At 40.4% G+C, this 72,089-nt stretch overlaps 1 protein-coding gene across 2 annotated transcripts; it reads right to left on the reverse strand.

The window, feature by feature from the left end:
- Window positions 1-11,464: 11,464 nt before the first annotated feature.
- Window positions 11,465-59,548, reverse strand: LOC124113387. Of its 2 annotated transcripts, none has more exons than XM_046473692.2 (13): window positions 59,104-59,548; window positions 38,384-38,545; window positions 35,581-37,718; window positions 34,502-34,672; window positions 33,599-33,748; window positions 30,621-30,701; window positions 28,096-28,177; window positions 26,080-26,156; window positions 25,458-25,595; window positions 24,776-24,910; window positions 21,578-21,723; window positions 20,862-21,021; window positions 11,465-14,277 (listed from the first exon to the last, which is right to left on the reverse strand). In XM_046473692.2, the coding sequence occupies exons 2-13, from the start codon at window positions 38,421-38,423 to the stop codon at window positions 14,194-14,196; spliced, it is 3,402 nt and encodes a 1,133-aa protein (XP_046329648.2). In that variant the 5' UTR covers window positions 38,424-38,545; window positions 59,104-59,548; the 3' UTR covers window positions 11,465-14,193. The 2 variants fall into 2 exon arrangements, with proteins under 2 accessions (XP_046329648.2, XP_046329649.2); XM_046473693.2 differs by lacking the exon at window positions 59,104-59,548 and adding an exon at window positions 49,138-49,283.
- Between the last annotated feature and the right edge of the window lie 12,541 nt (window positions 59,549-72,089).

Consider the following 72,089-nt stretch of genomic DNA (forward strand, 5'->3'; position numbering starts at 1 on the left):
GTTTAATGCCACACTCAGCAATATTCCAGCTTTATGACGGCCGTCTGTAAATAATCGAGTCTGGACCAGACAATCCAGTGATTGACATCAAAAGCATCGATCTTCAGCAACCCATGCTTGCCGTAAAAGTCGACTAAGCTTGTCGTAAGAGGCAACTAACGAGATCGGGTGGTCAGGCTCGCTGACTTGGTTGATGCATGTCATCGATCCGAATGGCGTGGATCGATGCTCATGATGTCAATCACCGGATTGTCTGGTCCAGACTCGATAATTTACAGACCGCCGTCATATAGCTGGAATATTGCTTGCACTTATTTATGATTGATATGGTACTAGCATTGATATATCATGAAGCACAATCTCTCGATTTGAATGCATCTATATATAGAGAGAGATTATCAATTATTAATGAATAGATGCATTCAAATCGAGCGATGGTACTTTATGATAAATCAATGCTCGAACATACTAAAAGTGGCTACAGCATAATTTATGTTTTCTTCACATGAAAGCTTTCATAAGTTCTGTAATACTACACAGGCGCTTATATATACTGATGGAAATTAATAAGGGAACATTTAGTTTTAGAGACAGTAAATTGATATGCCATCATGGGCTCCCAGCCTTGTCTACCAAATACACATTGGAAACAATGCACACAAACACATCTCAACATTTGATTCTGACGTGTTGAATTTGTATGCACACTATTTCAAATGTACTGACAGTAACGCCTATTTCCCTATATATTTCAGTGTTCCCTTATTTCTTTCCATCAGTATATTTATTGCTATGGTGATTACCATTTGTTCAAATTGGTGACCTTCAACTTTCATAACAATTAAGCAACTTAAGACCTTGTCTTATCGGGAATTCCTAGTTACGTCCATATCTTATCGTAACATCTCATGTTATTGGAGCTGATAAGAAGTTTCTTCACCTCAAATAGTCAACCTACCATATGTCAGAACATTCGCCTCCACCAAAGACCATGTAACAGATCCACATATATAGGGATGACTAGCTTGTTTTGTATGTCAAGTCGAGCACACTGTGGACAAAATCGGATATGACAATGACAGCATTTAATAAAACAAATGCAACATTTAAACCTTATTTCATTGTAAAGAAGGATCCTATGAATGGACTTCCTGTGAACATAATTTAAATGTGTAATGATTTCTGAGGAAGAGAGGTTACCGGAAGGCTGTTATTGTCACTAAAATCAGTTTTAAACAGTTTACTTTGAAGTTCACCAAGGACATGTAGAACGTCATGTGAAAATGGTAGCCATGTCAATTGTTCAGTAGATTTGAAGAACAATAGCTTCCACGTTTCAGTGATAAACACGGACGGATGTACGGAGATGGCACATACAAATGATCAAATACAGTAAACTGTTTATAACGAACATGCTTATAACGAACTGATCGATATAACGAACTGAAAGTTAGTCCCGACCATGTGTTGTATATATGTTGTATATACAGTAAACTACGGTTATAACGAACACGCTTATAACGAACTGACGGATATAACCACGGACCTATATACGTCCGTGATATAACGAACTAACTTTTTAGTCCCGACTATTTGCTGTAGTTATGCTGTATATATGCTTATAACGAATTACGGTTATAACGAACTAAAATTAGTAGTCCCTTTGAGTTCGTTATAGCCGTAGTTTACTGTATGCTTATAACGAACTACGGTTATTACGAACTAAAATTAGGTGGTCCCTTTGAGTTCGTTATAACTGTAGTTTATTGTAATCGAATTAATATTTACCGGATTTGTAAGCAGGGTATGTGTTAACAAGCAGTAGCAATAAAATAACCAGCATGGCTAACATGCAGCACAATTGTTTCAGGATTACCGTAGGTGTAACAAATGGGTGTATGTGCACACATGTGCATTTTGAACTGCATGGACGTCAAGCGGATGTGATTTACATCTCCATTAGTAGAGGCGTGTACAGCAACAAACTAACTTGTTAGACGGTATATGTAGATGTATGTTTCATTGAAAATACTATTGCGCCCATAAATATATCCAGTTTTAAATAAACTGGCAGTAGGGCAGGTTATGCAAGGGACATAACTCGCTCCTCGATTACTGGTTGTGCTGCCATTCCATTTTTTAGCAAGTTTTGGTTTGTTTGTTGTTTAACGCCGCACTCAGCAATATTCCAGCTATATGACGGCGGTCTGTAAATAATCGAGTCTGGACCAGACAATCCAGTGATTAATATCATGAGCATCCATCCACGCAATTGGGATCGATGACATGCATCAACCAAGACAGCGAGCCTGACCACCCGATCCCGTTAGTCGCCTTTTACGACAAGCATAGTCACCTTTTACGGCAAGCATGGGTTGCTGAAGACCTATTCTACCCCGGAAACTTCACGGTTCTCCAGCAATAGTATTTCTGAATGATCGTGGACCAGAGCCTATCTAATGTATGAGTCACATTAAGCCACGGGTTACATGCAACAATATGTACAAGAAACAATCCTGAAAAACAGTGATCTTGTAAGAGATAAAAATGTGCAAACTATGACAGGAATCTGTTGATATGAACTTACATCAAGCACAGCCAGCAAAGTTGTATCAAGGGAGGCTACCCCATAATTCCTTCCCAGCCTTACCCCCCAGGTGATGAAAGCAGTCCACCAGACCTTGATGATGTTCAAGATTGAAGGTAACTCAGTGCAACAGAATTTAGTTGCTGTAAACAAATAAACATTTTTATTGACAGAATTGTACAATTATACTATTTCCTTTGTGTACAGGTACTACTTCCTGTGCTAAGGGTTGTAACGTTGTTGCTGTGTTCTACACACACTGGTCTAAGCTGGCCGGTAACACGAAGGGGTGTATATAATTTTGTACATAAAATGACCAGGTACACAAGTAATCTTTTACATGAAACAATCTTAAAAAGGATAAAAAAGAGTTATTTTGTACACAATAAAAAATAATGCCCAAGTAAGTAACTTAAAGGACGACACAATGGAAAATATGACTTTTCTTTACTATATTTCACAGATTCACGAATTATATCTGAGACCTTCAAACATTCGTTTCAGTTACCTCCCTTTGAAATAAACAAATAATGGTTATTGAAATATGTGTTCTTAAAATGCTTATCAATATTCAAATAATTGGTTATCAAATAATTAACAGTTGTTTTTCATGTATTTCTCAGTAATTTTTGTTTCACTCAACAGTTCATCACTCAATGTTGTGTAGAGACTTGGGAGGAACGCTCAACTTGGAGACACTTTGTAACAACCAATATGATGCCACACCCATGTCTTAAAATCTTTAAAAAAAAAATTTAAAAATTAATTCCAGATGATCAAAGTATATATTTCGATTAAAAATTGGCTTACGGTATATGAAAATGTGTACAAAAGTATTTTCATGTTCAAGATTACATTCAAAACTGTGTACAAGATTGCAGAAATTTCTGTGTAGTCGTTTTGTGTACGAGATTACCGCAACCCACACAAAGCATGGTCTGGACCCTTTCAACAAAATGATTTGAGCACCACAATTGTTTCAACATTTATTCTGCACTAACAGGTGCCATATAGCACGTGTATGACATGTCAAAAACTAAGTTCGTTTGTTCCAACTCAAAATGCTACAAGTATAAAGGTAAACATTTGGTATCTTTGCTGGCAAAATAACTTCCCTCTAACCCTCTCCAATCTTTTGTTATGATCACCATTATATGGACCCAATATATATTTAAAGTCAATAATAATTTCCACTAAACATTTCCCAGTGTACTGACTGATACAATACTAGTTTAGGGCCCCAGGAAAGCATGAAGAGCCGTGTACCATGCATTGTAAATGTCAGCTCGCACCACAGCTTGGTGCACATGCATTGTAAATGTCAGCTCGCACCACAGCTTGGTGCACATGCATCAGTGGCAGAGAACGTATACCACATGCATCATGCAATGGTCACTCACACAGTATAAATACAGTCAACAAAGAGTTCTGGTTTATTTTTCAAATATTTTCCACAAGAGAATGCTTCGTCAAAGTGTAAAAGTAGGGATGTGTTTCAAGTAAGGTAATGTCCTCGTAACACTGACTTTCTTAGAAATAAGGGGCGTCGGACATTCCCCTCGACATAACATATCTGTTACTTATCTTGCATCCCCTTTAATAATTTGAAGGTCAAAAGTACTATGCAGAAAATCCCTGTCCTATTTATGGTAATTTGCTTTAGTACATATAATCTATAGGCCAATAGCTTTAAAATACAGTATTTGTTTTTGACATTCAGAAATCTGCATTTTTCTGCTGCAGTGACAAACAGGTGAATGTATCTGCTATGTAATATGGAGACAGGATATTTATGTGTAATTTCTTGAAAGTGTTTCCTACAAAGTGATTTTTTGTTATTTATTGAACAAACCGTTTAAGATATTTTCTTTCATAAATGGCTTTCTATTGTAGACAGGTCCAGTCACTGTAATTACTATATGGTGCTTATGTCTCATACACAGAAACTTCTCTTTTTGATGTCAATCTTAGAGACAATGTCAAGTCAGGTAAGTGTTATCGATGTATATAAACTTGACACCCAACAATCCTTAATCCACCGCTGTAAGCCGTTTCCCTAAAATCACTTAATTCAAGCTGTTTAATTAGGTAAGTAGCTAGTGTGTCTAGGCAGCCCCTAATTGCCTTGGGCTAGTCATCTTGCAAGTGGTATCTCTTGCCGTGTCACATCTGTCCTGTCATGGGAAGATTAATTACAATTTATTACACCTACATGTCAAAGTTTCAAATATCGTAAACCTAATAAATACAATCACCCCTATTATCATGCTTACTCCAGGCAATATAATTGGTCCACTCTCAATAACACTTGGGTGCCAATAGCATCACATTTGTTCAGAATTCTATTTGATTGATTCTACTATCAGGAATTAAATGGGGACTCTTTGATGTATGAAGCACTTTGTGATATATGAAGCACTAAGTGATATATGAAGCACTATGTGATATATGAAGTATTGAGTGATATATGAAGCACTATGTGATACTTGAATTATTATGTGATATATGAAGGACTGTGTGTGCTTTGTTAAGCACTGCAATAGGTGAAGCACTATGTAAGGTATAGGAAAGGCTCTTTGACACATGAAGCACTGTGTGATACATGGAGGACTATTTAAATAATGAAGCACTCTGTATGATATGTAAAGCACTGTGTGTGATATGATGGAATCTTTAATATATAAAGCACTGTGGGATATATGAAGCACTGTACAATATTTGAAGGACTGTGATATATGAAACACTGTGGTGCATGTACAGTAAGCACTGTGTGTGATATATGAAGCACTGTGTGTGATATATGAAACACTGTGTGTGATATATGAAGCACTGTTTGATGTATGAAGCACTGTGACATATAGCACTGTGTGTGATGTATGAATGAGTGAGTATAGTTTTACACTGCTTTTAGTAATATTCCATCAATATCACGGTGGGGACACCAGAAATGGGCTTCACACATTGTACCAATGTCTGGAATCAAACCCAGGTCTTTCGGCGTGATGAGCAAAAACTTTAACCACTAGAGTTTATGAAGGTCACTTTGATATATGAAGCACTCCGGGATAAATAAAGCACTGTGTGTGATAAAAATGAAACACTGTGTGATATATGAAGGACTTTGTGATATATGAAGCACTGTGTGATATATGAAGCACTTTGTGTGATATATGAAGCACTCTGTGTGATATATGAAACACTGTGTGATATATGAAGCACTTTGTGTGATATATGAAGCACTTTGTGTGATATATGAAGCACTTTGGGTGATATATGAAGCACTTTGTGTGATATATGAAACACTGTGTGATATATGAAGCAGTCTGTGAGATGGCTTTAGGATCCTGGTACACTGAAACTCTTTAATCTGGAAATCCCACCTTCTGGCTGACTACGACAGGGTTGCTGTCGCATTATGCCAAGTGACATTCCTTCATATGCATGACTTGTACATTTGGACAAGATCTGTCCTGGGTTTCTCTGTACATGGCTGTGATAATCAAGGAAAACTCGGGCTATACAACTGTGGGAAAACTCACATATGGGTGAAAATCACATGTTACCCTGGAGTGAGTGAGTGAGTGAGTATGGTTTTAAGCCGCTTTTAGCAATATTCCAGCAATATCAAGGCGGGGGACACCAGAATTGGGCTTCACATATTGTACCCATGTCGGGAATCGAACCCGGGTCTTTGGCGTGACGAGCGAACGCTTTAACCACTAGGCTACCCGACCGCCCCTGTTACCCTGGAATACACACACATGTTATTTTGGGTTTTCTGTTTCCATATGGCCACAATAAGTCAAGCCAAGTCAAGGGTACTGCTAGATTATAACTAAAAGCAGCATTAAACTTCACTCACTCACTTGCCTTGGGACCCGTGAAGATCCGGGGTGAAATAGGTCTTGAGCATCCCATTCTTGCCGTAAAAGGCGACTATGCTTGTCGTAAGGCAACTCGCGGGATCGGGTGGTCAGGTTCGCTGACTTGGTTCATGCATGTTTACAGACCACCGTCATATAGCTGGAATATTGCTGAGTGCGGTGTTAAACAACAAACAAACAAACACTCGCCTTGAACTGTGTAGTTAACAAGTAACAAGGGCTACTCACAACGTGTCAAGGAAACTGAGAATGAAGGCTCTATGATTAATAATAAAGAATTTGAATTATCACAACATGAGGATTCCAGATTAGAATAGGTCCCCAGCAACCTATGCTTGATAGATGAGGTGACTGCGTGGATCGTGTGGTCAGGCTCAGTACCTTGGTTGATTGGGTGTGAGACTGTCATCGTACCCTGATGGTGAGGAACATTGCGCTGGGTGTCTGCTGCAGAATAAGTGACTTACAGACCGCCATCAAATAGCAGGAATATTGCTGATTGCATAGCGACCTATGCTTGATAGACGAGGTGACTGCGTGGATCGGGTGGTCAGGCTCAGTGACTTGGTTGATTGGGTGTGAGACTGTCATCGTACCCTGATGGCGTGGGACATTGCGCTGGGTGTCTGCTGCAGAATAAGTGACTTACAGACCGCCATCAAATAGCTGGAATATTGCTAAATGTAGGGTTAAACAACAAACAAATCATTAAGATGTCAAAATTAGTCCAACAAAAACTCCAGACCACAACACAAGACATAACTTGATGTTATTATGTTTTAATTTCAGTGATCAATATACAAACTTCATTTGAATCCTTTTCATCAAAATATACAAATAAAACATGTATTTACATGCAACAAATACACAGATAACAAACTACAAAATGACAAGACATTCATATCACTATTAGAGAATTATGTATCATTTCATGTGATAATTCCTGAACTTAAATCACAACATGGGTTTCAACTGAAACAGTACAGTATTGTTAAAATGCCCTATTCATCCATCATAAGACACTTTATTAAAGAAACATTACAAACAACAAGTTAATCTCTTTGAGAAGTGGATTTTCTTTCTGGATAAAAGATTTGTATCATATTTTTTCCATATAAAACCGAAAAAGGTTAAAATATTGCTTGCTTCTGATGATCTATTTAGAGGGGAGAACTTGATGGTTTGTATTTTTCATGGCAATGGTTTGTTCATGCAGACATTGATTTAAGTGCAATTTCATGAATTCATCAGATTAAATATTCAAAGCAGTCCTCAGTATTTCAACATTGTATCACCATTAACATAACCACGTGGTTATAATGTGTTATAACTGTCATAATTACCATAGTAACACAGTCCAGCTGATATAATAACACTGAATATAAAATGTACATTTAAATGTGTATAACTCACAAAGTTCATTGCCATTGTTAATTCCAGTCATACTTTGAAATGTGTTCCAACGAAGTTTATACCAGTTTTCCAGGAATATGTCAAACTGAATTAGTTGTCATTGGCCTGGAAAAGCATTGGTTCAACATAATGGTGAAGGCTATGGTGGTTTGTGTAGCATATCTTTAGTAATCTAAGTCAGGGATTGATTTCGCTATATCCAAGCTGCACCAGTGCAGGTAAAACAATTGCAAGTGCAGGTAACTTTTATTGCCAGGTTGCACCCAGTGCAGGTAACATTTCTAACCACAAGTGCACGGCAGCAGTTATATTTGATTAAAGTAGAAAACTGAATTCATTTAGAACTGGCTGCAAATCTTTTCAAATCCAGGAAACAAAAGTTCCTGAAAATAGTGAAATACACAGGTCTGCATGCAGTGAACTTGCAGAACTAATTCTTCACTAGAACAGTCACTCATGAGGTTACAATCACATCAAACAGACACTTTGAAACTTCTTTTTAAGGTTGTTTACTCGATATCATGATGTGATTTACCCAAAATAAAATACTGAAGCATATTCAAAATAACTGAAAATACAGTGTTTCTATTTATGATAAACCAGTGCTGCCAATATTATGGTGGTGCAGCCTGATAAATTACTTGTTGCACCTGGTGCTGGTGGTAAAACAGAATGAAATTGTACCCTGTAAGTAACTGTACCATATTTCAGTGTATTATGCTCTCCGCTCATCAAAACAAAACAAGAAACAATTTGTGAAGATGATGCATACCGGTACATGTTTCCTTCCTGACATTTGTATTTATTATTTTTTTATTGTAAGCTTATTCCTATTTGAGGGACAAGCCTGTGCTAATATTGCAAACGTGAGAAGAAGAAAAATGTTAGAAATCAGTGTTTGATTAAAAATATACTTTATACAAACAACATTATTTAGTCTTAAATTGGTGCGGCCTATTGAAGCATCATGAAGCGGAACCTAGTTGTAAGAAGAGGGGAGAAGTAGAATAGGTCGTCTCTAACAGTGTCACTGGTAATACATGGAGTTCTCCAACAAGGAATCACAGAATTAGCTCTTGGTCCAAATGGTTGTGAGACAGGATTGTTAAAGCAAAATGTTAATAACTTGCTATACTGTCAAGGGCCAGAGTTGTTGCCCCCGGCAAATCTGCCGCATAAAAGAAAGTAAATGCTTGAAATTTGGATATGACCAAACATTTACAAGAGTTATCAAACATTGCAAGGCTGAAAACAGTCGTTAAAACACTGAAAAAATTAGGTCTGGAGAGTATTGAGCAGGTGTCTATGTACAGGATTTGGCACATATTGGAAAAGGATTGCTTGACAGGATATATACAGCAATATAAAGGCTATATACAAACTATATGATACACAACTTCAAACATCCACAATTAAATAGATCCTTGAAAGATATCATATGGCAGTTTTCATATCATACCCCATATCAAACCAAGATATCCACGGGCTGATAAATTGGTGTTTTGGGTTGAAATAGGGTATGATATGACAACTGCTACATAATAACCTTTTTAAAATAAACAACTAGCAGAACATCAAGTTGTAAAATGTATCTATTTGCAAGTGAAAGCAATACAGTTTCACCTCGTTTGGAAGACATTGTCACGGGAAAGCTAGCCGAGCAGACGACACACCAAGGGACATAACTCCAATTTCTTACCACCCAGGCTGATATCAATTGCCTATTCAAAATTCATTGACAAGCCATATCAGCCTGGCAAGGGATGTAATATGGGTCTGGTTAGTACACCCCCTGAAACCATCCTTATATCATTGATAGGCATAGGATATATGTAGTTACCATTCATCAATTGCTTGTTCAGTGGATATATAAAGGAATATGTCATCTTGAATGCCATCACAGTGATAGTGTTATAGAAGGTCATACAGGTATATCCTTACGGGTAAAGCTGAAAACACAAGACTTGTATCAACAGTAAAACATAATGAACGTGTATCAACAATGAAATCTCTGCCATGTAGAATTTGGAACACACACAATGACAGAGACAATAAATGTCACTATTTGTTTTGATTTTAAATATAGTGATCAAGCAAGAACCTCATTCTGGAAATGAACCACAAAAGACTTAAAGGGAAATATCATGGAAAATTGCTGTCAATAACATGTCTGGTGAAAGAGGTGTATTCCCCCTTCCCTACTGTAATTCCATTATTGGTTTATATCATCCCTGACTAGCCCTCATGTTTTGCTAGCATAATGAGTCCCCTTGCCTACCAGCAACTATAATAGCAAACATATATTCTATCTTTACAATATAAACAGTTAATGCAGGCATATTTCCCTTGATAATTATATTTACAGAGGATTTATGGAGAATTAAATCAAGACTTTTCTTCTACCTTAGATACCTCAGCAGAAAAGATAAGGTATTTTGCAATACAATCTGCAGTAAAGCTAACACTTTGCCTGGTGGGGTGACATACGGTTAGTATCACATAGCACTGGATATAACCACACTATGAAAACAGCTTGTGGCTTGCTTGTTCAAGATGGATTTCCTGATGTGGTGTAAAATGTAAATGTTCTAATGCCCAAACTGAAGTTGTTGATTTGTCACATGATCTTAATGTTTGAATGAATGACAGATGAAGTTAAAAGATCTACAAACTTATGGATATTCGGGTGTACAGAGTAGAAAGATGGCAAATATTTATCACATAAATGTTTGTAAGCTTGACATACTAGGAGAAAGTGAAACTCATCTTCAATTGAATTTGTGTTACACAATGTGCATATTCTGTCTCTTCTATCAGTGTGATTATATCTACCAGTCTCTATATACAGGTTGTGAGAGGAACATCTAAATCGCTATGTCACATAGAAACAGAATTGTTAGTTAACAACCACGTCACCTACATGTAAATACGCATTGTACTATAGGCCTGTGGCCTTTTAAGTACTGAATAAACTGATTGACTGATGAATTACAGATGACACCTTAGTTAATAGTGCAACACATTGGCCATTGAACACTATTCTATTTAGGGATATCTGGAGATGTATCAAGTCATGGAAATATCAAGCCAAATTGACATTTTCAACATGGCTGACAATAGCAGCCATGTTTAAAATTGAATTAAAATTGTGTATACACAACATTTCAGCTTCATAAAGCAAGAAGTTTTAGAGGAGCTCTCTTGTATGTGCAACTACTTATATGTCTGACAGTGTTTATCAGTTTGACACAGGATGCACACATCCGCTCTCTGACGGTCCTGAAGCCACATTAACTACTCTTGATTTAATTTATGTTGGAGTGCCCTGTTCTCTTATCACCTTTTGTATGAGCACATTGTCTACTCACTTATTCAATGGGCACATTGCCTACCCACTTATTCAATGGGCACATTGTCTGCTCACTTATTCAATTGGAACATTGTCTTCTCACTTATTCAATGAATCCATTGTCTACTCACTTATTCAATGGGCACATTGTCTACTCACTTATTCAATGGGCACATTGTCTACTCACTTATTCAATGGGCACATTGTCTTCTCACTTATTCAATGGATACATTGTCTACTCACTTATTCAATGGATACATTGTCTAATCACTTATTCAATGGATACATTGTCTACTCACTTATTCAATGGGCACATTGTCTACTCACTTATTCAATGGGCACATTGTCTATTTACTTATTCAATTGGCACATTGTCTTCTCACTTATTCAATGGATACATTGTCTACTCACTTATTCAATGGGCACATTGTCTACTCACTTATTCAATGGGCACATTGTCTACTCATTTATTCAATGGGCACATTGTCTTCTCACTTATTCAATGGATACATTGTCTACTCACTTATTCAATAGGCACATTGTCTACTCACTTATTCAATGGGCATATTGTCTACTCACTTATTTCAATGGGCATATTGTCTACTCACTTATTCAATGGGCACATTGTCTACTCACTTATTCAATGGGCATATTGTCTACTCACTTATTCAATGGGCACGTTACGTTCACACCTTTTTCACTGGCACATTAGGTTGAAGGATTGCATAGGATAAACTATTGTGATAAATAGTCTTGAGCATTCTGTATGGTCATAATTTCTGGGACATGGGAAAAAAAAATATTTGTCAAACCCATTGTGTCCATTGTGATGATTATGATCAGTCATAGCTTTCGTCCATGGGAGGCGTGCCAATTAACAGGCAATTTGTCAGAGGGGTATCTAAGTACTATTAGACTAGATCTAGATTACCAGTTGTCAGACTTTCATTTTTGTGGAAGCTTTGGTGGCTGAGTGGGTTAGATTGCTGACTTTGTGTGCTGGCGATTTGGTGTCTCACTCTGGCAGGGACTCAACCTAAAAAAGTACGAGAATCTGTACTTTAATAAGAAAGTGTTATCCCAAATATATGATCAGTCCTGTATGACTTTGTCACGTCACTGGACAGGTCTGGCTTTGTCACGTCACACTGTACAGATCTGGCTTTGTCACGTCACACTGGACAGGTCTGGCCTTGTCACGTCACACTGGACAGGTCTGGCCTTGTCACGTCACACTGGACAGGTCTGGCCTTGTCACGTCACACTGGACAGGTCTGGCTTTGTCACGTCACACTGTACAGATCTGGCTTTGTCACGTCACACTGTACAGATCTGGCTTTGTCACGTCACACTGGACAGGTCTGGCTTTGTCACGTCACACTGGACAGGTCTGGCTTTGTCACGTCACACTGGACAGGTCTGGCCTTGTCACGTCACACTGGACAGGTCTGGCTTTGTCACGTCACACCGGACAGGTCTGGCCTTGTCACGTCACACTGGACAGGTCTGGCCTTGTCACGTCACACTGGACAGGTCCAGCTACACAGTCAAATCCCTGAGCATAGCATGTCCAGTCACATCGGGCACATGATTCTCTTCTGCCCTTTGTCAGGTCTGGGGCATACAGGAGAGATTGTATTGGGCACTAGGGCTGGGACAGGTAACTCAGGCACTCGGATGGGTGGGTACTGAGAAGGACCCGGGTACCCACAGGAACGTGATACATTGTTAATGACAAAAATTACCGGGAATTCTATGGTTATAGTACAAGTCACTAATGATCGCATTTCCTTCTGAATATGTGCCCATACTTTCTGACCTTATACGAGCACAGTCCTAGATAACATCTCTCTAGGAACACCATTCAGAATCCAAATGAATGACGTTTCACTGGGGGCACATTCACACTCTTTTAGAGGCACATTCAAATCCATGAATGATGTTTCCCAGGCATATGTTCACAGCCCTAAATGATGATTCCCTTGGTGCACATTCACAGTGCCAGTTAACATATCCCCCTGGCCATACATGCACAGTTGTAAATGAATATCAGCCGAATATCCATATCCAACATTCACATATCTAATGATGTTTCCTTTGGCACTCAATCACAGTCCTCATCAAGTTTCCATTGGCATACATTAAGAGTTCTAATGCAGTTTCCCTGGGCACACATTCACAGTTCTAATGACGTTTCCCTGAGCACACATACACAGTCCTAAAGATGTTTCCCTGGGCACATATTCGTAGTCCTGATGATGTTTCCCTGGGCACATATTAACAGTCCTGATGATGTTTCCCTGGGCACACATTGACAGTCCTAATGATGTTTCCCTGGGCACACATTAACAGTCCTGATGATGTTTCCCTGGGCACATATTAACAGTCCTAATGACATTTCCCTGGGCACATATTCGTAGTCCTGATGACATTTCCCTGGGCACAAATTCACAGTCCTAATGATGTTTCCCTGTGCACACATTCACAGTCCTGATGACATTTCCCTGGGCACATATTTGTAGTCCTGATGACATTTCCCTGGGCACACATTAACAGTCCTGATGACATTTTCCTGGGCACACATTAACAGTCCTGATGACATTTCGCTGTGCACACATTAACAGTCCTAATGATGTTTCCCTGGGCACACATTAACAGTCCTGATGACATTTTCCTGGGCACACATTAACAGTCCTGAAGACATTTCGCTGTGCACACATTAACAGTCCTAATAAAGTTTCGCTGTGCACACATTAACAGTCCTGATGACATTTCCCTGGGCACACATTAACAGTCCTAATGATGTTTCCCTGGGCACACATTAACAGTCCTGATGACATTTCCCTGGGCACACATTAACAGTCCTGATGACATTTCCCTGGGCACACATTAACAGTCCTGATGACATTTCCCTGGGCACATATTCACAGTCCTAAAGACACTTGTGTAGGTTCACAATCTTAGGGCACACTGTGTAAGGTCATTGATGATGAGGCTGTAGAAATGGCAGGGCTGCTCAGCACTGAAGCGTACTCATTCAGAGCCTGAAACAGAACAAATGTATACTGCATTGGTGAAGATTCTTTGAATAAAGTTGTTTTTATGTCAGCAGTGTTGCAGCTGTGTTACATTTCCAAATTTGTCACCTCAGTGTCCAAAATAATATCTGAAGCAATTCCCAAATTTGACTTGTACCATTTGTTCACATTTTTTCAGATGAACAATTAACTTGCCTTTGCATGTTGGTGATGGGTGCCACCATTGGGGACAGGATACTCTCACCTTTTCATGAACATCATCTATTTGCCAGTGATTTATAGACATGTGACATAGTCAGAATCATGCAATGGACTGTGCTTTTAGAAGAGATTTCTTATGATTATGGAAATTCTTTTTGTTGAATGTTTGCAATAGCCCAAGACCATACTATACTTTTGATATAGTTTGTATCCTTGTGCAGTTGTATTTATTATTTTTTTATTTAATAAGTGAGTTAGGGCAAATGATATGACCTTGCACATGCACAGCTACACTGTGCTACAAGAGCTACATAGGTGACCGTCTCTGTGGTCTAGTGGATGGAGCTTCTGCCCAGAGAGCGGAATGTCAGATGTTCGATCCTCGGATGCTTCATTCCAAAAGATATTAAAAGATGTACCTCTTATTACCCTGCCTGGTGCTTGGCATTAAGGGGCTAAAACAAGGACTGGCCGGCTCAGAGTAAGTATACTGTGTCTGAGTGGGGTATTCATGTTAAACTGCATTTGGTCAAACTGGGTATGTGGACTAACTGGGTATCCTGATTGTCAAGGTATTACTGTACTTATTTCCACACAGCTTTAGTAAATTCATGTTGTAAACATTAATACACAGCTTGAGAGAATCTACTGTCCAATCTCCTAAAGAGGGACTTCATGTACAGAGGCACAAACATCAAGTGGTCCAGATTTGTACTTCTCCAGCTCTGGCGGTACACAAACAACACGTCACACAGCACTTGCTACACTGCCATGTTATGAAACAACAACACGTCACACGTCACACGGCACTTGCTGCACTGCCATGTTGTGAAACAACAACACGTGACACGGCACTTGCTACACTGCCACGTTGTGAAACAACAACACGGCACTTGCTACACTGCCATGTTGTGAAACAGCAACACGTCACACGGCACTTGCTACACTGCCACGTTGTGAAACAACAACACGGCACTTGCTACACTGCCATGTTGTGAAACAACAACACGTCACACGGCACTTGCTACACTGCCATGTTGTGAAACAGCAACACGTCACACGGCACTTGCTACACTGCCATGTTGTGAAACAACAACACGTCACACGGCACTTGCTACACTGCCATGTTGTGAAACAACAACACGTCACACGGCACTTGCTACACTGCCATGTTGTGAAACAACAACACGTCACACGGCACTTGCTACACTGCCATGTTGTGAAACAACAACACGTGACACGGCACTTGCTACACTGCCATGTTGTGAAACAACAACACGTCACACGGCACTTGCTACACTGCCATGTTGTGAAACAACAACACGGCACTTGCTACACTGCCATGTTGTGAAACAACAACACGTCACACGGCACCTGCTACACTGCCATGTTGTGAAACAACAACACGTGACACGGCACTTGCTACACTGCCATGTTGTGAAACAACAACACGTCACACGGCACTTGCTACACTGCCATGTTGTGAAACAACAACACGGCACTTGCTACACTGCCATGTTGTGAAACAGCAACACGTCACACGGCACTTGCTACACTGCCATGTTGTGAAACAACAACACGTGACACGGCACTTGCTGCACTGCCATGTTGTGAAACAACAACACGTGACACGGCACTTGCTACACTGCCATGTTGTGAAACAACAACACGTCACACGGCACTTGCTACACTGCCATGTTGTGAAACAGCAACACGGCACTTGCTACACTGCCATGTTGTGAAACAGCAACACGTCACACGGCACTTGCTACACTGCCATGTTGTGAAACAACAACACTTAAACTTGTTCATGAACATCCCATTCATCATGCTCAGCACTTTATTCATGAATAATTTCATACTTTGAAGTTTACACTGTTTCTTTCATGCTGATTGGCTGATTGGGTAGTCACGTGATCTGATATTTGGAGTTCACACAACTGTGAACTATTGCCGGGACTACTTTCCGGGGCTTCCCCGAATTCTCGATCTGTGTTTATGATCAACTCGTTTTTCTATTTTCTTTTTAATCCCTGCATTTATCAGCAATATAATTAATTAAGTATTTTTGCCTGGTCTTGTAACATTTCATCTGACTTATAAATAAATAAGTGCTTTGGTTCGCAAGCTCGGAGCTTCACACAGTTTAACCAGCGCTTTTAAATCGTTCACACTTCAATGAACCCATCCAAACTGAAGTTCAATTCTTAAATAAACCTATACTGTATTTTGAGCATTGATCAGCTGTGAGCGGCCAGCCACTAAGTGATTTTTTGTACAAGTACCACACAATTCCTGTCTATTCCAATGAACAATTTTTCAATGTATCTAGTCATCTGGAACTGATTGTCAGCCGACTGTAATTTTCAGGAGTTGAAAACAGGAAAGTGTGCATAGGTAATGAAACGAAACTAATTGTGCAGTAAAGATTTAACCATTCATATAATGATTATGTCTGTTGTGAAAAACTATCCAACAAAACGTTTAGTATTTTTACTTCTAGCAGACATTGTTATGAGAGCTAACAGTAGAATAATTATTTTGAACATCTGGTTGGTTTACAGATCTACACATACCACACAATTATTTCAAGGTACACTCCTTCGTAAGGTAAAATCAACAGGATGTTCATTGGAGTGGAAAGACTGCTCCCATCACTATTACTGAGCCCACTTGCAATATGACAGGTGTTTGTATGCTTATGCATATGTATTATTGTTAACAATATACAGGGCACACAGATATTACTGCAAAACATATTGACTGGAAACTTATTTAAATATACCAAAAGTACTACGCACTTGAGAACAATACGTTTATTATGCATGGAGGATAATATTGTTGGGTTGATGAGAATGTGATGGAAATTAGAATTTGCCACCACAGAAAGAACAACATTACAATTCTGACAATTACAGGCTGTTGTTTTATTGATATTCAAAACATTGAGAGGTGTTGTCTTTTACCACTGAAATATGTCCTTGTACTATCCTGTATGCTATCTTGATTATCTCTGTTTTTGTAACAAGTACATGTACCATCTTTTAGCATCTTTTGGCATGACACAAACGGAAATCGAACTGCCAACTCTCTGCTCTCCAGGCAGAAACCCTATCCACTACACTAGTAACCTTACAAGGAGAGCATGCGGTGGCGAGGTGAAATGGGGTTTAACGTTGCATCCAAGATTATTGCACTTACATAGTGACGTGCATGCATGTGTGTGGCTGCTTGTACTTGCCCGAACTGATGGCGATTTATAGTGCTAGCCCACTGAGATACCATAACATGAATACCCCACTCAGACACTGTATACTGACTCTGAGCCGACCAGTCCTTGTTTTAGCCCCTACCCTAACAACAAGTACCAGCTTTTAACGTCTTTTGGTATGGCACGGGGATCGAACCCTGGACCTTCCGCTCTCCGGGCGGACGCTTTACCATTAGACCACAGAGGCGGTCAGAAGTTAGATCAATTCACACAGATTAGTTTGTGCTTAAAATGAACTCCTGGATGCCTGACTTTCTTAATTTATTTTCACAGTTTTTTAGATACGTTTTTTCCTTCAAATAAAAGAAATGTAATACAAATTAACACTGAATAGTTTAAATAGAGATATATGATATGAGATAATTTTCAATATGATTGTATTGAAAGCACCAATTAATTCTAGGCAACAAATAATAAATTGATTGAAATAATTCTGAAATTGAACCCAATTAAAGTAAATAAGTGATATTTGGAATTATATAATTCAAATTAAAAACAACACATAAAGTGGGATAGATATGGTAAGACCATGTGGAAACTACCCTCTAACTTTCTGCTGTGCAGATGCCTGCCTATTGCTCCAGGGTATTAATGAGTATACTGCCCTTGAGTTACACACACTGTCGGCAAGTGTAGTATGTCACTCTCCTGTCAGATATAGCTTATAACACCACAAAGTCTTACATCATAGGTAGAAATAAATCTTTGTTATGACACAAGTTGGAATTGTGATGTGACAAAGACATTGTTAACAATGAAATTACAGGTAAAATAAGGTGAATCCAGATGGAATGAAAAAACATATTGGTGTTTTCTGAAGTAGCAAAAAAGTAATGTACTTTTGTGATCATTGTGTACATTGTATCTTGTTTAGGGGTGGGACGGGTAACACGGGTACCCGGGTCGGGTGGGTACTGAGTAGGACCCGGGTACCCACATGACTACCCGGACCCGTGGTTAGTCACGTGATATATTGTTTAATGACCAAAATAATCTAGAACTCTATGGTTACACTACAAGTAACTAATGTTCGCATTTCTTTCTGACTATGCACCCATTCTTTCTGATTATTCATATGGTTGAATAAAGATATAACTTAATTCAACTTCAGTGTATGAATGACCAGATTGTTTAATACATGTATTTTAACACGTTTTGCTAGGGCCATGCTAAAAATGTTCCCATTGGCACATTTTGAGACATCTCCTGAGACCTACAGTGGGTGCCCGGGTAGGGTCGGGTAATAGTTGGGCGGGTACCCGGGTAGTAAATTTGGACTCGTCCCAGCCCTTATCTTGTTCAATCTCATTAAAATCATATCTTAGTTCTCGCTACCGCTAAACAAAGATCTGAGGACATCCCATTACGGGTCACGTCAGACTGACCTTTCGCGAACTTTGACTGACCAATGGAATGACTGAGAAGAAGTCGACATTAGCCAATCAGAAGGCAGCTTTCTCGTGCTTTATGGCACTAATTTCAAATTGGCGACTACGCTTCGAAACATATTTTGACAAATACTCGATTAAAAAGTTGAAACCTGAACAAAAGAACATTCTGGAATGGCTAACAGATGGTCTAGATTGTATGGATTCAGTTGTTTAGCTCGTAACTATCGTCCGGAATACCCCGTGTTGAGGTTTTCGACGTCGCATGAAATGAAATCACATTCCGACTGACACTTTCATGATCTAGTAAGCGACACTCTGATTGGTCGGATGAAATGTCGTTCTGACGTGACCCCTAATGGGATGTCCTAAGATCTTTGTTTTGCGGTAGCGAGAACTAAGATCTGATTTTAATGAGATTGCATTTTGTTTAAAGTTTTGACATGACTCGGTGTATTATTGATACAGTATTACCTCTGATGCTATCAGCATTGTCCTTGACCTTTAAAAGTTCAAGTGTGTTTAGGGTTCTTACTATTGTCCTTCCCACAGGTTATCCCCATGTATCGAGATAGAGATTAGCAGCCGAATGTGTTTTCATATCATAAATATAATATATTTGGATTAAAAATTGTTTTATGCCAGTCTTCGGCACACAAGGGTAATAATAAACTGCTGGGCAAAAGAAATATACACCCATGTTTGCTGGTGGCTAAAAAGAAACAAACAAGAAATGGTTATTCGATTGTGATGTATTTGATACGGGTATCATAGTTGTGTTTCGGACCTCAAGTTTGCAGTTTTTCACGTCACACATTGAAAGACCTCTGTCGAAACATTTAGGGAATGTTATGAAGTGGTAATAGGTTTTTGCAAGTAGGTCTCACATTGACATAGAGCTGAGTAAAAGTAGTTCCTGGCAGGTGACCTCATTTGCATATTTATTGGATTGTGATACCAAGTGCATGGGATTGGTTTAGTACACAGCAAGCAAGTGATGAACTGATGATGTTTGCTATACAGGAATCTTTAGCTGCACTGTGGCACTATTTTTTTCAGTTGTGTTGTCAAGGCAACACGATGAGCTAAACTTCAAATGACAGTAGCGTTCATTTACAAATTCTGGAGCATACCACATAAATTGTTTGATGTTTATTCTTTGTGAAAAATTGTATGCACGTCAGACAAGTGCTGAACTATTGCATTTTGCGTTTTAGGATATATTTGATTGTATTTGTTGTCAGAACAGAAATATCAGATAAATCAAACTGACATGTTTCAATTTATTAGTTTCAATTATTCCAACATCAATATTGGATTGTTTGATAGGCATTACTTAGAAGTTGACGGATGACAATTTAGACCCAATTTTACGGATAACAACGTCTTTAATACTGTAAAAAGCGACGTTTCGGTATAGATCCTTATACCGTTGTCAAGCAAGACTGAATGGGGGACTTAGTACAGAATATATAAAGTAGGTGGAGGAATAACAGCAGAGGATTAACAGTAACAACAATTGCATATGTGAGTGTGATAACATAGGTAAGGTTTGACAACAAGGGGATAATCAATATTGGACTTGCAGTGGATATAAATTGTGTCCAGTGTTATTCTTTATACGTGTAGGATGCAGTACTTTGCGTGCAGAAAAGCCCTGGTGTCATCATGTTTCAGTGATTGCTCACCTATTCAGGGAGAACATGTTCCTCTGTGTTGCTGCTACTTACATTATATATCAACGTATACTGCTCCTTCGTCTGCACTGATCCAGCACGCTCCTTCCGTAGCCGGAACACGGTGTGGAGGATATCAACAATACGCCTGTTCTCGTATTGACGCATGCAGAGGTCCGTCCCGATGAATGTTCCTGTTCTTCCTGTTCCTGGGCTGATGGAGAACAACAGACATGCTCTAACTATGATTCGCAACATTTGGAACTTGATCCTACAGCACCCAGAAAACAATCATGGTGGGCCCACCTGCTTTCTTCCTTCACTGTTTACAATGGTGTGTGAAGAGGCAGTAAAATCTCCCTATAGCAAGGGCGCACTTCTGCAGCTGATTTGTTTGCAGACTTTACATCTGACGCTGCATGAATTGACCCAGGGGGTATCAGACTTAGAGTGGGGGGTGGGGGTGGGGTGGGGTGGGGGGGGGTTTAAATGTGTGCCAGTTAAGAAAACCATTACAAACTCTTGAACTAAGCAGTTGTTTTCAGATTCAAGGGATAAGACTGTTAAACTTTGGTCCTGGATTTAACAGAGAAAGAAAGTTTTTTTTCAAAAGAAGGGGTATAATAAGAACTGTGTTTTTCCCTTGGCCTTCATAATTGAAAAAATGTGTAAACGTTTTAGAAACATAATTAAAGTTTATGTTGTAAATGTGCAAATATTGTCCTAGTGTTTCATGTGTTGACGACTGTATGATGGGTTGCCATGGTTACCTGCAGTGCACTATAAGCGGCGCCCCACTGTCCTCATAGAAGACCCTGGTGTCCAGGATGAACTTGACCAGGGATATAGGCTCCGGGCCGCCATGTTGCGGCCAGGCAGTGTACCAGCAGTGCTTCACTTCTCGTACCAGATTGTTCTGTCAACACATTTAAAAAATCATCTACCTACGTCTTAATTCTAATTAATGTGATATATACATTAGAGTGTGCATATATGTGGGGGGGGTTTTGTTCGCAAAACTAGGGTACAAAATTCTGAATTCTTAGTTTATTTTTACAAGAATGATGATGACCCATTTAAGTAAACTACCTATCTTACATTGTCATCTCCTGTCAAAAAGTGCAGATGCTTCAAAAATGAAAAATGAATTGTCCTGTATTCAGACAGGACCCAGATGTTCCTTCCTGGCTGTTTATCTTTATGTCTTATTGAAGTATTCAGACGTTAAACCATGTCTTCGGATCCCAATTGCGTGGATCGATGCTCATGATGTTGATCACTGGATTGTCTGATCAAGACACAATTATTTTCAGACTGCCATCTTAAAGCTGGAATATTGCTGAGTTGAACAACTATCAAAGAAAATACAGACTTCTTAAACTGAAGTAATGTGTAGTCTTTCATAATGACCAATCCTTGAAACGTTACACACACACCAGGCTCTTGAAATGTTGACCACAGTATCAGGGCTGCTAATGTGTAACAGTGTCAGTAGTGTCAGTATTTCTTATCAGCAATTTGAGTGTCATTTTGATATTCTCTTCTCTTCTTGACCCCTCAGATCCAGATTGTAATGTGTGTGCTTGGGCTGTGACGGGTAACTCGGGTACCCGGGTCGGGTGGATACTCAGTAGGACCTGGGTCCCCACAGGACTACCCGGACCCGTGGTTAGTCACGTGATACATTGTTTAATGCCAAAAACTATCTAGAACTCTATGGTTACACTACAAGTCACAAATGTTCGCATTTCTTTCTGACTATGCACCTATTCCTTCTGACTTTTCAAATCTTTGACTAAAAATATAACTTGAGTCAACTTCAGTGAATGCATGACCAGATTGTTTAATACATGTATGTTAATACGTTTTGCCAGTGCTATGGTAAAAAAATGCCCAATCGGACATTTTGTACCTATCTCTTGTAAGGGTGAAACGATACACCGATATTCCGATGCATCGCGATACTTGACCCACGATACGATATACGATAAACGTGGGCCCATTTATCGAAACGCTGCGATACGGAACGCAAATCTCAAGTACAGCGTTTCCTCGCTATTGTGCCTTTCAATAAACTGCTAACTTGGTTATAGCGTGTGGTAACGCATGGCTCCCCAAAACGTACTTACATTTTTAATAAGCTCAGGTTTTACACCAACAGATGTTTTTCCCCATCTCATTAAACATTATCAGCTGATCCCCGCAAGCACATAACAATGGAAATACCTGTCAGCAAATCTGAACTGAAGTACGCAATTCAATACCATTATTATACTATCTTGTTATTAAAACGTGTTCATTATATATCTGGACTTATGTTTGTAATATATTTTATTAATTTTACTCAAAATTTTATTTAATATTGTTTTCATTAAGTTAGGTGAAATCGTGTGTGAAGAGATACAGCAACCACGGTCAGATTACCGCTTTTGGCGCATTGAAACGAACTTTAGTTGCTAGAGAATGGATACATATATTATAAATGCCCTACTTTGACTCGTCAAAAGTCATATTTGTGGCAATTTGGCTAATATATGTCAACATAACGTTTTCGCAATCGAAATACATGTAGCACGGGAAGTCCCTGGGGTGACTGGTCAAATTGTTCCATAAGTAAAAATATCCTGCAACAGCAATCACCAGTACCAAAATGCTACACTTGTGGTTCTTATAATTTTATATATATATATAGTAAGAGCTGCAACTAAGGTAACAGGATATTGGAATATAGTATTCCTGATAAAACAAAAAATTCAGATATAATTTCTTCGACCATTGCATCAAAGTTCTTTGACGTTGTATCACTGGTGGAGCACATTAATTATTTTCTGGTGTTTGAACTTTGTATTGTTTTTAAGGAAAGTTAGAGAAAGTTCCACTTTGAAGCTGAACAACTTCAGTAGTCTTGTTATTATAAAATAATTTCGACTGTTCCAAAATCATGAAAGGTTCAATCTTGACATGCTTTAAGTCTTGTTTTTTTATCATTGCGTATCGAGATACGTATCGTATCGTGACCAGAATATCGAGATGCGTATCGTATCGTGACCTTCCTGTATCGTTGCAGCCCTAATCTCTTGAGACCTACAGTGGGTACCTGGGAAGGGTAATTGTGTGGTGTAAATTCGGATAGTAAATTCGGACTCGTCCCAGCCCTAGTGTGTGCTGCTGAGTGTTGAATCGCTAACTGACTTCAAACACACAGCTCAGATACATCTAATTATTGCTAAAGACCATCATACTAGGGCAGGGACAGGTAACGCTGGTATTCGGGTCGGCTGGGTCCTGAGTAGGACCCGGCTACCCACAGGACAACTGGACCCGTGGTTAGTCAAAATGGGTGCAGCAGGGTGGCCACTGTACCAGCAGGCAATAACATGCAATATACATGGTATGTGTTAGAGGTGAAAAGATACAACGGTGCACCGATGCATCATGAGTTTTCATGAGACGATGCAATACACGATACACTTTTTTCTGTATCGATACAAGACGATACACTTGCTAAAATACATTACTTCTTGTTTAATGACTCCCCAGTGTTTTTGTCGGTCAAAAATCACAAAATGTGTTGTAATTAAGTTCACTTATAAAAAGAGCTGCAATGAACGTGTGTCTGCAGCCTGCTCTGAAATAATTATAGTCAAGATGGACGTTTCCACACAATTGATGTAAATATGCATATCGCAATATCTATTGTATCGTGACCTTTGTATCGTGATACGTATCTTATCGTCGCCTTGCTGTATAGTTTCACCCCTAGTGTGTATGATGATTATGCTTGTTATGAGTGGGTTTCCTTAGCGGAATCAACCTTAGCGACTGAGTGGAGAAAATCAGACATGGATGTCTGAGCATTGATTGTTTCTCACCAGACATGCAGTGAATAGTATTTGCATCGTTTCCTAAACTTCCTTCAGTAAAACCCTATGTTGTGATGAAGGAATGTTATCCCTGCCTGTTCTCACCTCAATATCCTTGAGTTCCAATATGGAGATGATGTATTCCTGGTGTACATCTTTCTTCTTCAGGAGAATCATGAAGTCCCCGTACCTCTGTAGCGAGTCTCCCAGACAGTCCGGCAGGTAGTGGGCACACTTGGGCTGCAACAATGACACTCAATAAGCAAACCCCTTTACCATCAACCCATTAAGATCCGGGGTAGCATAGGTCTTCAGCAACCCATGCTTGCCGTAAAAGGCGACTATGCTTGTTGTAAAAGGCGACAAACGGGATCGGGTGGTCAGGCTCGCTGACTTGGTTGATGCATGTCATTGTATCCCAATTGCGTGGATCAATGCTTATGTTGTCAATCACAAGATTGTCTTGTCCAGACTCAATTATTTACAGACCGCCGTCATATAGCTGGAATATTGCTGAGTGTGGCGTTAAACAACAAACAAGAAAATACAAAAAACAAAAATCCTCTTCTTTGAGCATGCTTGTTGTGAGAAAACATGTTGTACAGTATCAATAAATGTACGGATGCTCTGAGGATTCAAATCATTTGGAAACATAAACAAAATCTGGACACAATGGACTAAATTTGAGATTACCCATCTCATTGATGAGGATATTTATTATAAAGCCACTGTTCCATTCACACAGAGGGTACTCTGTGGCTGCAGTTCTGTAGAGCAAACAACTCACATGACCGTTTTCCTCCATTGCAGTCAGCATGATGATGACGCGCGACTGTTGTTCCCAGACCATGCGCCAGAAGTCGGCCACCGTCGAGTCCAGTGGTGCCTGTGTTGCAACATACGCTCGCTTGTCATCATTGTAACCCTAGTTGGAAGAAAACCGTGAAAGTTGATGTCAATGTCGTAAGTAAGTCATGATAACTTCTAAAATATTGGCATTGATTTAACTAGTTCCTGAATATATGTCTCAACTGAATGGCTTTGACTTATAATTATTTAACAATATTTGCTTTTGAAATTGCATTTTGAAAATGTTGAGTTGTAGTTAAAACAAGTACATTAAAACATAAGGAAGGTTGTTGACAAGTATGGATTGGGATGTGAATTATATTACATTATAATATTATAAATATTCATGTGTAAAGAATTAAGAATACAACCAACAAGTTCTTTTATCAGATTTACAATAGACAGTTATATCTCGGCTGAGAATTGGAGTTGGTGACCAAGTGGTCGATAATGTGAGCACCAACAACTGCATTGGTCATGTTGCATTATTGTGTCTACTATATCCCTGTTTAAAGATTCTATTTTAGTCGCTCCTGATGTCAGCAAAATGTCATATTTACCGTTACAAAATTGGCATTGATATAATCTGAAGCAGCTTGGCTGCGTCTTCTCTTCAGCTTCACCCTGGTTTCAGGAACTGAAACAAACATGTATGACATTGAAAGTATTGTTTGGATTTGATTACAGAAGTATTATTTTCATGATTGTTTTGAAATATGAATTATGTAAATTAATAAATGTTTTGGGGTAACTCCAGGAGGTATTTCAACATATGACATGTTCTTTAAGATTACCAGGTACGCCAGATAGTATTATTCCTCTTTATCGTGTGTTGTGGGTGAAAAACAGCACTAAGATGATCGTAACTCCCATACTTTAACATAGTCTTACGAAAGTCTTAGCGCTAGGATCGCTTTGTGCAAGTGGGCTTCTGTGTTTATTCATGCTGGGGAATTCCCAGGGGTTTCCTCAGGAATGTGTAAATAGTCCGTCAGTGTTTACATCATTTCAAGAATACAGAAGAACGTAAACTTATGAACTTCAATTTCATTGTCATGTGACAATCTCTGTCTAGTGACCTGTATCATGTGTCTAGTCTAGTGACCTGTACCATGTGTCTAGTGACCTGTAACATGTGTCAAGTGACCTGTATCATGTCTAGTGACCTGGTGTCTAGTGACCTGTACCATGTGTCTAGTGACCTGTATCATTTGTCTAGTGACCTGTATCATGTGGATAGTGACCTGTATCATGTGTCTAGTGACCTGGTGTCTAGTGACCTGTATCACGTGTCTAGTGACCTGGTGTCTAGTGACCTGTATCACATGTCTAGTGACCTGGTGTCTAGTGACCTGTATCATGTGTCTAGTGACCTGGTGTCTAGTGACCTGTATCATGTGTCTAGTGACCAGTATCATGTGTCTAGTGACCTGTTTCATGTGTCTAGCGACCTGGTGTCTAGTGACCTGTATCATGTGTCTAGTGACCAGTATCATGTGTCTAGTGACCTGTATCATGTGTCTAGTGACCTGGTGTCTAGTTACCAGTATCATGTGTCTAGTGACCTGTATCATGTGTCTAGCGACCTGGTGTCTAGTGACCTGTATCACGTGTCTAGTGACCTGGTGTCTAGTGACCTGTATCACATGTCTAGTGACCTGGTGTCTAGTGACCTGTATCATGTGTCTAGTGACCTGGTGTCTAGTGACCTGTATCATGTGTCTAGTGACCTGGTGTCTAGTGACCTGTATCATGTGTCTAGTGACCTGGTGTCTAGTGACCTGTATCATGTGTCTAGTGACCTGGTGTCTAGTGACCTGTATCACATGTCTAGTGACCTGGTGTCTAGTGACCTGTATCATGTGTCTAGTGACCTGGTGTCTAGTGACCTGTACCATGTGTCTAGTGACCAGTATCATGTGTCTAGTGACCTGTATCATGTGTCTAGCGACCTGGTGTCTAGTGACCTGTATCATGTGTCTAGTGACCAGTATCATGTGTCTAGTGACCTGTATCATGTGTCTAGCGACCTGGTGTCTAGTGACCTGGTGTCTAGTGACCTGTATCATGTGTCTTGTGACCAGTATCATGTGTCTAGTGACCTGTATCATGTGTCTAGCGACCTGGTGTCTAGTGACCTGTATCATGTGTCTAGTGACCTGTATCATGTGTCTAGTGACCTGTATCATGTGTCTAGCGACCTGGTGTTTAGTGACCTGTATCATGTGTCTAGTCTAGTGACCTGTATTATGTGTCTAGTGACCTGTATCATGTGTCTAGTGACCTGTATCATGTGTCTAGCGACCTGTAACATGTGCTTGGAACAGTCTCCCACACAGTGTCTTGTTGCAACGGAGCTGTGCATCTGCAACTATGGCCGGTGTTTGCAACGGAGCTGTGCATCTGCAACTATGGCCGGGGTTGCAACTGAGCTGTGCATCTGCAACTATGGCCGGGGTTGCAACGGAGCTGTGCATCTGCAACTATGGCCGGGGTTGCAACGGAGCTGTGCATCTGCAACTATGGCCGGGGTCAGCAAACGTGTTCTCAACTACCCTGAATAACCAACCACTTACTTGGAATGACATTAGCATATCTATTTTTATCCTCCGCACCCACAGGAACTGTAGATAGCCGTGGGGTCAGGTTGGGGACAAACTGCAGACAAACACAGACAATATGTACGTTGTTGTTTTACATCTCGGACACCTCTGGGAATTATGGTAGAAGCAGCTTTAAGTTAGGTGACAGCAGCCATCATTGAAAGTGATAGAGTGAGTGAGTTTGGTTTACGCCACTTTTAGCAATATTCCAGGAATATCATGGCGGGGGACACCAGACATTGGCTTCACACATTGTACCCATGTGGTGAATCGAACCTGGGTCTTCGGTGTGCAAGCGAACGCTTTAACCACATGGCTACCCGACATTTTTAAAAGAAAAGTCAAGGAGGAGATGTAGGTTAGGATATAATATAGTAACAAAATGATAATGTGTATTTTTTGATGGTTCAAAACCACACCCTAAAGCATTCTGTAAGCGCTACACTATATTACACTGGCCAATGGGTCTGTTACTTTACAGCGTGCACTGTAATTGTATTCTCCCTGGGAATTATACAAGCCAAGCTGCCTTTGATGAGCAGCATGGTATTTTGAACAAAGTCACTTTCCTGCTGTTCAGTGTCGTGCAGGATTGAAGCCCAAGAAACTCTCCAGAGTCAAGTTCCTAAAAACATCACCTATCCACCTAATCTCCAGGGCAACATTGCTTAGCTTTGCTGATTTGTGACCTGTATGCTATGCATGGGTCCGTGTCCCCCACTCCCTATGCTTGACCTATGCTTGACCTATGCTTGACCTATGCTTGACATATGTAAGCTGTTATATCTTAAATTTATTCAAGTCCAATTTAATATAGAAAAAACTAATTCCAAATTAGGACATTTACTGCTGTATGCTGTGACAACGAGGTGCTGTATTCAGCAGCGCTATGCTGGCAGTGTGTCTGATGTAACTGATCACCGGTCCAATATGTAAGTAATACCGGTTCCTGACTGGAATATTTACTTCTTGGTGTTGTGATAACTGGGTGAATCAGTTGTGTGCTCCACCATACTCAGCAAGTAGTTGTGAAACTCACAATGCTTCACGAAGCATAGTCCCTGTCAGATCCAGAAGGGGTGAAAGCCCCGCTTTGAGTCACCTGACATGTCTACCTGTGTCTAGATACCGAGGAGGTGCTGGGGGTACAAACCCTCGTTTCAGTTACCTGACATGTCTACCTGTGTCTAGATCCCGAGGAGGTGCTGGGGGTACGAACCCTCCTTTCAGTCACCTGACATGTCTACCTGTGTCTAGATACCGAGGAGGTGCTGGGGGTACGAACCCTCCTTTCAGTCACCTGACATGTCTACCTGTGTCTAGATACCGAGGAGGTGCTGGGGGTGCAAACCCTCCTTTCAGTTACCTGACATGTCTACCTGTGTCTAGATACCGAGGAGGTGCTGGGGGTACAAACCCTCCTTTCAGTCACCTGATGTGTCTACCTGTGTCTAGATACCGAGGAGGTGCTGGGGGTACAAACCCTCCTTTCAGTCACCTGACATGTCTACCTGTGTCTAGATACCGAGGAGGTGCTGGGGGTACAAACCCTCCTTTCAGTCACCTGACGTGTCTACCTGTGTCTAGATACCGAGGAGGTGCTGGGGGTACAAACCCTCCTTTGAGTCACCTGTCATGTCTACCTATGTCTAGATCTCGAGGAGGTGCTGGGGGTACAAACCCTCCTTTCAGTCACCTGACGTGTCTACCTGTGTCTAGATACCGAGGAGGTGCTGGGGGTACGAACCCTCCTTACAGTCACCTGACGTGTCTACCTGTGTCTAGATACCGAGGAGATGCTGGGGGTACAAACCCTCCTTTCAGTCACCTGACATGTCTACCTGTGTCTAGATACCGAGGAGGTGCTGGGAGTACAAACCCTCCTTTCAGTTACCTGACATGTCTACCTGTGTCTAGATACCAAAGAGGTGCTGGGGGTACGAACCCTCCTTTCAGTCACCTGACATGTCTACCTGTGTCTAGATACCGAGGAGGTGCTGGGGGTACGAACCCTCCTTTCAGTCACCTGACATGTCTACCTGTATCTAGATCTCGAGGAGGTGCTGGGGGTACAAACCCTCCTTTCAGTCACCTGACGTGTCTACCTGTGTCTAGATACCGAGGAGGTGCTGGGGGTACGAACCCTCCTTTCAGTCACCTGATGTGTCTACCTGTGTCTAGATACCGAGGAGGTGCTGGGGGTACGAACCCTCCTTTCAGTCACCTGATGTGTCTACCTGTGTCTAGATACCGAGGAGGTGCTGGGGGTACGAACACTCCTTTCAGTCACCTGATGTGTCTACCTGTGTCTAGATACCGAGGAGGTGCTTGGGATACAGACCCTCCTATCTTTCACTGTGGGTTAACAATCAGTTTGGCCACCAGTAGTTAAGCATGAGGGTACCTGACCATCACAGACCACAGGCACATTCAGTATAGGACACCTTTTTTTATCTTGGGAGTTAATAAGATATGTGAATCTTCAATATCTCAAGTACCTGGAATTCCTCTTGCAGCACTTCAGGCTCCAGACATCTGTTTGCAAGGCCAGCAAAGTTCACAGGGAATGAAGGCTCTGCCTGAAACATGGAAAATATTGACATCGATACATCTACTGAAACATAGAAAATATTGACATCGATACATCTACTGAAACATGGAAAATATTGACATCGATACATCTACTGAAACATGGAAAATATTGACATCAATACATCTACTGAAACAGAAGATATTAATATCAATACATCTACTGAAACAGAAAGTATTGACGTCAAAACATAACTACAACAGAAAATATTGATATCAATACATCTACTGAAACACGATACTGATATCAATACATCTACTGAAACAGAAAATATTGATATCAATACATCTACTGAAACAGAAAGTATTGACGTCAAAACATCAACTACAACAGAAAATATTGATATCAATACATCTACTGAAACAAGATATTAAGATATTGATATCAATACATCTACTGAAACAGAAAATATTGATATCAATACATCTACTGAAACAGAAAGTATTGACGTCAAAACATCAACTACAACAGAAATTATTGATATCAATACATCTACTGAAACACGATACTGATATCAATACATCTACTGAAACAGAAAATATTGATATCAATACATCTACTGAAACAGAAGGTATTGACGTCAAAACATCAACTACAACAGAAAATATTGATATCAATACATCTACTGAAACAAGATATTGATATCAATACATCTACTGAAACAGAAAATATTGATATCAATACATCTACTGAAACAGAAAGTATTGACGTCAAAACATCAACTACAACAGAAAATATTGATATCAATACATCTACTGAAACACGATACTGATATCAATACATCTACTGAAACAGAAAATATTGATATCAATACATCTACTGAAACAGAAAGTATTGACGTCAAAACATCAACTACAACAGAAAATATTGATATCAATACATCTACTGAAACAAGATATTGATATCAATACATCTACTGAAACAGAAGGTATTGACGTCAAAACATCAACTACAACAGAAAATATTGATATCAATACATCTACTGAAACACGATACTGATATCAATACATCTACTGAAACAGAAAATATTGATATCAATACATTTACTGAAACAGAAAGTATTGACGTCAAAACATCAACTACAACAGAAAATATTGATATCAATACATCTACTGAAACAAGATATTGATATCAATACATCTACTGAAACAGAAAATATTGATATCAATACATCTACTGAAACAGAAGGTATTGACGTCAAAACATCAACTACAACAGAAATTATTGATATCAATACATCTACTGAAACAAGATACTGATATCAATACATCTACTGAAACATAAAATATTGATATCAATATGTCTACTGAAACATAAAAATATTGATATCAATGCATCTACTGAAACAGAAATTCAGTTAAGAAAAGAATAAGCTTTCTATGTATAACTTGTACCTATCTGACAGAATCTTCATATGTGCTGGCAAAATATGCACCCTTTATCACCTACCATCTCTGAGAAGATGAGATATTTTTAGTTATAGTGTCATAATAGGTTAGCAGAATTTTTTTTTGGGCCAGGACACCATAACAAATTAATTATGCCGAAAAGTTTACACTATCTGGTATCCATATCACACATGTCATGTCAAAACAAAAACTTGACACATAACAACCGTTGACGTTAAGGGTCAAAGGGAGACTACTCTTCAAACCTTAGAGGCCAAACCTTGTTGATAATTATAACTACTGTATTCGACGTAATAAGCGCCCAGGGCGCTCTCAAAATTAGAAATAGGGGGCTCTTATTAGAATATTAATTTGGTGAAAAAACAGAGTTAAAAGATAAATTTCGTGGTTTATGCTGACAGTCTGAACTGTTTATATACGACAGATATATTTTTCGAGAAGTTAATTGCCCATAATTAAGGGTGCATATAACACACGAGTGCGTTTTATACACGAATAAATAAGTCTTGTATACATTGATCAATCGGAAGGGATGCCAATTGGGATTGTTCACTTGCCATATATTAGCAAATATCGCCGTGGGCGCTTATTAGAGCGGGGCACTTATTACGTCGAATACGGTATATATATACTCTTATAAAGTCATGAATGTAATCTTAAAAAACCCATTAATGTTCTTGCACATCAAAATTAATGATATTAAAACACTAAACAGTGTCGAATAACAAATTTCTTTACCATTATTTATATGTGAAATATGTGAGGTGGGTATTGGAAAATCCAAAATGGCTATTACTGATGGTATACGGTCTCATATTAGGTCATTACAACCATCTTGGACTTTTACTGATGGTATACAGGCTCATATAGGGTTAGTAATTCTGCTCTCTGACTGGTCAATCTCACTTTGAGGCATAATAAGAAGGTTTACGCTGCTTTTAGCAGTATCACTGCAGAGGACACCAGAAAAGGGCTTCACACACTGTACTCATGTATACTGACTCACAGCTGACCAGTCCTTGATGCCAAGCAACAGGCAGGGTAACAATAAGTTCCCTCTTTTAACATCTTTTGGTATGTTGGGCTGGCGATCGAACCTTTCGCTCTATCCACTAAACCATAAGGTGGTGGTGGAATGGGGTTAAACGTCGCGTCCAAGATTATTGCACTCATATAGCGACGTGCATGTACGTGTGTGTGTTTGTGTGGCTGCTTGTACTAGTCCGGACTGATGCCGATTTATAGTGATAGCCCACTGAGATACCATGCCACAGTTTAACATGATACCCCACTCAGACACAGTATACTGACTCCGAGCCGACCAGTCCTTGTTTTAGCCCCTTAATGCCGAGCGCCAGACAGGGTAACAACAAGTACCATCTTTTAACGTCTTTTGGTATGATGCGGCCGGGGATCTCCGGGCGGAAGCTCTACCTCTAGACCACGGAGGCGGTCTAAACCATAAGGGTGGCTTTACCATCTCTGAAGGGTCCAAGCCGGGGTTGAACAGGCCACTGTTGGGGCGAGACTTGGTGACAGAGGCCAGTGCTATGGAGTCCATGCTGGTGAAGGAGGGATGGCGGGAGTCCGGCAGGTACACCCGCTTGTTGCGATTACGCACCACAATCTGGGGAAGGGATGTGAGGCTGTAGAGTACTATATAAGAAACATCTCAAAAAGAGAAACAAGAAAACATTCATTTGAAAATGATTTAAGAACCTTCTTCACAAAAAGCGTTATATAGGACCTTAGAGGGCTCCATAGTAAACACTGCTGTCTGAATAGACATGGTATGACCTATCAGCAGTGACCCCCCTGTAGTGTATTACTGAACCTCAGGTGGCCTCCTTGTTGCCTACCTGTAGTACATCTTGAACCTGAGGTGGCCTCCTAGTTGCCTACCTGTAGTACATCAGTAAACCTAAGGTGGCCTCCTAGTTGCCTACCTGTAGTACATCAGTGAACCTAAGGTGGCCTCCTAGTTGCCTACCTTTAGTACATCTTGAACCTAAGTTGGCCTCCTAGTTGCCTACCTGTAGTACATCAGTGAACCTAAGGTGGCCTCCTAGTTGCCTACCTGTAGTACATCAGTGAACCTAAGGTGGCCTCCTAGTTGCCTACCTGTAGTACATCTTGAACCTAAGGTGGCCTCCTAGTTGCCTACCTGTAGTACATCTTGAACCTAAGGTGGCCTCCTAGTTGCCTACCTGTAGTACATCAGTGAACCTAAGGTGGCCTCCTAGTTGCCTACCTGTAGTACATCTTGAACCTAAGGTGGCCTCCTAGTTGCCTACCTGTAGTACATCTTGAACCTAAGGTGGCCTCCTAGTTGCCTACCTGTAGTACATCTTGAACCTAAGGTGGCCTCCTAGTTGCCTACCTGAAGTATGATGAGTGCCACACAGCAAGCTCCCCCCACAGAGGCAATAACTATGGCAATAGTAATCCCAGGCTCCATGACAAACAGACTCTCTCTCCCCTTCTCTTCTGGCATGTGGGTGACGTGGCCTCCTTCACTGGGTTGGTCAGTATTCAGCTTCACCTCCACCAGCTGCAGACAAACACCACTGAAGTTAGGGGGATCAGTGGGATCACCAACCACAGAGTAAATTTGGTACCCTACTGTCTAATTGTTGTTTCTTCTGATAGGACATATGAAACTTACATATTGCTACTGCTCTGAATTCCTAAAAATAATGCATGGTAACTGCTTTATTTCATGAGCTGTTTTATTGTTGATATATTCCGGTAGAGAAGCAAGCCGCAGAGAGACTTTTGAAATGCGTGACTCTGCTACTTTATCATGGCAGGATGCACCAAGATTAATTGTTGATTGTTTGTTGTTTAACGCCACACTCAGCAATATTCTAGCTATATGACGTCAGTCTGTAAATAATCAATGTCTGGACCAGACAATCCAGTGATTGACATCATGAGCATCGATCCACGCAATTGGGATACGATGATATGCATCAACCAAGTCAGCGACCACCTGATCCCGTTTGTTGCTTCTTACGACAAGCATAGTCGTCTTTTACGGCAAGCATGGGTTGCAGAAGACCTATTTTACCCCGGATCTTCATGGGTCGGATGCTCCAAGAACAGATGGCACATGTATGCGCAGAATCCAATCCGTTTGTTTTACTTGATGAATGAACTCTTCTACCTATCAACCCCTCTTGTAATGATGATTTTAACTATGAAACACCTACAGCCTGATATGCCTGAATATTTTGTGAGTGAGTGAGTGAGTGAGTATGCTTTTACGTCGCTTTTAGCAATATTCCAGCAATATCACAGCAGGGGACACCCAGAAATGGGCTTCACACATTGTACCCATGTCGGGAATGGAACCCGGGTCTTCGGCATGACGAGCGAACGCTTAAACCACTAGGCTACCCGACCACCCCGAAATATTTTGTGAATAGTGGGAGTGCTGAGATATGAATGAAGACTGACCTTGTCCTTGAAGAATGACTCCACCTTGGTACTGAAGCCTTGGATGACAACTCTGGCACAGGCTATGGTGAGGCGTCGGTCGTAGTTTCCAGTTATGTCCACCAGGTAGAAACTGATGATGATGTCATCAGGCATCTCGGCTGCCATTAGGTCCAAACATTCATAATGTTCAATATTCATTAACGTTATTTGTTCAGTTGTCACATCCTGATCAGCCTTCTCAAGGAAGATATCCTTCAGATCTGCTCGGAACACCCTCTCCTTGGGGCAGAAGTCCTGCCAAGACATCTTCAGCGTCACCAGAGCAAACACTGGGGGTTGGGTAGATGGAGAAACACTGTGGTAAGAGGTGGAATTGATGTTTACAGTCGTTAAAAGTCTTGAAGAGGATGATGAAGACGCTGATGTACTGTTGACGCTTGATGTTGGACTGGGCAGTGTGGTCCTACTTGCATGGGGTCCCTGCGTCTTCTTCCTACTGAATCTACTTGAGCCATCAGCAGTGGTAGACTCTGGCATCTCCGTGCTGTTGTTGCTGGTTGTTGTGTTGGTGTCAGAGTCGCCACGGTGGGGCTTGTCTTTGTGCTTGGTCGTGGAGGATATTCTGATAGTAGTAACTGGTACAGTTGTCGAACTGGTGGTGTGGGGAGCTGCCGAAGATGACCAAGACGTGGTCCCTCTGGATGTTGACCCGCTCCTCAACAAACTGACTAGCAGTGTTGTAGGAGGGGAAGACGTGCTCAGCTTTGTTGTGGGCCTCTTGGAAGATGTGCTCTGGGAAACTCTGGCCACAGTTGTTGTGGATTGTGTCTCTATGTTGTGTACGTTTGTTGCTGTGGTTGCAGCTGGGGTAGCAGCGGTGGTTGTAACAACAGATAAGGTTGAGTTCTTCTGTATCACAATCTCATGAGATACAGAAGGTAGGGTGATCACAACAGGCTCAGCAGGTGTCCCAGGAGTAGATGATGTAGAAGTAGATGTGGTTGTTTCCTCTGTTGAGTTGGTCAGCATGGAGGAAGTGGTCAGAGAACCGGAACTAGACTCTCCACTACTGATGCTAGATGATGGGGATATGTCCTGTATGGATAACGTCTGTTCATCAATAACTGATCTGACTCCATCTGTGTATGGATATGTGGCTGTGTCTGGTGGTTTATTTTGTTTGATGTCTTTTGTGCCTGTTTCGTCTGAGACTGATGTTGAGGATATCAGAGAAACATCGTGGGATGGATGAACACCTGCAGTGACAGGAGTTAGAGTAATGTTTGAAGACATGGTTTCTAGTACGGTGATATCTGGTATGACCCTGGAACCAACTATAACATGCTCACTTGAGGGCAGAGTTGGTCCATGTGAAGGTGCTGGACTGATGGTTTCTGTTTCATCAATTATAGGCCTTGAGGTCAGCTTTAGATTGGAATCTGGTTGAGGAATGAGAATGTCAGGCAGATTGGCCCCTATAGTGGAACTCTGATCAACTGTCACTCTTGTAGGTACAAGATGTGAAGATAAATAAGCAGAGGACACATACTCTGACTGCGAGGAATGCAGAATATTGTTTGTTGTCTCAGGGAATGTTGGTCTGGGTGAGACTTCCTCACTGTTGTTAGATCTCCCCATTGTTGTGTTGTTCACATCTGCAGATGTCCCGTCAGTATTGTTCCCCAACTCTGACATGTTCCTGGTTGGGGTGGGTGCCAGGAGGCTTGTCGGAGTGGTAGGTTTCAGTGGTCGGATACTGAGAGTCTGGTGGTCGATCTGTGGCATGTCGGTCACATGCACAAACTGAGGAGCCCCATGGATGCCAGTGTCTGTCTCCTCCACATTGCTGATGCCAGCGACAGGCTGGTCAAGGATGTGCTCGTTGTGTTCCTGGTCCCCGCCCACCTGAGGGTTGGGGTTATTAAGGATGTGCTCGTTGTGTTCCTGGTCCCCGCCCACCTGAGGGTTGGGGTTGTTCAGGATGTGCTCCTCCGATTCATGGCCCCCTGCTGATTGGGGATTGGGGTTGTTCTCCTCCGACAGTGACTCTGGCATCACCTCCCCTCCTGTCTCTGTTCCAAGGGGAGTTTCCACCAGTCCCAGGGGCATCTGTAGAGTGGCATGGCTGGCAGGGAAGGTCGTCAGTGCCACCAGTGCTGAAACAAAAGGTATTTCACAGCTAATGTAGGAGAAAAACCAGAAGTAATGCAGGTCTTAGATCTTTACATCTTTGTTGAAACCCTCATGCATGTACAAGCCTAGAATCAGTGCAGTTCTGAAATTTGAACCAGTGATCACTTTACCCAGTCACTCCTGTGTAGCAATATCTACACTGTAGAAATCGCTGTAATGAAATTGCATCACAATGCTTTGCAGACGTCATTGGTTACCATGACATCACAATCAAATGGCATCACAAGTTGCTCTGCTACTGAAGCTGTTGACAGTACTTTTTACACTTAAGACACTGCTTATTATTGTCTACAAACTGAAAAAGTTGGAAGAATGATTTGGGATGATAAATAAAATCTCACCCTTGTGTCGTTCAGTATCAAATATATCAACACTGGTTGATAAAAGTGAAAAAATCTCCTTGGCAAACCTTGGAGTTTTTCCACTTTTACCAACTCGTGTTGATATATTTGATATCAAAAGACACGAGGGTGAGATTCTCTATATATTGCTTTCTGGAGTTTGGATAAGGTTGCTTGACATTAAGCAATTTCCTCAATGACAAAATCTTAAACAGGATATGGTGGTACTGAAAGAACTGGAAAACTCCTTTAAGATCCACTATGTGAGGTTTAGAACATCATTGTACCTGCAAACATCCACAGAATTGTAGAGACTCTGAAATCCATCAAGACGTGTAGCAGTTCAGGGGAAGACGTTGTCAGTGTTCTCCACGCTTGATGATAAGAATAGTTTGTCCATTGTGTCCTCTTTCATTGGATGTCGGAACTCCTTCATAGAGCCATGGCTCCTGCAAGACAAAGCATGAATCAAAGTCATGAGTCGACTTCAAGTGCCTACCAGTTGTGTTAATACCTGCTGTGTGTCTGATGAGACAGAGTGAGTGAGTGAGTGAGTGAGTGAGTGAGTATGTTTTTTAGCTGCTTTTAGCAATATTCCAGACATATCACGACGGGGGACACCAGAAATGGGCTTCACACATTGTACCCATGTCGGGAATTGAACCCGGGTCTTCTGCGTGACGAGCGAACACTTTAACCACTAGGCTAGACAGAACATGCATGTACATGAATATATGTTCCAACTTCTGAATGCCAGTCTAAGACTTCATCAGTGGTGCCTGTGGACACCACAGCATGATTGGTGATGTCATGAGGACCCCCAAGCATGATTGGTGATGTCATGAGGACCCCCAAGCATGATTGGTGATGTCATGAAGACCCCCCCACCCCAGCATGATTGGTGATGTCATGAGGACACCCCCCAGCATGATTGGTGATGTCATTAGGACCCCCCAGCATGATTGGTGATGTCATGAGGACCCCCCAGCATGATTGGGGATGTGATGAGGACCCCCCAGCATGATTGGTGATGTCATGAGGACACCCCCCAGCATGATTGGTGATGTCATGAGGACCCCCCAGCATGATTGGTGATGTGATGAGGACCCACCAGCATGATTGGTGATGTCATGAGGACCCCCCCACCCTCCCACCCCAGCATGATTGGGGATGTGATGAGGACACCCCCCAGCATGATTGGTGATGTCATGAAGACACCCCCCAGCATGTTTGGTGATGTGATGAGGACCCCCCAGCATGATTGGGGATGTGATGAGGACCCCCCAGCATGATTGGTGATGTCATGAGGACACCCCCCAGCATGATTGGTGATGTCATGAGGACCCCCCAGCATGATTGGTGATGTCATGAGGACTCCCCAGCATGATTGGTGATGTCATGAGGACCCCCAAGCATGATTGGTGATGTCATGAGGATCCCCCAGCATGATTGGTGATGTGATGAGGACCCCCCAGCATGATTGGGGATGTGATGAGGACCCCCCAGCATGATTGGTGATGTCATGAGGACCCTCCAGCATGATTGGGGATGTCATGAAGACCCCCCAGCATGATTGGTGATGTCATGAAGACCCCCCAGCATGATTGGTGATGTCATGAAGACCCCCCAGCATGATTGGTGATGTCATGAGGACCCCCCCACCCCCCCAACCCCAGCATGATTGGTGATGTCATGAGGACACCCCCCCAGCATGATTGGGGATGTGATGAGGACACCCCCAGCATGATTGGGGATGTGATGAGGACACCCCCAGCATGATTGGTGATGTGATGAGGACACCCCCAGAATGATTGGGGATGTCATGAGGACACCACAGCATGATTGGTGATGTAATGCGGAGGGGACAGCCTAGCACATGCTTGTTGATGTAATTACAGGATTGTCTGGTCCAGACTCTATTATTTACAGACCACCATCAGAGACCATATAATCTGTTATATGGTCTCTGCCACCATCATATAGCTGGAATAATGCTGAGTGTGGCATTAACAACTAACAAACACACAAACAAAACAGTTCTCATTCTTGAAATTCGGACGCCCATATAATTATCTCTTCCCATGCGTCTCAACATACAATCAATCACTTTTGTTATATATGGTTGCCACTGTGTTTGCCATCACCAAGCTGAGCAGACGCCACCAGAGGAGTATCAAACACATCATCACTACCTAGTAATTGCAATTTCAGAAGCCATTTCTGGTGCGTGATCCATGCTAATGTGTTTCATAACCAGATCATCTTCAGTCAGTCAGTCAGGAAACCTGATGCTGAGACAACAAAGCCCATCTGCTGAAGTCTGCAGTGGTGTCTTTACCTGCCTTCAGCGAGGACTGGGTTACAGCATCAGGGGCTAGCTGGCTGCCGGGTGATGAGAGCAGAGCGCCCTGGACTGTCGGTACACTGATAGATTTCCATGAACTGATGAAGCACTTCGTCAAACTGAATGAAGTGATGACATACACAGGAACACAGCTGTAGGTGGGTCCAGTATTTGAAGCCCACTGTCCGTCATCACAGGTTATTCCACTAAAATATGTGATGATGTTGTCATTGGAAAAGATATAATGATTGTTGTGTGGGTATGAACACACAATGTCATTTAGAAAGTGGTCAAATGTAACAAATGTTATATTTGGGATAACACTTTCTTATAAAATGCAGATTCTTGTACTTTTTACGGGTTTAACGACTGAATCCATACAATGTAGACCATATATTAGCCATTCCAGAATGTTCTTTTGTTTATGTTTCAAATTTGTAATTGAGAATTTGTCAAAATATGTTTCGAAGCTTAGTGGCCAATTTGAAATTAGTGCCGTAAAGCACAAGAGACCTGCCTTCTGATTGGCTAATGTCAACTTCTTGTCAGTCCCGCAAGTTCGGTCTGACGTGACCTGTAATTGGATGTCCTCAGATCTTAGTTTAGCGGTAGCGAGAACTAAGATCTGATTTTAATGAGATTGTAGACTACCAGTTGTCGGACTTTCATTTTTGTGGAAGGCTCGGTTGCTGGGTTAGATTGCTGACTTTGTGTGCTGGCGATGAGGTGAACCACTCTGGCAGTGTGGGTTTGAATCCCGGACAAGACTCAACCCCAAAAAGTAGGAGAATCTGTACTATACTAAGCAAGTGTTATACCAAATATAACATTTGTTGTATAAATAACTTTCTTTAAATTCTTTCACCAAAAGATGCATAAAAATGATTTTATAATAATAAATGTGCATACCATTTGATATTTTCAGGGGTGTTGCTTTGTGAAAGGACCACGTCAAATAAGAAAATAGTTATTTCAGTTAAAAATGATATGAGAGGTTAATCTTTCTAAATTCCTGTTACAACAAATGATGTTTTAGAGTTTATTGTTGAAATATCAACAAAAACTTTTGTCCTTATAAATAAGGTATCGTGTACTTGCATTTAATTACACATTTTTTTGTCGTATATATTACTAATATCTCAAAAATAGTTATGAAGACTGTGATCTTCAGTCACATTTTCCAGTACATGTACTTTCAAGTTGTGAAGAAAAACTTGAAATGCATGTCTAGGCTATTTTAAAAAAGTGTTTCCAGTTGAACAGAACATGCTTCCCCATGTCACGAACTCCTGGTGTTGTCACTGTTTCTGGTAAATGATCAGTTGATGTAGCTTTTCAAAATGTTTGAATTTGTTCATTCTCTAAAGGCAGAGGTTAGATTTAATTATCCCCATGGCATTGAGGTGTTTAATTACCTGTAAATGTGTGACCTAGATATACCTAGTTGCCAAGGTTTGTCTTTACCAGGCCTGACCTTGGAGAGCATATCTAGTTACCATGGTTTATCTGTATCAGGCCTAACCTAGAGATCATATCAAGTTACCATGGTGTATCTGTACTAGGCCTGACCTAGAGATCATATCTAGTTACCATGGTGTGTCTGTACCAGGCCCAACCTAGAGATCATATCTATTTACCATGGTTTGTCTGTACCAGGCCTGACCTAGATATCATATCTAGTTACCATGGTGTGTCTGTACCAGGCCTGACCTAGAGATCATATCAAGTTTCCATGGTTTGTCTGTACCAGGCCTGACCTAGAGATCATATCTAGTTACCATGGTGTGTCTGTACCAGGCCTAACCTAGATATCATATCTAGTTACCATGATATGTCTGTACCAGGCCTGACCTAGAGATCATATCTAGTTACCATGGTTTGTCTGTACCAGGCCTGACCTAGAGATCATATCTAGTTACCATGGTGTGTCTGTACCAGGCCTGACCTAGAGATCATATCTAGTTACCATGGTTTGTCTAGGCCTGATCTTGGTTATCATATCTAGTTACCATGGTTTGTCTGTACCAGGCCTGACCTGGTGATTGTATCTTCTTAGCATGTTTGTTCCAGACCCGACCTAGAGATACACCTGAATCCAAGGTTATGCCTGTGTATGACCTGGGGGTGGGCAACCCTGCAAGGAGCTACCAGAGAAGGAACAGGTCATTATTATGGTTGTAAAGACCTACCAGAGAAGGAACAGGTCATTATAATGGTTGTAAAGACCTACCAGAGAAGGAACAGGTCATTATTATGGTTGTAAAGACCTACCAGAGAAGGAACAGGTCATTATTATGGTTGTAAACACCTACCAGAGAAGGAAAAGGTCATTATAATGGTTGTAAAGACCTACCAGAGAAGGAACAGGTCATTATTATGGTTGTAAAGACCTACCAGAGAAGGAACAGGTCATTATAATGGTTGTCAAGACCTACCAGAGAAGGAACAGGTCATTATTATGGTTGTAAAGACCTACCAGAGAAGGAACAGGTCATTATAATGGTTGTAAAGACCTACCAGAGAAGGAACAGGTCATTATTATGGTTGTAAACACCTACCAGAGAAGGAAAAGGTCATTATAATGGTTGTAAAGACCTACCAGAGAAGGAACAGGTCATTATAATGGTTGTAAAGACCTACCAGAGAAGGAACAGGTCATTATTATGGTTGTAAAGACCTACCAGAGAAGGAACAGGTCATTATAATGCTTGTAAAGACCTACCAGAGAAGGAACAGGTCATTATAATGCTTGTAAAGACCTACCAGAGAAGGAACAGGTCATTATTATGGTTGTAAAGACCTACCAGAGAAGGAACAGGTCATTGTTATGGTTGTAAAGACCTACCAGAGAAGGAATAGGTCATTATTATGGTTGTAAAGACCTACCAGAGAAGGAACAGGTCATTATAATGGTTGTAAAGACCTACCAGAGAAGGAACAGGTCATTATTATGGTTGTAAAGACCTACCAGAGAAGGAACAGGTCATTGTTATGGTTGTAAAGACCTACCAGAGAAGGAATAGGTCATTATTATGGTTGTAAAGACCTACCAGAGAAGGAACAGGTCATTATAATGGTTGTAAAGACCTACCAGAGAAGGAATAGGTCATTATTATGGTTGTAAAGACCTACCAGAGAAGGAACAGGTCATTATAATGGTTGTAAAGACCTACCAGAGAAGGAACAGGTCATTATAATGCTTGTAAAGACCTACCAGAGAAGGAACAGGTCATTGTTATGGTTGTAAAGACCTACCAGAGAAGGAATAGGTCATTATTATGGTTGTAAAGACCTACCAGAGAAGGAACAGGTCATTATTATGGTTGTAAAGACCTACCAGAGAAGGAACAGGTCATTGTTATGGTTGTAAAGACCTACCAGAGAAGGAACAGGTCATTATTATGCTTGTAAAGACCTACCAGAGAAGGAACAGGTCATTATAATGCTTGTAAAGACCTACCAGAGAAGGAACAGGTCATTATTATGGTTGTAAAGACCTACCAGAGAAGGAACAGGTCATTGTTATGGTTGTAAAGACCTACCAGAGAAGGAATAGGTCATTATTATGGTTGTAAAGACCTACCAGAGAAGGAACAGGTCATTATAATGGTTGTAAAGACCTACCAGAGAAGGAACAGGTCATTATTATGGTTGTAAAGACCTACCAGAGAAGGAACAGGTCATTGTTATGGTTGTAAAGACCTACCAGAGAAGGAATAGGTCATTATTATGGTTGTAAAGACCTACCAGAGAAGGAACAGGTCATTATAATGGTTGTAAAGACCTACCAGAGAAGGAATAGGTCATTATTATGGTTGTAAAGACCTACCAGAGAAGGAACAGGTCATTATAATGGTTGTAAAGACCTACCAGAGAAGGAACAGGTCATTATAATGGTTGTAAAGACCTACCAGAGAAGGAACAGGTCATTATAACGGTTGTAAATACCTACCAGAGAAGGAACAGGTCATTATAATGGTTGTAAAGACCTACCAGAGAAGAAATGCATTTCACTGGAGATACAGGTATTTATGAAGTTTAGAATAAATGCATCTTGAGTCAACGAGCATAGCTAAACCATGCAATAAGCATCATTAGCGATCATTATGCGAGTATCAGGAACCACACCAAAAAGCCGTGGCGCTGAAAGGAGGTTAGTAACCTGTGGTTTAGCCTGTCCATTCGCTCGTGTACAGTATGGAGACTGATGCTTTAGTCACGGCTGAAGGACTACAAAGCTTCCCCAGCTTATCTCCTACAGTAACCTGGTATCTGGCACAGAGCACCCACAGAGTAGCACAGAATTCTGTCCTACTCTACATGCAGTAATAGCTACAATGTTTTCTCATCAAATATAAATGTGTGATATTGTAAACTTTCCTAGTTTCATTTATGACCAGTCATGGTATATGATGTGCATTATGAAGTATATAATGACCGGTTATTTTTTATTATGCACAATCTAAACAATATATGTAGTGATTTAGGGACATTTGATTGGCTGACCATTCAATTTGTTTTGGTGTTTACATTTCATGATCCTAAAGTAAATTAGGCCATGCCTCCTAGCAAAGTAGCTGTTTCCTGATTGGCTGCTATTAGAGTCAGTGGGCGGGGTTTGTGTTGCATTATTATGCTGAAGGATGTCACAGATTTTGTATTGTTGTCTTCTGTATTTTATACTCATGATTAAATAAGCCCCCAGTGAAGTTATTATTGTTGAGTAATTTATTTATAAGATTTGACTTCATTATTATTTTGCATTATGGATGTATAAACGTAAAAAGATACCCGTGAAGATCCGGCACTGTTAGCACAGCCTTTAACCACTAGGCTACCCCAATAGTGACCTGTTACATAAAACAGGGTACAAACTAAAGAATATAGTGACGTAGACTAACATCTAGTCTCTGAAATGAACACATCTTACATAAAAAACAGTTGTTCAGTTATCTTAATAAAAATATAATTAAAAAAGGAGCCCAGTGACTCTGTTAATTTTCAGATACTGATACTGCAGTGATCTAGACTTGCCAAACATTATAGACTTGCATGGGCTGTATTTGATATATATTTGTATCAGGGTCTGTAAGACAGACTAATAGTGACGGTTTATATAATACAGTGTACAATCTAAAGTGAATAGTGACGGTTGATGTAATACAGTGTACAATCTAAAGTGAATAGTGACGGTTGATGTAATACAGTGTACAATCTCAAGTGAATAGTGACGGTTGATGTAATACAGTGTACAATCTAAAGTGAATAGTGACGGTTGATGTAATACAGTGTACAATCTAAAGTGAATAGTGACGACGATGTAATACAGTGTACAATCTAAAGTGAATAGTGACGGTTGATGTAATACAGTGTACAATCTAAAGTGAATAGTGACGGTTTATGTAATACAGTGTATAAGATGTAAGTGAATAGTGACGGTTGATGTAATACAGTGTACAATCTAAAGTGAATAGGGACGGTTGATGTAATACAGTGTACAATCTAAAGTGAATAGTGACGGTTTATATAATACGGTGTATAAGATGTAAGTGAATAGTGACGGTTTATATAATACAGTGTATAAGATGTAAGTGAGACCCACTACAGTGTGTAATTACTGAGCCCTGTGGAGAAACTTGAACAGTCTGTGACAGTCTCTGAAAGACACACACACATGTGCAAGTGATTAGCTAAGGCCTCTCAGCCAATCACTCTCAGCAGCGTTATCCTGGACTGATTTGGATGTAAACACATCCTATTGAAGTTAACCACCAACACAAACAATATTCCTAATCAGTTGACACAGATCGGTACAAATATATTTATACCTAAATGTTGAGACAGCTCAAAGGTCACATATCCACTTTGTGACATACATTCTACTGAGTTCTATTTGACATTGAAAGTAAAAGAATCATTACCTGACTGTGTAAGTAAAATGTAAACATAGCATTTGCCTAATAATTAGGCAAATAAGGGAGTGAGTGAGTGAGTTGGGTTTAACGCCGCTTTTAACAGTATTCCAGTTATATCGCAGCATGTCAGCTTAATGTGGGAGGAAAGCCCGAAGTGATGCAGGTCTCAGACGTTTACCACTTCTGTAAAACCCACGAGCACGGGTATGCTGCTGACAAACCTAGAAACATAATCAGGGCGAACCGGGATTCGAACCCACGATCATAGGTTACTGGCGTGCCCAAGGGACGCAACTCTGCACAGCGAATCGCGCCGCCTTAGACGACTGGGCCACCCGTGCCCCCAGATTTATCAGAAAAGATCCTGAAAAGATATTTTTTTTAACAATACTAATCATAGAGGGTAATACAAGTCGTATACTAACAGGAATCGGTCGACGGAACCATCTTTATTACCTACCGGGGCAAACATATCAGGGTTCATAAAAATCATATGTGCCCTGGGATTGTATCACATCACGAGACAACAGTGTATTCTTTCTGTCATCCGAGCGCCTTGTTAACGTCAATCAAATCTTACAGTGACGTGAAGTCGGAATGACGTCACACTAAAAACAACGTCATAGCTGGAGATTGTTGACGCCATTCGACAAATCGTGGTTCTGCTGCTGTTATGACTTGCTGTCCTTATAGGTAAACACTAAACTTCGACTGTGTGTAGACATCTTCTTCGGTAATAAATAGAATATTATATCCGTGTTCATGTCATACTATGTTTACAACACCCGTGCCTAAATTCTAGAATTTAGACACTCGTGTCTTAAACATAGTATGACATGAACACGAATATAATACCCTCTATGTAATGTACAAAATATTGTTTGTAGAGCTTTAGGTCAAAATAAAATGAATAGAGGAATGAATGGGAACAGATGTCAAATTAAATATTACATAGTAAATATAATACGATAACAAAATAATCCGTAGACATAAAACAAGCAAATTTCATTTTCTACCTTTAATTATTTTTTGTAATTGAATATCGTTTTACGCCATATTTTTCAATATGAATTTAAGCTTTATCATATTTGTGATGCCCAAATTGGGATTTAACTCGGAGATTATGGGTTACAAGCAAATGCTTGACCATCAGCTTACCCCCTGACTAGGTTGTGTTGTGAGCAGGTGTGTACAGTGCTGATGCTACTTCAGGTTGTATATACAACGCCTGGCTATGATTTGTGCAATATGATATTCAAACATTTGCTATGTCAGATATATTGTAAGGAATATTGATTTGTAATGTTGAAGCAGTATTGCTTTTAAAACAACTTATGTTACAGGTTTTAATCATTAAGATATTTCCTTTTGAAATATATACAAGTCAAAATTATTAATATATTTGATAGTCTTGACAGTGATTAATGAACTTTTATTTTCAATATTACGTTACACTGTTTTACTGCCTCATGCTTTTGTTTACATATATGAATCACTGCGCAGTTTGTATGATTCAATTCCGATACATAACTTACAGCACAGTTTTTATGATTCAATTCCGATATATGAATTACAGCACAGTTTTATGATTCAATCCCGATATATGAATTACAGCACAGTTTTTATGATTCAATTCCGATATATGAATTGCAGGACAGTTTTTATGATTCAATTCCGATATATGAATTACAGCACAGTTTTTATGATTCAATCCCGATATATGAATTACAGCACAGTTTTTATTATTCAATTCCGATTTATGAATTGCAGGACAGTTTTTATGATTCAATTCCGATATATAAATTACAGCACAGTTTTTATGATTCAATTCCGATATATGAATTACAGGACAGTTTTTATTATTTAATTCCGATATATAGATCACTGCGCAATTTGTATGATTCAATTCGGATATATGAATTACCGCACAGCTTTTATGATTCAATTTCGATATATGAATCACTGCACAGTTTTTATGATTCAATTCCAATATATGAATTACAGCACAGTTTTTATGGTTCAGTTTTGATATATGAATTACAGCACAGTTTTTATGATTCAATTCTGATATATGAATTACAGCACAGTTTTTATGATTCAATTCTGATACATTAATTACAGCACACTTCTAATGATTCAATTCCAGTGTATATATTACAGCGCAGTTCTAATGATTCAACTCCGACATTACAGCTCTTATGATTCAGTTCCAAAGATAAAGTGTGTTATTGAGTTGTCGGAAGCACTGTGTGACCAGCCAGTGATTACTAACGTGACCTGACATAATGTAAGCCGCCTTAACAATAGGTGATAAACAAAGAGGTGTTGTTGTTGTTGTACTTTAGCTAGGCACAGTAACTCACCTTTCTGTAGATATCTTCTAGCATTACACACCCTCTCATCAATACCGTACACATTGACATTTCAAATAATACACCCCATGACCTGATTAATCCCTTGGGAGGTTGTTGTGGATGAAAGCACTCTATAGTGCTTGGATTAGGTGGGACGAAAGCCAAAAGGTTTTCACATGCTTATCATCACGATTAAATAATTTGGCAGATTTTCAAATAAAGGATTTTTATAAGATAGAAGGGCCCTATTATGATACACATATCTTGTTCTTACAACTAAAACTGAAATCATTATTTATCCATTTTCTTAAATATTAGAATCATGCTGCATATGCATTAAAATATTCAAATTGTCATAAATCATTGAAAACACAAAGTAAATGAGTATAACCAAAGTTGTCATGGCAGCCGTGTTGATGGTGACTTACCCTGTGGGTTGTGCAGTAAGTAAATCCTGTACTAGGTCCCCGACCAGCTCTGTTCACATGTTCACTACCACAGCCGCAGCCAGTGCTGTTTCCTACACTTGGTGCAACATTCATACACTAGTCAGCTGTTCCACTTCCAACAACGAGTTCATGTGGAGATGTCAAGATTTCCTCTACGTCAGCCCACATGACCCCCGCTGCAACTCGACACCTTTCTTTGCTGAGCTGTTAGTGGAGATCGACTAGGTTTGATGCAAGGAGATTGATGTTGGAGACATTCAGAGAACACTGAGGCATATACTGCTTTTACAGATTGACTTGTTCTGATTACGGAGGCTTGCTGTATATACAGATCGACTTGTTCTGATTACGGGGGCTTGCTGTATATACAGATCAACTTGTTCTGATTACGGAGGCTTGCTGTATATACAGACTGACTTGTTCTGATTACGGGGGCTTGCTGTATATACAGATCGACTTGTTCTGATTACGGAGGCTTGCTGTATATACAGACTGACTTGTTCTGATTACGGAGGCTTGCTGTATATACAGACTGACTTGTTCTGATTACGGGGGCTTGCTGTATATACAGATCGACTTGTTCTGATTACGGGGGCTTGCTGTATATACAGATCAACTTGTTCTGATTACGGAGGCTTGCTGTATATACAGACTGACTTGTTCTGATTACGGGGGCTTGCTGTATATACAGATCGACTTGTTCTGATTACGGAGGCTTGTTGTATATACAGACTGACTTGTTCTGATTACGGAGGCTTGTTGTATATACAGACTGACTTGTTCTGATTACGGAGGCTTGCTGTATATACAGACTGACTTGTTCTGATTACGGAGGCTTGCTGTATATACAGATTGACTTGTTCTGATTACGGAGGCTTGTTGTATATACAGACTGACTTGTTCTGATTACGGAGGCTTGCTGTATAAACAGATTGACTTGTTCTGATTACGGAGACTTGCTGTATATACAGATTGACTTGTTCTGATTACGGAGGCTTGCTGTATATACAGACTGACTTGTTCTGATTACGGAGGCTTGCTGTATATACAGATTGACTTGTTCTGATTACGGAGGCTTCCTGTATATACAGACTGACTTGTCCTGATTACGGAGGCTTGCTGTATATACAGACTGACTTGTCCTGATTAGCGAGGTTTGTGCACATACAGTACCCTATTTGTCAACACCTGGTGACAATACTGATTTTTCAGTGATTAATGTGGTTTTTATTATTGTTTTGCCTTTTTCTCCCAATGGAATCTGTTTCGGCAGAAAATTGAAATAGATTATTGTGTAATTGATGTTTAATGTTTAATTACTCAAATCCTTTAGATTATACTCAAAAAATGACATGACATTCCTGTCTTTCACAAGACTACCACTGCAATAACACTTCACATCACTCGCTAATTATTGTCAAATGTCTGTAGGTTTTTATTTATTCAAAGTTTACATAGAAACTGTTCATATTCAGAAGATGAATGACTGAATTAAGTCCGTAAAAATGTAAGATGATTAGCGCAGATCAATTTATCAATGGCATTACATTTATCCTTTTCCATTAATGTGCCCGATTAAGTATAAACATATAGTCTTGAAATGTTAGAAATACATAATTTGGTATTTGTTTAGTTTTAATGTAAAGAACTTCCCACGAGATTGGATATGATACGAGTGACAGAGGATGGTATGTTAGATTTTCATGACATTAATCATACAGAAAAAGACTGCCACATATTGGTAGCTGACCAATCAGAACTGAGTCCATTAAGGAGGCTTATACCGTGTGGATTATGACCACGAATTGTAATTACTCTCAATATGAACCTTTATAGATTAAGCTGCTTATTGCATTTCATATTCTCTAAACAGTGGTTCCCTCTGTTGACAGCTGAGTGATTGGGGACTGTATAAGAAGTGATGTGGGACGTCAGCCATAACTAAGTTACTGGATCACCATGTGGGGATTAAGTTCAGTACATAGATTAGCTAGGTCTTCAGCAACCGCTTGCTGTGAAAGGCGACTATGCTCGTCGTAAGAGGCGACTAATGGGATCGGGTGGTCAGGCTCGCTGACTGGGTTGATGCATGTCATCGTGTCTCAATTGCCTGGATGAATGCTCATGATGTCAATCACTGGATTGCCTGGTCCAGATTGATTATTTACGGACTGCCGTCATGTAGCTGGAATATTGCTAAGTGCGGCGTTAAACAACAAACAAACATGGATTAGCAGAGAGGTTTGATACAGAGAATTACAGAGGGAATCTTGAGGCAATAAAACCTTGTTAAAGACAAACCCCTGACTTACTGAACAGGTAAAAGACATTTTAAACGTGAAGGTCACTAAACATGAACATAATAATAAAAATTTAAATCTTTTGACCGGGGTTTGTATTATTTCTCATCACTTGTGTTTTCTGATTACTTCTAAATGCATTAAAATAAAATTAGTTTTAATTTATTTTGTGGTTGAATTTTGTTTGGGTGTTTAATGTAATGACACATTTTTATTTTGATAATGAAACAGAGACTGATTCAGTTTGTTGACTTATATGAAATACTGAGAAACCTGATACTAAACTGCCGGGTAAAAGGAAGTACCGATATACACTTGAAAATTAGATATGACCCCAAAATTTAAAACATTATTAGACGTTACTAGGCTGAGACAGTCACCGAAACACTGCAAACTTAAGGTCCCAAACACAGCTATGATACCTGTATCAAATACATCACCATCAAATAACCACCATTAAACATGGATGTATACTTTCTTTTGTTGCCTGGCAATTAGTCTGGATGTTAGATGATACTAATTTTCACATTATTTGTTTTAATCTTGTATACGTCCTGGTTACAAAGATATTGAAACGTTTGTGAAATGAGTTGTCATTTCCCGTAGCAACATTGCCAAGCGGTTGGTGCAGGGTGTTGTCGATGATTTGAAATGTAGGCTAGTTGTGAGAAAGATAACTCAACTCGATGAACACCATCCTCGTTTATCCAGGGTGTAATATCTCCCTTTGCTCTGAATACATACCCTGGATCCATTCACCACCATAGCTTTGTTTCGAAGTGACGTCAACAGCTCCTTCTCTCTTATCACTAACTAGGAAATAACTACTATTGCTTGTGAGCTTGAAATCAACAATCAATCAAAATGCCTCTTCGAAACACAAGTTCGGCATACATCTACATTCAACATTGCAACCCCATCTGAGCAAGCCCTCGATATATTTAATTGAATCAGAAAACTGAATTAGCTTTTTACTTCAAAAAATGTTTCATTAAGCACAAAGACAGCAGAGAAGAGTTCCAATACAGGACATAGTTAGTGAATACATAGTGACTAGTTGTGAGGAATACGGTCTTCAGTAGCCAGAGTTTGTGTTATCTTAGTCTTCCTCAACCACTGTAGGATAGACATGAATGACAACACAAGTCGGTCATCTTTGAGAAAACTCTTATTAAAGTGTTACCATCAACAAACAATCTATACCGGATCCAGCAATTTTAAAACGGGAGGTGGCCAAAATATCAATATCCTATTTCAGTCACTTATATATACCACAAGGGGTCCACATTGGTGGTTGTGTCCATGTGTTACAGTGGCACAAGGAATACTGAGTGAGTGAGTGGGTAGGAATTTACACAGTGTTAACAATGCTCCAGTCCAATCACTGGGGGTACACACAACTTGGAATCTCACATTGTACCCTACTAGAGAACACTTCAGCAACATGGCTCTTCTTCTGTCACACTGACAGGAGTGCTATTATTAAAGATAAGTTTCCACAAGTACCGTATTCGACGTAATAAGCGCCCAGGGCGCTCTCAAAATTAGAAATAAGGGGCTCATATTAGAATATTATTTTGGTGAAAAAAACAGAGTTGAAAGATAAATTTCGTGGTTTATGCTGACAGCCTGAAGTGTTTATACACGACAGATATATTTTTCCAGAATTTAATTGCCCATAATTAAGGGTGCATATAACACACGAGTGCGTATTATACGCGAATAAATAAGTCTTGTGTACATTGATCAATCAGAAGGGGTGCAAATTGGGATTGTTCACCAGCCAATATATTAGCAAATGTCGCCTTGGGCGCTTATTAGAGAGGGGCGCTTATCACGTCAAATACGATATATGTTGGTCCAATACACAGAAGGAAGAGAAGCGATACACACAAAACTTGCATCAATTTTGAGTCAGCTGATCAACCATGCCCCTGCGTGCTGCATGTTCGGTGTAGACATGTAAGATCACTTACTTCCACCTGTACTGAAATGTGTCATTGAGAGAATGAAAGAAACTGAAGTCCAAACGTTGACCATGTCTTCACTAATACAGAAGCTTATAATTGTTTTTTTAATACTTTGTTCATAGGTGAGTGAGTGAGTATGGTTTTACACCGCTTTTAGCAATATTCTAGCAATATCACGACGGGGGACACCACAAATGGGCTTCACACATTGTACCCATGTTGGGGAATCGAACCCGGGTCTTTGGCGTGATGAGTAAATGCTTAAACCACTAGGCTACCCGATGGCCCCTTGTTCGTAGGTACACTAAATTGGATTGTGAATTAAATTGAAATTTGGGTCTTTACTTTAGTCTGCTATTTTCAGTAATGGAAGTTTATTGAAAAATATAAATTGTCCCAGAATTGTTTTGTTTTTTTCCCTTGAAATAAAGAAAATGCTTCAGATTGTTGAAAATGAATTGTCAGCCACAGAAAGTACATTGTTGCAAGATGTTGTTTACCAAAAAATATTTAGGCTCACAGTTTTAAATAAAAAAGAATATCTGGTGTTGCAACTGTAGCTGTAAAAGTCACCATACAAAATCCCAATCTAACATCATTTCCATATTATTACCAAAGTTTATGTTTATTTGACTGAACACTGTTTCTAGTTGGTCATAAAACAGTTTTCTGAAAAGCACATCTGAATGTAGTTCCTTCCACTGACCCAGATGTGTTTACAGGCAGGTTGCTGTCGGAGATAACATCAAGGAGTCATCCCCTCTGTTGAAATCAGCTTAAGATCTTAATTAGATGAAGCTGATCTGTGTGAAGGGCTGCCCCCACCTTCAGCCAGCTCTGTGATGTGGATCCCCCTGCTAATACATGGCTGACCTCCACTTGGTACAGAGGAGCTGGAGGGCCAAGTGGAACCCAGCATACATGTTTTCCTACAGTGGGCCAGTGTGAAGTTGTTCATAGGTTGACCTCCTACCTTAGTCTTGTGGATAAGAAACTGTCAGTATGTCACAGATGGTCTCAAATTTTGTAACATTGAATAACACAGATTATTTTAATACATATTATCTTATCACATGACAAATGTATTTGACTTTTCCTTGTAATTATAAAAGTGGTGTTTTGATTGCATTTTTTTATTAAATTCGATATTTATCACATCTTTTGGTTTTTGAACGCTTGGATGACAGATTCATTAGCTCCTTGACTTGATGAAGTGGAGAAACAAAGTATCTACGTGTGTATATTCCTCTGATCATATGAACAGTTATTCCAAAACCTATTTGGACCAGTAGTGTTTGTTTGTTTGTTTGTTTGTTTGTTTGTTTGTTTGTTGTTTAACGCCACACTCAGCATTATTCCAGCTATATGACGGCGGTTTGTAAATAATCGAGTCTGGACCAGACAATCCAGTGTTTAATATCATGAGAATCGATCTACACAACTGGGATATGATGACATGCATCAACCAAGTCAGCGAGCCTGATCACCCGATCACGTTAGTTGCCTCTTACGACAAGCATAGTCTCCTTTTACGGCAAGCATGGGTTGCTGAAGACCTATTCTACCCCAGATCTTCACGGGTCTGGCCGAGTAGTGCACTGTTTGCAACTCCTTGTTAAGGCTGGACACAACAGAAAGGGGTAAAAAGCATTTTCTGAAAGAGCCTGTTATTATGAATTAATTCTTAATCAACAGTTATGTTGTTAATTGGTCCTGATTAACATTTTCGATTATAACATCCTCAATGAAGTTAAACAAAATCAGGTAAGATTATAAGATTATTGCTTCAACAAAACAGCAGAATGGCCCCTATGGGCAATATGAGATAGCGATGCAATGAATCGCAAAGAACAACAACAAAACACTGTGGTTTTTTTCACGATAAAACACTGTTCTATCATGACGTGTTTTCTGGAGATTTGAACATGCGCTCACAACTTGATGACGTTATTTTTGAGAGGGGAGTGTCCAGTGAGTTGTTCCCCATAGATGTAGCTGGGCAACATAGATCAACATGATGGCTGAATGATTACATCCAAGTGCGGGAGAGATATGACAATCGGTATTGGGAGAAAAGGGTACAGGTAATTGACATGAGGATTGTGAGAATATGTGGGGAAAACCCAGCTGTGCATCAAATGGACTTGTCCAACATTGCTGGGGTTGGATTCTATTGAGGGAGTCATCATTATTAAAATACGGGCTGTGTGGGCCCCTCATGGTTTATTTTCCCTGCAGTGTTTTATTTATTTATACAACAATCACAAGTTGTTTATTTTTTAATTGAAAGATACAAATAGGTTTGGGTTTTTTAAAAATTAATCTTTGCTGACATTGTCCCAGTCATTATGACTGAAGTCTATCTCATTCTCCATCTGACTCCTTCAACATAGGACAGGATGCACATCCACGAGTCTGGGTGCAGCTTAACATACACGACCACTTCCTGCTGCGGTTCATTCATGATGAGTGTATAATAATTATAGCATGATGACAATGCAATAGCCACTTGACTGTCTCTCCATCAGGGGGCTGTGTCTCTACTTAGAACAGCAAGGGTGGGTCATAGGGCTTCGGCCTCCATGATCTAAATAGCCATTTCAAGACGACAAATGTTACAGTTATGGTATAATTAAGTGAATTTTCTTGGAATGTGATAATCAAAACATTATAAACATCTATTTACTCCATGAAGCTAAATCTATTAACTCCATGAAGCTAAATCTATTACCTCCATGAAGCTATATCTGTTAACTCCTTGAAGCTACATCTATTAACTCCATGAAGCTACATCTATTAACTCCATGAAGCTACATCTATTAACTCCATGAAGCTACATCTGTTAACTCCATGAAGCTTCATCTATTAACTCCATGAAGCTACATCTATTAACTCCATGAAGCTACATCTATTAACTCCATGAAGCTACATCTGTTAACTCCATGAAGCTACATCTATTAACTCCATGAATCTGCATCTGGCGTGATACATCCAGTGTCACTATGTTCCATGTAATCCATCAGTCAATGCAACAGCTACGTCTTCATCAGAGCCCTGATGTAACAACATGGCAGGGATGATCCCAGGCTATTTAGGATCTCATGACTCTAAGAGCAATCTTCAAACTTCTATTAATACTCTTTATTAGATGTGAGGCCCAATATCCCGTATATAAGCCCAGGGCATATACTGTCGGGGTTCAAAGGCACACTGATCAAAAGCCGGGTGAAATGCTGTGAGGGCAATAGTCTTCTCTCGGCCCTGTAATACCCATGGCAGTGTGTGTGGAGAAGAGGGGTTATGTACGGAACAATTATTTATTCAGAAGACGAAATGATGGGGACTTAAATTGAAGCCATGGTGCTCGTGGCGGAGCATCGTGTACGCCAGTGATGTCATTAAGTAGTCATCAAGTGGACCAGATGTATAGTTATGAAATAGCCTTGGCAAAAAACAAGGATGCTTCACCTGTGAACTTTCTTGTGGCATGATACTGTACGGAAATATCTACAAATTGGCATCTTCAAGTTCTCATGAGCCTACATACACGCATCTGACATCTGATCATATGCAATGAAAAGGACAGTTTTGATAAAAGGGACACAAAAACTGAAACAATTGGCCAACAATGAGATAGATTAGAAGTAGGAAGTTGTGCACCCTCGACCACCAAAAATCTTATGTATCTCGATTGTTTGTTTGAACAAAATTGATGTGAAACAAAATATTTTCTTCATTTAAAGCATTTATTGTTTATTGTTAAGCAAAGTTTATCTCTGCAGCTGATCACTGTGTAGGATTAACGAGACTGATCAATGAGTGATTTCGGTAATTTGTTGCGAATTACCCGTAGGTGTGTCGGAGTTGGAGTGCGAGACTGTCGGATTAACGGGTTTAAATAGCGCTGATTTAATCGGTTCCCATCATTAGTGTCGGATAAAGCCGATTGTCAGATTAACAAGACTTGACTGTATTTTACAGAAAATACAGTATTTAAATTATAGTTATAAAATATAATACAAAGGAGCCCAGAGACTTTCAGCCTGATACGGCAGTAATCTAGACTTGCCAAACATTATAGACTTGCATGGGCTGTATTGGATATATTTGTTTCAGGGTGTGTATAACAGACTACAACCTGCCCTAAACCAGGGGAATTCCCACCCGGGGATGCTCAGGTCTGGTGGACAATCACTGAGAACATACACAGAAAGTGACTTTATGCCATTTTTGATAATTTCAACATTTATATTTGCCAAACAATGCAGTCAGCAGGCTTTGTCATAATGGTCTGTAAGTCATAAAGGTCATAAAGTGACCAAAATGTCCCCGATCAGAGCATGCTCCACAGGGATTATGGAGTGTGATGCCATATCGCTTCAACTGACCAATCAGCATTGAGAATCAGTAAAATCCAAATCTTAAATTCTGTCCTGAGTGGGCAATAATGACCGATTTTCCATTTGTGAAGACATGTTGAGAACTATTGTCATGAATCAGGACTCACAAAATGAAATCCCAGTGGGCCCATGATTGGTAGCATGTGTGTGAATGAGCTGTGTACTGAATGTCCAAACTGATCATTATCTGAAAATGAAATCTATACGTATCTATAATCAAATCTGATAAAGTGATAACTAGTCATTAATGTAGATCTGATTACTGGCAGCCATATTTGTTAATGACCCCCAGGAGATTAGTGGACTGACATCTTGTTTCTCCTGACAGAACGAGGGATGTCAGAGTGAGTGAGTGAGTGAGTGAGTGAGTGAGTATGGTTTTACGCCGCTTTTAGCAATATTCCAGCAATATCACGGCGGGGGACACCAGAAATGGGCTTCACACATTGTACCCATGTCGGGAATCGAACCCGGGTCTTCGGCATCACGAGCGAAGGCTTTAACCACTAGGCTACCCGACCGCCCCGAGTGATGTCAGACGAAAACGTGACATTGAAAACTGGATTACATGTAGTCATTAATAACATGATAGACTTAGTGACTGAAATAGCCAACATGTCTTGAAATAATTAATACTAATGATCCATCATAATGCTGAGAATTAAACTGCTATTATATATTTATGGTACAATATTCACGAAGATATGTTTTTAGAACCAGTGGGTAATTGTATATTTTCAGAAACAAAACTGTTTAACAAAATAAGTACACCAAGTTATCAATGTTTGTTTGTTTTGTTGTTTAATGCCGCACTCAGCAATATTCAAGCTATATGACGGCAGTCTGTGAATAATTGAGTCTGGACCAGACAATCCAGTGATTGACATCATGAGCATCGATCCACAAATTTGGGATACAATGACATGCATCAACCAAGTCAGTGAGTCTGACGACCCGTTAGTCGCCTCTTACGACAAGCATCATTGGGTTGCTGAAGACCTATTCTACCCCTGATCTTCATGGGCACAGTTATCAATATTTGTATAATTGGTTACATATAAAAACATATATGACATGTTATATAATTATTGGTTTCAGCCTGTTAAGAACTATGGCTTTTTGTCCCACAATTAATATTAGTCAGTAAAATAAGTTGTCAAAATTGCAATTTGTCAGATGTAGTTCCAAATATCTACAAATATGAACTTCATATACTGTTGATAATGAAAGTTTCATAAAACAACAATTCCACAAGATGTCAACATGCTTACTTACATGAATGTGCGTGTTGTCAAAGAACAAGTCCAAGTGTATCGCTGACGCTCCAGTCAGCCTGTGGTGGACTTTATATCATAACTAACTCAACACTTCCTATCTAGAAGGAGGCTCTGTACTGGGGCACCGTGACACACATTATCACAATACACTCAGCAGTGTCTCCATAACAATACACTCAGCAGTGTCTCCATAACAATACACTCAGCAGTGTCTCCATAACAATACACTCAGCAGTGTCTCCATAACAATACACTTAGCAGTGTCTCCATAACAATACACTCAGCAGTGTCTCCATAACAATACACTCAGCAGTGTCTCCATAACAATACACTCAGCAGTGTCTCCATAACAATACACTTAGCAGTGTCTCCATAACAATACACTCAGCAGTGTCTCCATAACAATACACTCAGCAGTGTCTCCATAACAATACACTTAGCAGTGTCTCCATAACAATACACTCAGCAGTGTCTCCTTCTGTGGATTCAGTGGAAAAATTGTTAAAAGATACCACAAGAACTGCATGTTTGTTAAAAATTGCCCAAACAACTGCATGTTTGTTAATGTTACCTCAAGAACTGCATGTTTGTTAATGTTACCTCAAGAACTGCATGTTTGTTAAACATTACCTCAAAAACTGCATGTTTGTTAAAGTTACCTCAAGAACTGCATGTTTGTTAAAGTTATCTCAAGAACTGCATGTTTGTTAAAAATTGCCTCAAGAGTTGCATGTTTAATGATGTTACCTCAAGAACTGCATGTTTCTTAAAAATTGCCTCAAGAGTTGCATGTTTAATGATGTTACCTCAAAAACTGCATGTTTGTTCAATGTTACCTCAAGAACTGCATGTTTGTTAAAGTTACCTCAAGAACTGCATGTTTATTAAAGTTACCTCAAGAACTGCATGTTTGTTCAAAGTTACCTCAAGAACTGCATGTTTGTTAAAGTTACCTCAAGAACTGCATGTTTGTTCAAAGTTACCTCAAGAAATGCATGTTATGTTAAAGATTGCTTCAAGAGCTGCATGTTTGTTAAACGTTACCTCAAGAACTGCATGTTTGTTAAAAATTGCCTCAAGAGTTGCATGTTTAATAAAGTTACCTAAAAAACTGCATGTTTGTTCAATGTTACATCAAGAACTGCATGTTTGTTAAGTGTTACCTCAAGAACTGCATGCTTGTTAAAGTTACCTCAAGAACTGCATGTTTGTAAATGTCACATATGGTTATTTTGTGACTTTAGACAGGTGGTGACAGCATTTGTTGTGAATCCATCAGTTCAAAAGTTACATTCCTTAGGTTTTCAGGCACACCCCTGACCAAATTGTGAAGTTGTTGATTTTTTCAGTAATAAAAAAACACTTTAGCATAAATCTAATCAGAACACAAGACTTTTTAGTGAAATTCATGCATGTTCACAGATTAAACCACCCTTTTTCATCCTGTTTTACCTATGATCATTATGATAGTGATGCTGTTCATTTTTATGGTATAGATGTACAAGCTTAACCCAAAATTTCCAATGGACATCAAGTTAATTGATCATATGCTTTAAAATTCAATTATATTTTTTAAACTTTGTATGAAGTTAAATTTAGATGAACTCTGACAACAGTTTGCTTCCTCGTACTGTTTGGTATACAGATCAGGACAAGCAGCAGTGGCCCAGTCTTGTAAGGCATTGCAATTCGCTGTGCAGGGTTGTGCCCCTTGGCCACACCGGAAAACTATGATTCTGGTTTCGATTCCAACTTTTTCCCGATTATGTTTCTAGGTTTGTCAGCACCATACCTGTTCTCGTGGGTTTCACCAAAGTGGTAAATGTCTGAGACCTGCATCAGGGCTTTCCTCTCACATCAAGCTGACACGCTGTGATACAACTGGAATACTGTTAAAGGCAGTGTTAAACCCAACTCACTCACATTCCTTACTTTTCACAGTCTTAATAAAAGCAGCAAAACCCTTTCCATAATCATAGGAATCTTTGCTGAAAGCAAGTCCATTGGACGAGTCTGACTATTTCATGAGCATGTGTTTATGAATCACTATCAAATAGTGATGACACCAGGTGTTCACTTAAGGTGAGGAGCGTATCCTGCCCCAGCGGTGGATCACAACGATCAGCACGAGATATCACATCCAGTCATATAACATCCACATATCAAACTGACTTTCTTCAGACATTTGTTGACACAGGCATGAAGGATGCTGTTGAGAAGCCCAGTATCTATTCATACGTTCTATTTCAGATGATCAGCCCTCAGACAAGTTCCAACCTACTAATCATGTGCTGGATAAAATGAGTTCTTGAAGTTCATACATAATTATATCAGTGTAAAAACTTTCCCAAACTTTCAGTCAGCCACCCCTTATTGGCAACATTGCAATGTTATCAGACCTGATAAAATGTTGCCAGTCCAGAAGTTGGCTAACAACAAAAAGTAACAAAAGTTTAAACATAAAAATAGTACTGTTTATTATTTAGTTTTCAGAAAATAACAATAAGCTTGTAGATTGTCAAATTAGTAACTTTAACTCCTGACCATTGGGTGTGCAACTTTTCAAAACTGACCGTCCATCGGCAAAATAGACAACCTCGGACTGTCGCCAGGCGGGTATTTTAAACACTGCAAATATAAGGACAAGTATGATCCTTGAAACATGTAGTGGTGTGTAGTATATACTAGTATTCATCATACAGGAAAGAGTTGAAACCATGTATTCGTTTCATAACTTCTTTAATACAAGTAAAAAGATCTTTAACTGTCATTCCTTTCAAACTCCGGTCACAAGAGCACTGTAGCTCACCTGGCCGAAGTATTTCAGGTAGATAGTACCCTGCTCAATATGCCAATTATGTTTGTTTGTTTGTTGTTGAACACCCCTTAGCAATATTCTAGCTGTATGACGGCAGTCTGTGAATAATCGAGTCTGGACCAGACAGTCCAGTGATTGACATCATGAGCATCAATCCACGCAATTGGGATACGATGACGTGCATCAACCAAGTCAGCGAGTCTGACCACCCGATCCTCTTAGTCGCCACTTAGGACAAGCATGGGTTGCTGAAGACCTATTCTAACCCGGATCATCACGGGTCTATTAATGTTAGGTCAAAATAGTGGGGTCATTTCAAACTACGTGTCTGGTGTGTGACATAATGGACCATTACAACTCTACTACGGTCATTAAATTATAGATTTAGCCAAAAAGGCTGATCGAGACAATATTGGATTTCAGTCTTGGGTGTGTTGAAAAGTTAAAATTACATACGGTTACTGTTTCCCAATTGTCACATGTTTGTAGCTCATTATGAATGATTGGCCTTTGGATTCACGGCATGACAGATTGTCCATAAGTCTGTCTGTCCATTGACTTTGGACGTCCAACTGCTTCTAACAATGAGCATGAAACTTGGGCAGGACAGTGTCATAATAGGACTCAGATTTGTTAATGGCTTTGAAAAAATAATTTGTTCTTGAAATATTTAATATGACACCATTAATTTTGAATCATATTTTGATTAATAATTAAGTGTTTTTTTTCTTAAAATTGAAAAGAAATAATAGTTTTTAAGAACATGCCAATGTGCTTTGTGTTGAGGATCGTGAGAAGGTCCTTGCAGCACCAGCATCGGCACTCAATACTGTAACGTTGCAAAAGTAAAATATGTTACATGTCTTTGTCAAGTGCTTTGAATAAAAGTTTGTCACACAATGATATTAATTAGTGTGTAAGAGTATTATAAAGATGATATTTTCTTATCACATCAAACAGACCACATTACACAGTCAGTACTACTCTCCTTGCTTGATGATCCTCTCTCTGTAAATGTGCAGGTGAACACCAACGCCATGGTGTTCTTTTTCAATATTTTTTTCTCAACATGCCATGTTGTTTTTTGTGCACTTAGTGTGAGCTAGTACAAGCCTGACTTATCTTATCGCCACACTTCGATCACATCAGACATGCTTGTGTTATCGTCTGCCTCGTCATATCTAAGAGAGTATTACTTTCTATTTTCACATAATTAACAAAACATTATGAAAATATGCATATGTGTGTATGTCATTAGGTCTATAGAGGTTACATGAACGCCTGGTGATCACCGGGTTACGGTGCCCCGGAGCACCTGCCTCACCAGGGCTGTTTCAGGATGCAGCCTGCCCCGCAATAACTATGTACCAAGGCTGTTCCAGGGTGCAGCCTGCCCCCCATTAACTCTATACCAAGGCTGTTCCAGGGTGCAGCCTGCCCCCCATTAACTCTGTACCAAGGCTGTTCCAGGGTGCAGCCTGCCCCCCATTAACTCTGCACCAAGGCTGTTCCAGGATACAGTCAGACACCTATAAAGGTATAGGGAGGTGTTGTGGGGGTTAAGTTTTGGAGGAGGGGTTGTGGGATCAAGTTATGGGGGAAGTGTTTGGGTCAAGTTTTTTGGGGGAGGGAGTGTTTGGGTCAAGTTATGGGGGAGGGAGTGTTGGGTTCAAGTTATGGGGTGGGAGTGTTTGGGTCAAGTTATGGTGGGGGGAGTGTTTTGATCAGGTCATGGGGGTGGGAGTGTTGGGGTCAAGTTATGGGGGAGGGAGTGTTGAGGTCAAGTTATGAGGGGATGTGTTGGAGTCAAGTCATGGGGGGGGGAGCGTTTGGGTCAAGTTATGGGGGAGGGGGTGTTTTGGTGGTCAAGTTATGGGGGGGAGCGTTGGGGTCAAGTTATGGGGGAGGGAGTGTTTGGGTCAAGTTATGGGGGAGGGAGTGTTGGGGTCAAGTTATAGGGAGGGAGTGTTGTGGTCAAGTTATGGGGAGGGAGTGTTGTGATCAAGTTATGGGGGAGGGAGTGTTTTGGTGGTCAAGTTAGGTGGGGGGGGGGGGAGCGTTGGGGTCAAGTTATGGGGGAGGGAGTGTTTGGGTCAAGTTATGGGGGAGGGAGTGTTGGGGTCAAGTTATGGGGGAGGGAGTGTTTGGGTCAAGTTATGGGGGAGGGAGTGTTGGGGTCAAGTTATGGGGAGGGAGTGATGGGTTCAAGTTATGGGGGGTGGGGTTGTTGGGGTCAAACTATGGGGGAGGGGGTGTGTTGGTGGTCAAGTTATGGGGGAGGGGGTGTTTTGGTGGTCAAGTTATGGGGGAGGGAGTGTTTGGTGTCAAGTTATGGGGGGGATGTTGTTGGGGTCAAGTTATAGGGTAGGGGGTGATAGGATCAAGTTGCGGGGGGGGGGGCGTTTGCATCAAGTTATGGTTGGGGGGGTGGGGGGGGGGGGGGGTGTTGTCAAGTTATTGAGAAGGTTTGCATTTGACTCACTATAGGTGAGGGAGGTATGGAAGTCAAGTCAGAGGTGGCCATTGTGTTTGAGCAGAGACTGCTCCACCAGTTGAGCACCAAGTATCTACTTCCCCTGCAGTCACTCTCAGAGGGGGAAGCATTAGGCAATCAACTGGAGCACTTGACATTCTCAACACACTGGTTTTATCACATTAGTAGTTCAATGTGGATGCAGCATTGTTTGTAAAGTTTGTAGTTTTCACTTTAATGGGCATATAAGAACAGAACTAGTTTTCAGATGTCATTTCATTATTTGCCCGTGAAGAGATCACCCGTTAAATAAACATACAACTGTATTGCACATTGTGAATACCAAAACGCTTGCTTAGGTACTGCGGGAACAAGTTTCTCGAACAAATATTGAAAGCTCTCAACATCCCTTGGCTTATTCAATGACATTGCGTGTGGAGATGATAGATCAGTGAGAGGAGCTTATGCACACTTGATGACCGCAGCAACCTTGTTGATAGGCTGACATCTCATGGCATTGTTTCACCGGTGGATCTTGCAACAAAATATGTCATCAGTTGTTGTGATGTGACTGTAAACTTTGGGGTGCAGGACCCCGTTCCACAAGGCGATCGTACTGTAGAGCAACGACAGTCATACGTCTATGTTAAAGTATGTGAGTTACGATAACCTTAGCGCTATGATAACTTTGTGAAAAAAAACGCCTTAATTCTGAAGATGGGCCGTTGTATGGTATTAAATCAATACGTTTCATCTTTTGACGTGTTTGAAGTATTATTGTGTTAAAGTCAATTGAATTAAGCTGTGGATCGTGTAGGTGTCTGCCTATCATTTAACTTTACCTTCATTCTCTGACTTTGCCATCAACTATACCCAAACATGCCACATCACTGATGCTTTATCACGTGTGAGAGTAGAAACTGTATTCCTTATGATAACCTAAAGTAGACAAGCTATAATGTCAGGAAGTAGTGCTCCCACACTTCTTATCTGATAGCTGTGCTCTAGTTTCATTTATCCGGAGTGTATGACGGCAGCAGACAAGGATATGTTTTCTGACATAAAGGGTTGATCATTCAGTACAAGGATCTTTAATATGTTGGATCAAGCATTTACATTCTAATGTTGATAACTTGTCAGTTCAACTAGAAGGACATGCTCTCTTAGATAGTTTGTCACATTCAGTCATCTAGCCTCAAAAAGGTGGCCAAAGTTGACTTTTCTCACTTATTGGTCAGGGAAAACAGCAGAATCCATTCATGTCTTTGGCGTTCCATTATGTTCCATTTCTGTCCTTTATGTTCCATTTCTGTCTGTTATGTGCCATTTCTGTTCGTTATGTTCCATGTCTGTCTGTTATGTTCCATTTCTGTCCGTTATGTTCCATTTCTGTCCATTGTGTTCCATTTCTGTCTGTTATGTACCATTTCTGTCCGTTGTGTTCCATTTCTGTCCGTTATGTTCCATTTCTGTCCGTTATGTTCCATTTCTGTCTGTTATGTTCCATTTCTGTCCGTTGTGTTCCATTTCTGTCCGTTATGTTCCATTTCTGTCCGTTATGTTCCATTTCTGTTCGTTATGTTCCATTTCTGTCCGTTATGTTCCATTTCTGTCCGTTATGTTCCATTTCTGTTCGTTATGTTCCATTTCTGTCCGTTATGTTCCATTTCTGTCCGTTATGTTCCATTTCTGTCCGTTATGTTCCATTTCTGTCCGTTATGGTCCATTTCTGTCCGTCATGTTCCATTTCTGTCCTTTATGTTCCATTTCTGTCCGTTATGTTCCATTTCTGTCCGTTATGTTCCATTTCTGTCTGTTATGTTCCATTTCTGTCTGTTATGTTCCATTTCTGTCCGTTATGTTCCATTTCTGTCTGTTATGTTCCATTTCTGTCTGTTATGTTCCATTTCTGTCCGTTGTGTTCCATTTCTGTCGGTTATGTTCCATTTCTGTCTGTTATGTTCCATTTCTGTCAGTTATGTTCCATTTCTGTCAGTTATGTTTCATTTCTGTTTGTTATGTTCCATTTCTGTTCGTTATGTTCCATTTCTGTCCGTTATGTTCCATTTCTGTCAGTTATGTTCCATTTCTGTTCGTTATGTTCCATTTCTGTTCGTTATGTTCCATTTCTGTTCGTTATGTTCCATGTCTGTCTGTTATGTTCCATTTCTGTCCGTTATGTTCCATTTCTGTCAGTTATGTTTCATTTCTGTCTGTTATGTTCCATTTCTGTCCGTTATGTTCCATGTCTGTCCGTTGTGTTCCATTTCTGTCTGTTATGTTCCATTTCTGTCCGTTATGTTCCATTTCTGTTCGTTATGTTCCATTTCTGTCTGTTATGTTCCATTTCTGTCCGTTATGTTCCATTTCTGTCAGTTATGTTTCATTTCTGTTTGTTATGTTCCATTTCTGTTCGTTATGTTCCATGTCTGTCTGTTATGTTCCATTTCTGTCCGTTATGTTCCATTTCTGTCCGTTGTGTTCCATTTCTGTCTGTTATGTACCATTTCTGTCCGTTGTGTTCCATTTCTGTCCGTTATGTTCCATTTCTGTCCGTTATGTTCCATTTCTGTCTGTTATGTTCCATTTCTGTCCGTTGTGTTCCATTTCTGTCCGTTATGTTCCATTTCTGTCCGTTATGTTCCATTTCTGTTCGTTATGTTCCATTTCTGTCCGTTATGTTCCATTTCTGTCCGTTATGTTCCATTTCTGTTCGTTATGTTCCATTTCTGTCTGTTATGGTCCATTTCTGTCCGTTATGTTCCATTTCTGTCCGTTATGTTCCATTTCTGTCCGTTATGTTCCATTTCTGTCTGTTATGTTCCGTTGCAATCTTGTGGGGTTTGTTGCTGTCTGTTGGGGTTTGTTGCTGTCAGTTGGGGTTTGTTGCTGTCAGTTGGGGTTTGTTGCTGTCTGTTGGGGTTTGTTGCTGTCAGTTGGGGTTTGTTGCTGTCAGTTGGGGTTTGTTGCTGTCTGTTGGGCTTTGTTGCTGTCAGTTGGGGTTTGTTGCTGTCAGTTGGGCTTTGTTGCTGTCAGTTAGTTGGGGTTTGTTGCTGTCAGTTGGGGTTTGTTGCTGTCAGTTGGGGTTTGTTGCTGTCAGTTGGGCTTTGTTGCTGTCTGTTGGGGTTTGTTGCTGTCAGTTGGGGTTTGTTGCTGTCTGCTGGGCTTTGTTGCTGTCAGTTGGGGTTTGTTGCTGTCTGTTGGGGTTTGTTGCTGTCTGTTGGGGTTTGTTGCTGTCAGTTGGGGTTTGTTGCTGTCTGTTGGGGTTTGTTGCTGTCTGTTGGGCTTTGTTGCTGTCTGTTGGGCTTTGTTGCTGTCAGTTGGGGTTTGTTGCTGTCTGTTGGGCTTTGTTGCTGTCAGTTGGGGATTGTTGCTGTCAGTTGGGGTTTGTTGCTGTCAGTTGGGGTTTGTTGCTGTCTGTTGGGGTTTGTTGCTGTCAGTTGGGGTTTGTTGCTGTCTGTTGGGGTTTGTTGCTGTCAGTTGGGGTTTGTTGCTGTCTGCTGGGCTTTGTTGCTGTCAGTTGGGGTTTGTTGCTGTCTGTTGGGCTTTGTTGCTGTCAGTTGGGGTTTGTTGCTGTCAGTTGGGGTTTGTTGCTGTCAGTTGGGGTTTGTTGCTGTCAGTTGGGGTTTGTTGCTGTCTGTTGGGGTTTGTTGCTGTCAGTTGGGGTTTGTTGCTGTCTGTTGGGGTTTGTTGCTGTCAGTTGGGGTTTGTTGCTGTCTGCTGGGCTTTGTTGCTGTCAGTTGGGGTTTGTTGCTGTCTGTTGGGGTTTGTTGCTGTCAGTTGGGGTTTGTTGCTGTCAGTTGGGGTTTGTTGCTGTCTGTTGGGGTTTGTTGCTGTCTGTTGGGGTTTGTTGCTGTCTGTTGGGGTTTGTTGCTGTCAGTTGGGGTTTGTTGCTGTCTGCTGGGCTTTGTTGCTGTCAGTTGGGGTTTGTTGCTGTCTGTTGGGGTTTGTTGCTGTCAGTTGGGGTTTGTTGCTGTCTGTTATATCCCCCTGCAGTCTTTTTTTTTTTTTTGCAGTCCAACAATCCAATGCAGGAATATTTGCAAGGTAGTAAGTATATATTAAATAGTCTAACTGAAACCAACATTTACAATTTTCTTCATGATCTTCTTCCTTCAGTGTAGGTCCCGACCCGTGAAGATACGGGCCGGAATAGGTCTTCAGCAACCCATGCTTGCTGTAAAAGGTGACTATGCTTGTCGTAAGAGGACTAAGAGGATCGGGTGGTCAGACTTGCTGACTTGGTTGATGCATGTCGTATCCCAATTGCAAGGATCAGTGCTCATGATATTAATCACTGGATCGTCTGGTCCAGACTCGATTATTTACATACCGCCGTCATATAGCCGGAATATTGCTGCTTGCAGCGTTAAACAACAAACCAACCAACTTCAGTTATGACTAAATCCCAATTTCTCTCAAGGTGAAGGCTGTTGTGGCCTGAAATGAACACTCCAGAGACAAAAGCACCCCTTCATGGATGTGCAACAGATGACCTAAACACCATATACTCCCGAAATATTTATTCGACTATCAGGATCAGGTGGTCAGGCTCACTGACTTGGTTGATGCATGTCATCGTATCCCAGCTGACTGGATCCTAACTTGATTACTCTACAAACAAGAACATAGCCCAAATATTGCACTCACTCACTCACTCACTCACTCACTCACTCACTCACTCACTCACTCACTCACCTATAATGTAGATCATACTTCAAGTCACTGGTTTGTCTGGTCCAAACTTGATTACTTACAAACAAGAACATTGCCCAAATATTGCCGCTGTGACAAACAACGTTCATTCAATGTACCCTCAGTGGTTCAAATTTCAATAACTGCAAGTGTCACCTTGTTTAAGTGAGGTGAGGTGAGGTGAAATTGAAATTTAACGTCGCGTCCAAGATTATTGCACTTATATAGCGACGTGCATGCACGTGTGTGTGTGTGTTTGTGTGGCTGCTTGTACTAGTCCAGACTGATGCTGATTTATAGTGCTAGCAAACTGAGATACCATGCCGCAGTTTTAACATGAATACCCCACTCAGACACAGTATACTGACTCCGAGCCGACCAGTCCTTGTTTTAGCCCCTTAATGCCGTGTGCCAGACAGGGTAACAACAAGTACCATCTTTTAACGTCTTTTGGTATGACGCGGCCAGGGATCGAACCCCGGACCTTCCTTTCTCCGGGCGGACGCTCTACCACAAGACCACAGAGGCGGTCACCTTGTTTAAGGGTTTCAGTTGCCTGCTGCAGGGCACGTGCCCTGTCTGTTATCAGCCGTGTGACAAGTTGATGTACTTGAGATAAATCAGATGATCTGATTAGTGCTTTGATGTCTCACTGACAAGATACGGGCAAGATAACCAGGCCTGACATGACTCAACATGTGGCATCTGTAATTACAACTGGACAAATCATCAGTGCCCTAAGATGTATTGATCACTGTTATTGCCTGAAAGGTTCACAATCAGCGATGCATATGTCTTGGCCTATATAATTTGGCATTTGATAATTGAAAACTATTTCTACTTCCCCGTTTTACCTGTGAACCAGTTTGTTAAATTCAAAACTAGTCTTACCCAGTACTGATATTTGGCTCAGGGCGTGCAGTTTGTATGCAGAGTCCCCCACCCCCCAAGATCTATTTAAGAAATAGCTCTAACCCCATAGGGGAATAAAGTATAATCTGGCCCTGAACTATTATAGCTGAAGGGCGGTCGGGTAGCCTAGTGGTTAAAGCGTTCACTCGTCACGCCGAAGACCCGGGTTCGATTCCCGACATGGGTACAATGTGTGAAGCCCATTTCTGGTGTCCCCCGCCGTGATATTGCTGGAATATTGCTAAAAGCGGCGTAAAACCATACTCACTCACTCACTCATTATAGCTGAAGCATGAGGATGCTTTCGTTTGAGTGCTTTGATGAGTTAATAGTACTTACTTACTTACTTTGGAGATTTAACGTGCGCTTTCCGACTGATGCGTATTTCGCACACGGGCCCGGCCAGGCCATTTAATGTGTTTCCGAAAGGGGCGAAGGTGGTCTGTGCAACCCAAGAGGGGGGTTTTAGGGGTTGCTTATATAGAATTTGGGAATTTTGAGATTTGGAATAGATGCCGATGGGAAGTGGGAGGAGAACTAAGGGAGCTGGGTATGGTGGATGTTTGTTTGTTTATGTGATTTTGATTTGGTAGGTTATTGTGTTTTTGGATGCGTTTTATTAGTTCCGTTTTTATTAAGAATACGCCTAAGGCCTTGAAGTTTTCTAGTTTATTTTGTGGGTTTAGTATTGCTTCTAGAGTTAGAGCCTTGTTTAGATTGAGGGTGGTTTGTAATGCGGTTCGATGTGTTAGGTAGTGTGTGCAGTGGATGAGTGCGTGTTCTGGGGTTTCTGGTTGTTTGCAGTGTGGGCAGTTACCTGTAGTGTGTTTTTTAAAAATTTTTAGGTGGTTATTTAGGTTGGTGTGTCCTGTTTGGAGTTTAGTGATTACTCTGTCGATTTTTTTGGATGGATGGAGAATTTTTGGTTTGGTTAGTGGTTTGCTGAGCACTTTTTTGATTTGGCTATTTGAGTTTAGATATAGGTTATGCCATTTTTTTGTGATTTTTTGCTTGTTTACACTTTTAATTTCTGATTTTGAGATGGGTAAGTTTAAGCTTATTTCTGGGATTTTGAGGGATAGTTTAGCTGCTTTATCGGCGTTTTCATTACCGTATATTCCTACGTGGGCAGGTATCCACAAGAAGGTTATTTGTTTGCCTGCCTTAGTTAGGTCGTTGGAGCTTTTAAGTATTTGATTGATTAATTTAGGTCGGTTTTTGGTATTTTTGTTTTGGAGGGCTTGCAGTCCACTTAGGGAGTCGGTAAGTATTAGGATTTTTTTGTGGTTTTTGGATTCTTGATTATGGAGGGCTGAGGTCATGCCCATTAGTTCTGCCGTGAATATTGATTGGTTGTTTGGGAGTCGGAAGGATTGTGTGGTTTTAGTTGGTTGTGTGGTATGGACTCCGAAACCTGTGTGTTTGGAGGATGGATCTGAGGATCCGTCCGTGTAAATGTGACACCAATTTGGCCAATTTTCGTGTATGTATGCTAGTGTGGTAGTTTTAGCTATGTTTGGGTCGGTTTGTTTATTTATTTGGCTAGCTAGTGTTGTGTCTATTTTGGGTATTTTAAGTTTAGGGGTAAAGATATTTGATTGTTTGCAGTTTTGTTTAAGATTTTTAATTTGGTGTTCATTTAGGTAGTTTGTTATTCTTTGGGATATTGGGGTAAGTAAGGGGTGTTTACGAGCTAGAGCTTGGTTTTTGGGGCTGATGTTTTGGTTTATTAAGTTTTGGATGAGAGGGTTTGATTGGGACGCGGCCCAGAAATTTAAGCTTAGCTGTTCCCTGCGTAGACTTAGTGGCATTTCTCCTGTTAAGGCCTGAAGTGAGGTGTAGGAGGTGCCATGTTGGGTGCGTGTAATTAGTTTGAGAGCCTGATATTGTATTGAGTCAAGTTTTTTAGATAGAGAGTTGTTTAGGGTGTTGTATATGGCGCAGCCGTAGTCTAGTTTTGATCTAATTAGTGATATGTAGAGAGAGAGGAGGGTATCTTTGGATGCTCCCCAGTTAGAGCCAGTTAGGCATCTTAGGGTGTTTAGGTCTTTACTGCATTTAGTTGTTAGGTTTTGGATGTGAGCAT

Source organism: Haliotis rufescens, unplaced genomic scaffold, assembly GCF_023055435.1.
Source record: "Haliotis rufescens isolate VD_foot unplaced genomic scaffold, xgHalRufe1.0.p SCAF_1, whole genome shotgun sequence".
Taxonomy (NCBI): Eukaryota; Metazoa; Mollusca; class Gastropoda; order Lepetellida; family Haliotidae; genus Haliotis; species Haliotis rufescens.

Coding starts and splice junctions, on each gene's coding strand:
- LOC124113387 (XM_046473692.2), bottom strand. CDS start 38,423: ATGGATTTCAGAGTCTCTACAATTCTGTGGATGTTTGCAG. Junction 24,911..25,457: donor CAATGGAGGAAAACGGTCAT/GTGAGTTGTTTG, acceptor TCATTGTTGCAG/CCCAAGTGTGCCCACTACCT. Junction 21,022..21,577: donor CCGCTTATAGTGCACTGCAG/GTAACCATGGCA, acceptor GTTCTCCATCAG/CCCAGGAACAGGAAGAACAG.